This window comes from Daucus carota, chromosome 9 (assembly GCF_001625215.2).
Source record: "Daucus carota subsp. sativus chromosome 9, DH1 v3.0, whole genome shotgun sequence".
Classification (NCBI taxonomy): domain Eukaryota; kingdom Viridiplantae; phylum Streptophyta; class Magnoliopsida; order Apiales; family Apiaceae; genus Daucus; species Daucus carota.
The window spans coordinates 3393535-3464432 of record NC_030389.2 but is presented as its reverse complement, the minus strand read 5'-3'; the positions used below and the strand labels follow the sequence as shown (position 1 = coordinate 3464432).

Below are 70898 nucleotides of genomic sequence, written 5' to 3'. Positions count from 1 at the left end.
TTTAACGGTGCAGAATTACATTATTGCCCCTCATTTAACATATTAACTTGCTTCCTAACCCCTCAATGATCTCGCTGCATTTTCAGTTGCCTTCTGGGGGAATTCCTGCGGGCATGCCTGAGACACAAACAGATGCTGTGTGCAGCACCAGCGTGTTCTTACAGTGTTTAGCGCTTTGCGGGCAGCACTGAGGTTTATCTTTCAAGGTGTGATGCTTACTCTGCTGCCGGTTATGAGCTTCTGGCTGGTTTTGGCTCACGCGGCCTTCGTCCTCACGTTTTGTAAGTGTTTGGTTCGTATCCTCTCTTCAATCCTCTCTAATCATCTAAACAATTTTCGATGATCGTGGGATTGGATTCGGCATCTATTATGTTATCATCATGATGTGTTTGTGTTTGTGTAGCATCATGATGTATTGATGTGCGAGCGCCTGCCTAACGCTTTAGAAGGTGGAAAGGGGCGACTAGCGGCTGCTACTATTGTCATCGGATGCACCACTAAATTACTACCAATTGTATTCATTTTGGGGGGAGGATAAGGTGTTTGATAAAATGTTTCAGCCAATCGTAAGCTCCTTTTTCATCCTTTATATTTAAATATATGTAATCATGCATATACTTCTTAGTTCTTAGGAACGAGACCATAATAAGCTGCTCAACAAGTATAAGACTGTTGATGAAGAAAGTTATTTGTCTGTCTCTGATTATTTGTTAATTCTTCTTGATTGTGATCAATACATGGGTTGCACTGAGAATGCTTTCGGATCATTTGCTGCTAGAAGATTTTGGGAAGTATGTTAATAACATAAATTTTCATATTTACTTGCAAAGAAAATGATGCAAAAGAAAAGTAGGCTTCTGACCAAATATCCTTAGGTCTGCCTATAAATATCAGAGAGTGTGTGGGGATTCAGGGAGTTGAGGGCTGAGTTTTGATTCGATATATTCTAAAAACGGAACCTAAAACTATGTGACCTAAAATCCATAGTTGAACTGGAACCGGAATCTTAACAGTACATCAACTCTTCTAAATATTTTGAGTATGCTTCTCTTAATTTGGTAAATTTTTATAATGGATAATTGTGATAGATCTTATTCTGGTCCAACTGATTTTAAGTCCAACTTGTTATCTTGACTTGATTTTCCTGAAGTTACTGATTTACTATGTTAAATAGCCTTTTATTCGGGCTTATTCAATATTTTGTTAGCACTTCTATATTCAATGGTTTTATGAGGTCCAGGTTTCTCCTCTAAACTATGTCTTTTTTATATGTTATGTATTGTTATTGTCGATTTTTAAGTGTTAATATTTTCGCCATATATATCAAAATTATTATGGCAGATGTGCGGCTTTAGTGGCGTTGATACTTACAGCCAAAAGGATTCGGAGATTTTGATTTTATGTCGAGGGTGATGTTGTCATATTTAGTTGCTTCAGAAATTATAGGCAAGCTTTCTACGAAACTTTTGGTTGTGCAGAGTTTCGTTAAGATTCTTGGGGAGTCATTACTTTCTAGGAATTGAATCGGGCGGTCCTTGTGATTTTTTTCCTGAAGACTAATAACTGTATTAACCGAGCAATAAAATACAAAGGAAAGGATGTACCCTAGGCTAGCATTGAGATAGGAAACCCTCCCAATCAACCAACACAAAGCCAAACTAAAAACTAAATAAACTACTTAACTGCTCAACTACATAGACAGCTACAAGTTAGGAACGTTTTAAAAAAAAACAATTACTAATAGAGTATTAAAATTAGAGACTGTTCCTCGTGAGTTTTGGTGATATCATGTGCACACGTTATTTTATGACTTTTACTCTTACATTAGTTTTGCCATTGTTAATTACTATTGCTCAAGTGACAGATATTTCACATTTAATCTCATTAGAAACACAGAGTGGTTATTACTTTCTCAATTTTTTTGTTACAAGGTACTTGAATAGTCAGCTTTGTGGTTGTTCATAATGCAGGGTAAGTGCCATTGAGGTTTAACTAGGGCTATGTTGAAGAAATTAACCGAGGGGATGACAGAGCACAACAAGGACGTGCCAGATGCTAAAACAGATGAAGATTGAAACATTGTTGTGAGTTATTGCCACTTATCTGTTAATACGAAGCTGATTTGGACTTATGTGCAACAATCACTTGCTCAGATTATTGATTGTAATTGGTTTTTATGTGTAGAAAACACAGAAACAGAATGCTGCTGCAGGTCTCGTAGTTGCAACACATAATATCAATGAAACAAGTAATTAAACATGAAAACTCACTTTTCAGATCTGAACAAATATTAAAACTACAAATTATTAATATTGCGATGTTGATGATGCAGAAAAATTATAGGAGTTCCATACTTTCGCAGTGCTGGATTTTTAGACGTTAATGATGTGAAATCTCCTAGAGATGAACAAGACCACGGAACACATGCTGCATCAATAGCAGCTATACGATATGTTAGCAACGCAAACTTAATGGGGCTTGCAAATGGAACAACACGGGGTGGGTATCCATCAGCAAGAATTGCAGTGTACAAAGTTTGTTGGCTGATGGATGCAATGATGTAGATATTCTTGCAGCGTTTGATGTAGCAATTGCTGAAGAAGTTGATATTATTTTAATATTTGTTGGAGGAGCTGTTACTGATTATTTTCAAGATTCAATTCTTTGCTATTGGATCGTTCCATGCCATGAAAAATTGGATATTGATTTCTGCATCAGCTGGTAATAGTGGCAATGAACCTGGCAGAGTCACCAATGTTCCGCCTTGGATTCTTTCAGTTGCTGCTAGCACGTACAATAGGAAGCTCTTGACAAAGTTCGTGCACTTTAAAACCAATCTCTTCTCTCTACCACCTTTTACAGGTGAGTGAGAAAGATATGCACTAGAAACAAGCTCATTTATCTAGCCATGGAGTAAGAGAGAATTCACAAACTTCAGGTACGCTCCCTTTGCTTAACAAAAATACTGTATATGTTTCAGTATTTGTGTGCTCTTTTGAAATAGAGTCGACACCACATTATTATCACTATGTCTGTATGAAAAACATGGCTTGACTGCAATGGTTTTATTAAAAAAAAATTAAATTTGGTGGGAATTTAAGTGTGTCTATTTGGTGGGTCTTTGTAAAGTGTAACTCATGGGTGAATCTTTAGTATTTTCTGATTCCAGCAATATGTTTCACTTTCCATAAATGGGTTTTATGCAGACTGGTCTTATTTCTCCAACTAAATTGAAGATGATGCTTATGGATCACCAGAGGAAAAAAGATGATTCTGATATTAAATCAGCTCGGACGCATCCTAAGCTTCAGGATATCGAGTTCGTTGAGAACAGCTAATAAGCTTCTAATGTTGCTTATCATGAGCAAGGTCAGTGGTTGATTCACCGTACTCTTGCACCTAAATACATTTATAAAAGCAGTCTTATATATATTATTGGCATTTGTATTATTAGTTTGTATTTGAACAAAGGCCTATATGAATGTGACGTTCCAAGTCCATTCTTCAATTGCAGTGTGTAGTATAGGGAACACACCACTGAGTTCCAGCTAGAGCGGCATGAGGCATCGTATCAAATGGTGCTCAAGCGAATCAGAGTTCTTTCTGATTAAAGGAATTTACATCAGGAGATCATGGCAATGATCCGAGCCAAAATGTAGAGGGCTGACAGTTTTAATTCGAGCTCAGTTCACCCACTGAGAACATTACATGATACTCTACGCAGATAAGTTGCCTTTTTGAAAACTCTCAATTCACGTGAGTATCATGTGATTTGCCGTTTGGTGTGATTTTTGTCAATATCTGTAGGTACATGGGTACATATATGAGAGAAAATTAGTTCATTTATGTGAATCAAATTTTCAGGAACCATAGGTTTTTACGGTGCTATAATATTTTGAATTTTTGTTCGGAATATGTTTGTATTACTGGTGATAATTTAAATTATGCACTAATTTGCAGCTGATTGTACCCATCTCTTTTTTGACAGTCCGTTGGATCAGAATTTGTATAAGCTGTCGATTTTGAAAGACGTGCCAAGAATCGCTGCGGTGAAGATTTTTAAACAGGAGCGTGTTCCAGAGACTGAGTCACAGGTCTGAGTTTTAACCGCGGACAACTCACCTAACGGAATACAGGTATTATCATCTCAATTTTGTTGACTTCTGTTTAGTTGCTGGAAAATTAAAATTAAATTAGTTGATGAAAACATGATAACTAGATATTGTTTGGTTCACAACTGGTTACTAAAAAGAAAAGGTAATGCTAAAGGAGGAAGCAGCTGTAATTATTTTTCATTTAGCTGAGGTGAGTTTGGCCAATGAGATGAGAAGAAGATGATCTTCATCTTATCCACGTCTTTTGTCGATATATTCTAAGGACGAGTTTCCGTTTTCAGAAGCCCTTGTGATACACATTTGCGCCATATTGAATTTAGATATCTATCGATTTGTTATATATATATAATGCTGCAACATGGTGATTTGGTGAGTAAGTTAAATCAGTTTAAATTTACGCCTCTACTAGTGATTAAGTCCAGCTCCATTTACCTTTTTGCCTCAATTTTCATTCATGGTGTCTATCGTATTGTCTATTAAGTATTTACAGCCAATTAAATCATTATGAAATTATGTATTTACCCATGATTAAGTCTTGCTGAAATTATATTATTATCCCGATTTTCATTCAAGTTGTCAGTCGTGTTGTCTATTAAGTATTTACCTTCACCGCTATTTCCCTAGGAAGACCTACAGGCCAATGGTGGCCAGGCTGCTCCTCAGCCCTCTGTGCTTCCTGCATACATTTAACAAGGTACAATTTTATGTATGTTTATGTTGTTCCAGCATGGTGCCCTGTCTGTCGTCGGATTTTCAAGCTTCACATGTCTATTTCTTTATGTTAGCTGCCGATAAGGTTCTTGTAATAGGATAGAGATTTTAATATAATGTTTTAAGTTTGCAGCGAATGGATCCCATTTTAAAAGATACAGATTTTTAATTGTGTCTGTCATATTGCTAGCATAGTACGCTATATACCTATTATTTTGTGAATTTTTTGATTTCTTATATATACATAATTAATTTTTATGATGGTTTTGTTGCATCATAGGGCACAATTCGACTAATGTAATCTACAAATATGCAGGGTATAAACAAATGATTGGTTGTTGAGAAGTTTCTGTCAACTATGTTCGGGGGAAGCCTCTAAATTTTGTCATGTGTATCGAAAATGACAAATCAGATAAAGATATGTATGAAAGCATCTTAAGCACAATTTTAACTGCATCTGTTCCTTCCCAGAGGTCTTTACCTATAATGTTGGGAGAAAGCTGAGCAAAGCCCGCTTTTATATTGATGACATTGTTATAGTAGTGAAGCTGCTTAAAGTTCATGTTGATGCGCCAAGTCCAAAGCCAAGACTGGAACCACATGTCAAAGTTTCTTCGGCAATTTCATTTGAGATAGATAATTGTAATACATTGTTTCAGAGTAGAGAAAGTCATTTGGGCACCAATTTAATCTTTTAACTTATATAACTAATGCTTAATAGGGATTATACAACTATATTGGCATCATGAAATCTTTGAATCAAATTGTATTATTGCTCAAGTATAAATATTGTTGATGTTTACTATAGATACCTAAGGTTTCTAATTGGAAGTCATCTTTTAGTATTTCACTGTATAAGCACAATTTATTTAAATATAAATTTATAATTCCCCAAGAGTACAAGTTTGCTTGCATTCCAAAGCTACATATCTTGGTAGGACTTGCATCTCTTCCAGGATACTTCTAATTAAGAAGTTTCACACACATAACAAATCTGGTATTGCATTTTCTCACTTGTATATGAAATTTACGAAAAGATAATTTATAGTTTGCCCGTGCCTCGCACGGGCTATAAAGCTAGTTTCCAATAATAATTTAATACTCCGTATGATTTAAGTGGGGGATACTTGATGAATTCAAGTCTGACTCGATATCTAGATTTGACACCTTTATTGCGTGATGAGTTCAAGCTTTAAGAAAATTATTATTATATTATAAAGCAATAATTTGGTGTGAAAAACAAGTTTAATTTAATCAAGTGTATTATTGCATGATCAAAATCACAGGAAAAAGTGATCTGAGCACCTGCGTGATCCTGGAAAGCACATGTAAAAATTACTACTAAAACAATCGATTTCGTATCTATGAGGATCATCTAATTATTGAGGGCACACATGAAAACATCTCTGAGTGCCTACCATCAAATAATGTCGTAGTGGGTAAATGTCTGTGAAAGGGCTCACCTTCCGAAGAGATATTTGATTTTTATTATGAATTCAGATCATATCCGTCAAGATCGATCATCAAAATAATATATAATCTTCACTTAAGTGATCACTTTGATATGAAAGATTTTTTGAATGAGATCATATAAATGAAGAAAAAATGAAGAAAAATGACGAGAGGAGAAAAATGTGTTGAGATAGAGTGAAGCGAATTTTTTTTTATGAAAACGGTTTTAAACATGTGTCATGATACCTTAAAAATAAGACACTTGTTGGACATGTCTTAAATCACAGTAAGATATTGGCGGAGCCCTTATTCCATCCACGTACATTATTAGTATTTTAATTTAGAACAATTGCGACATATTCCTCCAAATACTTTTAACATTTTAATTTCGAACAATTAAGACATTGATGTAACTATTTTGATCCTTCGCGTAAATTTTGTCTAGCCCGGCTTCAAGTCAGAGGTTAAATTGTTTCTGATTTTCAACTTAAAACCATATACTTATGTAATAAGCTTGAAACTGATTAAAAGTCGGAAATAAGCTAGAAACTGATTTAAAGTCTGAAATTAGTTTGAAGTATTTTTTGGATGTTTGCAGGTTTAGTGCTGACAATCTGAAATTCAAATTAAAGTCAAAACAATACATGAAGTTTGTAAAATAAATACAAAGGAGAGGGAATAAATTATCTGAGCTACCTGGAGTTCCTGATGGATCAGATTGAGCTCAGCTTCTACATCAGCTTCAGAGGCTGGTGGTTGGGAAGGTGATTCTGTTTCAGGTAGGGGTTGTGTACTTGTGTTTGCAGAGGTTCTGATTCTTGGTAGGGGATTGGCTCATTTTCAGGTTCATGTGGTGGTTAACTACTTGATAAGTTAAAGAATAAAGCAGCACATGACAAGTTAACTACTGCGCTAAAATTAAGCAAAAATACTTATTTTATAAGGCTAACATATCTTTAATATCTAGTGCTTCATCCCCTCAATTTTTATATTCGGATTGCGCAATTGAAGAAAAAGAGTAAAAAAGTGAGTACAATAATGACGCCAAATAATATCATCAAATAAAAAAGGTTCTATATAATAATATGAAAGTATAAGAAAATTAGGTAAAATGACAAGACTTATTAATATTTAATTGAAAACAATAATTAAAATAATGGGTACTATTAGTTTTAATATTATGTAAATATATTTTTTTAATGTGTTCATAATATTTACTATTTTTTTGTCTAGACAAAGATGTTGATCGATGTAGATTATTATATATAAAAAACGACAATCATTATTAATAAAACTGAAATCAATAAAATTTTGTCACCTCATTTAAAGCGATCATTAGTACGTAACAATTAGGGCTATAAATGAGTTGATACGCTCGATAACCGCTCGACGTTCGGTTCGAAAAAAACTCGATTAACTTTCGAGTTCAGTTCGATTCATAAACTAGTCGATTTTGAACACAATTTTAATCTTCGTTTTATAAATGAGCTGAATTTGAGCACAGTAGAGTTCGGCTTGATAGTTCGCGAACAAGTTCGAACTATTAGTTCGTAAACATGGTTCGTGAACTTGGCTCGTGAGCGTAGCTTGTGAACTAGCTCGTGAACATGGTTCTTGAACGTGGTTTGGATTCATGAGGGTTTTTGCTTGGAAAATGGAGTCATTAGAAATTGAATTTGCTGGCTTTTCAACTAATATTTATCAAACAATTATGTATTATTTTAATTTATTTAAATTGAACTTTTGTTTTTTTTTTTTTTGTTTTTTTTTGGATCAAGGATGTGGGAGTGTTAATAATGGATGGTTTTATGAATTTATGTTTACTTGGAGCATAAATTAAAATAATGTTAGAATTTTAATTTATTTTTTAATTAAATTAAATAACAAACAAGCTCGTAAATAAATTTATGAGCATAAACTAGCTCGTTAGCAAAGTCTGTTAAACAATGTGAACAAAATTTATGAGCGGTTGGTGAGCAAAAATTCGTGAGACATGTTCGGGTGTGTAAGTTAACGAGCGGTTCGTGAGCAAAATCTCCTAAGACATGTTCGTGAGCAGTTCGCGAGATGTTCGTGAACAGAGTTATTCGTTAATGAGTCAATCCTCAAACAATTTGTTTGGCTCGATCCAAGCTCGGGCTCGAATTCGAGTTCTATATTTTTTTAACAAACAATACACGAGCATTCTGGAGTTCGGCTCGGCTCATTTACACCCCACGTAACATAGACACACGTTTGAAAAATTCATATATCAATTTGCTATTTATTGTTTAATGTATAGTCTAAAATGGAAGTGATGAGATTGTTTAAGTATTTTATACCCGAACACAAACTTTATTCAGATTGGATCCAGTGATCTGAATATCAGTTCATTGATTATATCGCCGGTGGCCATATTTTCAAGAAAATCTATTGTAATATATATGCCAGAGAGGAATCAAATTTGTTCTAGCCGTCTTTGACGAAAGCAATTTCTCTTTCTCCTCGATTTAAAACCGAATACACATTTATAATACAAACGACGTGAGATTTAATCCAGTGACAACTTGGTGTATGCAAACAAATATGCAGACTTCATGCTTCCTCTATCCATATACATTTCATGTGCACATTTATGGTTATTAATACCGATGTATCACAAATAATAGAAGTCAAACGATTTGCAAATAATAGAGGTCAACGATTTGCACATTTGAATGACCAAAAAGTCCAAAATTTAACAGTCACCGACTCGGTACTTATTTTCGGTTGGGTCTATCCATACTTATGTCATTTACGAAGAGATATTGGAGATACGTCCTTTATTTTATCTTTTAAATTTTTTCATAATTTTAAAATTTGTAAAATGATAGACTGATTGGGCCTGGTGCGATCTAGGAAGAGGCCTAGGGACACGCCCTTTATTTCATTTTTTAATATTTTTCCATAATTTTAAATTTTGTAAAATGATAGAAATGGCCTCCACAAAATTTAAAAAAACATAGATATTTTTCGAAAATTTGTTTGGAACCTCAACAAAGTTTTGTTAAAATATAACATATAATTCATTTGGGACCTTTCGCTAATACCTTAAAATTTTAGATAGACGGAGTCTTAACGTGATATCATAGTTCTGGTTTGGCGGAGGTCACAAATTCGACTCTCCGTCGACCCTATGTTCTCACAATTTAAGACACGAAAATATTAATTGACTCAAAGAATATGGGTACAAAAATATTAATAACCTCAAAGATGTCCGCCGTGTTTAAATATAACATAAGATTAATTTGGTGTTTTTATTTCTTTCTTTGATACCTTAACATTTAATTTTATATCCGCCCCTGCATCAGTACTCTATAAATACTCCCTAACCTCATCGTTGGCAGAGGATATCAATAGAGCAAAATCTTGAGATGGGCTCCAACTCGATTTCAGCTCCAAACAAGAAGCCTCATGCCTTGTGCATCCCATACCCTGCACAAGGTCACATAACTCCCATGCTCAAACTAGCCAAACTTCTACACCACAAAGGCTTTCACATCTCATTTGTCAACACAGAATTTAACCACAATCGCCTCATCAAATCCCGCGGTCCGGACGCCCTGCTTGGCTTGCCGGACTTCAGGTTTTACGCGATCCCTGATGGCCTGCCACCCTCACACCCTGATGCAACTCAAGATATCCCAGCCCTCTGCAAGTACACTCCTATCCACTGCCTGGCTCCTTTCAGCAACCTCATTTCCAGGCTCAACGACTCGTCGGCCTCGGGGGTGCCTCCCGTGACATGTATTGTGTCTGACGGAGTCATGAGCTTCACTCTCAAAGCTGCTGAAAAATTTGGTATTCCTGAAGTTCTGTTGTGGACAACAAGCGCTTGCGGCGTCATAGCTTATATGCACTACCATAAACTTGTTGAACAAGGCTATACACCGTTACAAGGTAATCATATATCATATTATCATCCGATTAATTTTCAGCTATCACTTTAAATTTTAGGAGAACTGATAATTAACATAAAACCAATTTTGGTACAAAATTTATTACAAACTGACGTGACATTGATGATGTGACAATTTGAAATGATTTAATATCGGAGTTTGATCGGGGGTCCATCATTATTATCAAAATTATAACCAATAAAAATATGACACGTGTCATTTTGTATTTGAAGCTAGATGAGTACAACTTGAGGGATATTTTTCTGTTTGATCTGCAGACATGGCATGTGTAACAAATGGCTATCTAGATACAAAAATTGATTGGGTTGCAGGGATGAAAGACATGACATTGAGGGATTTTCCAAGTTTCATCAGAACGACGGACCCGAATGATATCATGCTAAATTTTCTAATAACTGAGACTGCTGCGCTTCCTAGAGGTCGTGCGCTTATTATAAACACATATGATGCTCTTGAACAGGATGCTTTGGATGCAATCTCTGCTACTCAATCGAATATTTACACAGTTGGGCCGCTTCATTTGATGATGAATGAGATTAAGGACAGGAATATTTTGTCCATCAGCTCGAGTTTGTGGAAAGAAGAGGATGGCTGCGTTGACTGGCTCGACAAAAAAGATCCAAACTCTGTTGTTTATGTGAATTTCGGTAGTATCACTGTCATGACCGCGAAGCAGCTGACTGAATTTGCGTGGGGCTTAGCTAACAGCAAGAAGCACTTCTTGTGGATAGTCAGGCCCGACATAATAGCAGGCGACACAGCCATGGTTCCACCAGAGTTTTTGGTTGAAACAAGCGAAAGAGGCATGATACTAAGCTGGTGCTCTCAAGAACAAGTCCTGAAACATCCTGCAATTGGAGGGTTTTTGACACATAACGGGTGGAATTCAACGATTGAGAGCATTGCAAGTGGCGTGCCAGTGATTTGTTGGCCTTTTTTTGCTGAACAGCAGACGAATTGCAAGTATAGTTGCGTAGAATGGGGAATTGGAATGGAAATCAATAATAATGTCAAGCGAGATGAAGTGGAGGAGTTAGTGAGGGAGCTGATGGATGGCGAGAAGGGAATGAAACTGAAGAAGAACGCGATGGAGTGGAAAAGGAAAGCTGAGGCCGCTGCTAGTCCTGGTGGTTCTTCGTCGAAAAATTTGGACCGATTGGTGGATGAAGTGCTACTAGCAGAGTAGTTAAAATGTTGCAGCAATACAGAGTATAAAGGAGGTATACTAGTAGCTCAGAGCTTCTTGTATGCCTGTAGAAATCACCAGAACAAAGTTTGTTTTTTACAGTTGAATGCTATAAATCTTTGCAATCCTAGAGATTTTTTTTTATTGCAAGTTAAATGATATTACAACTGATACCCTAGTGCAAGGCTCCAGCCTCCATGCTCTTCATTTAAGAAAATTTCCAACTGAGTATATACATTGAATTTCATGTGTTAATTGAAGGTCAAAATTGCATATTTTTCATGTGTTCAACTTTTTATGCGCTTGATACTGTTTGTTTTACGGCAGAGGCAGAGCCAAGCATGCAATAATCTCTCACGCTTTTTTTTATGGGATGTGGAGTATGGATGTGTGTTTGATTATATCATATACAAAAACCTCATGCTAACAGAGTTTTTTTTTTTTTTTGGAAAAATGTTAACTGAGTTAATTGACAGTACTTTTACCATAAATAAAAATAATCTTTTAATTTGGACCTTGTCCATCAGGGACTCGAATTAAGAGCATCTCCAGCAGATTCCTAACCGGTTCTCTAAATATATAATAAAATATGTGTATTTTAAGGGATTACTACATTTTATTGAACATAACTCCAACAACATTCCCTATTTACATTTCCTATTATTATTATAACATTGTATTCAACTTGTAATGAGGAGAGAAAGGAGGGAAAGAGCGGGAAAAAAGAACCAAGTGAATATTTAATTCTTCAAAATAGTATGAGGAATGGTTTCACAATCCTTAAAAATGAAGAATAAAGTGAGCATCCTAACTTTTTAAGGAATTGCTAGGACTCTGCTGAAGTTGTGTTTTGTGTCATATTCCTTATCATAGTAGCTTAAGAGCAACCCCAATGCAAGCTCTCCTTACTCATTTTTGGTCTAAGTGGACAAGATTTAGGGGTTAGGATCAAAAATAAGTCCTCCAGCGCAACTCCCGATCCCCTAAAAATTTTAGGGGAGAGAAAACTCATCCCCTTATTTGAGGTAGCAAAACGGCAACCCCTATAATGCCACATCATCAATATTACCTATAATATAACATATATTTACTCCAACTCCACCTCTTCTCACATGTATTACCTTAAATATTGAATAAATACTAATTTTTAAATTATAAGTAACAGGTATAGGTAATGCCATTGGAGTAAAACAACTTTTTGCTTACCTATATTTTAAGTAACTATTATTTTATTATATTTTAGATAACCAATATAGGGATTACCCTTGGAGATACCCTTGGAGATGCTCGCATCTCGAAGGATAATGCCATTGGAGTAAAATTTACTCCAATACCATTGAACATTAAAATTTTAGGTAGAAAAAGAATTTAAATTAATTTACATATTTATAATTAATGGCAGTTTAAAAAATGTATGTCTGAGTTAGAAAGAATCGGGTGGGGGAATTAATTCTTAGAAAGTTGTTAAGATTTTCCAACTAACCTGTATCTCTGTGATTGATTCATTTCTTGTATTACGAGATATATTAGTGATCAATAATGTAGTGCCAAAGATGTATGCAAAATAAGTGTGGATTTATATGGTAAGGTATCTAACTCAACACTTATCTCGATATCCAAATTAAGCTCTTACATGACTATTAACAACACCATACATGTTTATATCAAGAAAGGCTACTAACCTTTGTACAGTAATTTTGGGATTTGTTATCAAACAAGGTAAAAAAATGGACGCTACAAGATCATATATCCATAATCTTTTCCATCTAAACTATCAAGTATAAGTGATAATAGTATATGAACTAAAAGTTTTGACCGCCTAGCTAAAAGAAATTAACATACCTAACAAAATTCCTTATTTTTCTAATTATAATTAGTAATATTAATAGAGTGAAAGAGGATATAGAAGTGTAGAGTTGGTTGGAGATTTACCTTTGCGAAATATCGGAAGGATCAACTCAGGTTAATTTTGTTCTGTTGCAACCCTTTTAACCCCAAACCACTTTAATCCTTCTTATTTATTAATAAACTAGTTGAGAAGCCGCGCGTTGCGGCGGCCTATAAAAATTATATTAATAATGCAATATTAATATTTGTAGAATAAAGTAATTTTGTGGCTGTTTATAAAAAGTATATTAATGTTTCAAAATTAATATTTGTAGGATAAAATAAATTTATATTGTAAAAATTTTGATGTAGTACCAATACTAATATATAATTGTGCACAAAAATATTTAACTTAAATATGTGAGATAGCGGTCTATAACTACCTTTATTTTTTAGTACTGTATAAAAAACCTTTACTTAAAAGTTGCTTGAACGGAGCAAACGGATAATGCGTGAATAATTTTTTCCTGTATACAAAGTAAATCATATAAAAACTAACAACAACAAACATATCTGATGAACAAAACAAATATTATAAAAAAAATAACCAACAAACATACATCACTAATAGTTAATTTATCGATATCAACCATCGATATCATGTCAAGACTATATTCTTTTCTCGTGTTTGGATTTGTCGACTCCAATATAGCGGTCTATAACTACCTTTGCTTGCAACAACCTTTATTTTATTAATAGTGTTCACTTATCGTTGCAGAAGAACCGCACCTCCGAGTTAGAAATCGAGCAAGAGAACTATCATCAGAGAGGTAGGGTTGTGGTATTGAGAGAGAGGAGGTTGTGTTTAGATGATCCAAAACCCTACCATCTATATGGGTATTTATAAGTGCAGAGACTTGAATGCTACTTTTTTCCCATAATTAAATAATCTGAAACAAAATTAGATTAAAACTTTCTAGCAACTATATTCCATAAATAATTTGTCTTTCCCATAATTAAATAATTTGAAACAAAATCAGATTCTGAAACTTGCTTCTAATATACCCGAAACTAAAAAAGGTAGTTCTAATTTTTGATATTTTTCATCCAAAAATTCTAGAAAATTAGAAAAATAGAACGGAGCGATGTGAGAGGCGCCACCTACACGCCCCTCGCTTCTCCTTTATATAAGTATATTGATTCTGAGTAGTCATGCTGCTAAGAAGTCCTGTGATGACATCTGTTCTGCTGAAGCTTATGGTATGGACACTCTATTTGAGTTAAATAGTTAATCTCCGTAATGTATTTATACATATTCCATATCATTTTATTGGAATATAAAATTACAAAATTCTGTTTTACTAATGTGAAGAAATATATAATTCATTACAGTAGTTATATAATCTTTATAAAAAAAGTAACTAAGTACCATACATATATTGGGTTCTTAGAGAACCAAGGAGAGATGTCTTGACTTGTTACCTATACTACCCTTTAACCCGTGCGAAGCAGGGGGCGGTTTATAATTTGTAATTTATTTTTTATAATTTAAATTTTAACATAATTTAATTAGTATTTTAATATTAATGAATTGAACTTTAATTAAATTATATTAACCAACGGATTACATTTTCTCACGGAAATTTAGTTTTTAAAATTTATTATCTATTTAAAAATATTTTTTTGTTATTGATATAGAATGATTTATTATTCAATTAATTTTAAATTATATTTTTTATATTTCGTATATCTTCATATGAAAAAAAAGATATTTGTCGTGTAACAGATTAGAGTTAGAAAAAATTATGTAATTATTCGTGTTTGTATTGATATAGAACATGTTAGAATTCGAAAGAGTTATATAAAGGTTCTTGTTTAAAAAAACATTCAAAATTATATATTTATAATTTTATTTTAATGTCATTATAATTTTTTAATGAAATAATAAGGCAAGCCGAAGGATCGAAAGTTATATGTGTGTGGTAAGCCGAAGGCTCAAAAGTTATATGCGTGTGGTGTTTTGGATCAGTATAAGACTTGTATTTATTATGAGATAAATTTTTAGTGTTGTAATTTATTTAAAACTTGTACTTATAAATGATGGATTTTTAGTCTTATAATTGTTTAAGACTTGTACCTATTAAGAGATAGATTTCTAGTGTGATTCTTTTTGTTTTTAGCAAGATAATAATAATATAAGAATGACTAAAAGAACATGAACAAACCAAAAAAACATGAACAAAAAGTAAGACTACAAATTATACTCATTTTGGCTTATTATAATATAGTAAAGATATCCTCACAATTTTTTTTATCAAATTAAATGATTTACTTGGGTGCTTATTGGATTGAATTGATATAAATTTCATTTCTCAAAATGTTGCGATACTCGTTAAATGATTTTTATATAAAATGATTGAATTCTATTTGCATGTGTTCAATTTTGCAAACAGAAATACAAAAATTTCTCTTCAAAATAGATGAGCTCAACAGTACCGAATCTACCTCCGAAAGTAAGAGAGGTCGTATATAATATTTTGTAACAAAAATTAATTGGAATAAACACATGAAAAAAAATAGTATTCATATTATATAATTTTTTTACCGATGCACAACATAAATACGTCATGTCCACTTTAATTAGAATGATGGATACCAAAATGATAACATATAAACAAAAAATTAATCCATGATCTTTGTCAGTTTGGAGGAATTCACCTTTTTTCCATTATCTTCATCAAGTTACTGGGACCATCAAGCAAAAACTGCTTGGAAAGCTGAATAGCTTTGGCCCAGTAATCAACGATGATGATGTTGCCTCCGAACCATGATCGCTTGATCTCCTCACGAACCCACAGAACGCCATTTATTTTCATTTTGCTAGTGTCCTTTCATAAAGTTGTCGTTTCCTTTTTCAAACTTTGTGGCAAATTGTCCAGCCTCTGCCAACACAAAAAGTAGAAAATAGTAAATCACGTAAATATATATACATGTAAGTTCTAAATCAAAATAATAGTTGTATACTCTAACCTTCTTAGTTTCTTCCATCTTTTCAGTAGTCACTTTGTTATTGTTACTTCGAATGTGACAATGTCATCAACATCCTTGTTCTTCCACCAACGAGCAGCAGCCAAGTACTAGAGATTGAAATCACTGATCTCTGACGATGCCTGAAAGCTAGAATTATTTCATGCCTTCTGCCTAGAAGAAAAAAGAGAAGAAGTTGTAAAGATGATATATGCAAAAAACTATGTAGTAATATACATGCAAGTAAAATACTCACTGTGAGCAACAGTAGGTTTGGCCTGAACAGGCCAAACTTTTCTTGCTATCATCATCACTCGTGATCCTTGCATGCTATTACGTTTCTTTATTTCGGTTTTTCACAAGTGGTAGTGAATAGTGATAGATGAGTAAGATAAGAGAAGTTTTGCTGGTGTATATATAGGCCTCGTTGCATGCATGGTTGTTCCACACATATTTTATTTTATTGGTCTATTTTTAAGTAAAGTTACCAAGGTTGATAGCTAAATTCAAAATCAATTTTAAAATTTAGGAAAGTAGGGTATCTAAAGTTGAATTGATTTTTGATTCACAATATTGTCATTTAACTTTCTCATACAGTGATTTTCCAAGTTAGTTGCTGAATAGATGGCTAACATTTCAGCAGAACTAACATGAGTTTAGAAATAGCACATATTTGTCAGTTTACTAAAGTGACATCAAGTATTAGAAAGATCAACTTACTAATGTTGGACCACCCAAGTGCAAATGTGCAAGTTTTTTCAACAACAACAATGTCGATTTGGTTCCAATTGTCATTTATCACATGGTGTGTTACAGTTGTTTTATGTAAAAATTAGGTTTATTATTCTTGTAAATAGGTTTAGTTTGTTGTTATTATATTTCTAGTTGTATTTGTAAATTTCACCAATATTCCTCGTATCTTGTGCAGTATCTTCATTCTTCTACGTCACGAATTATAGTTTATTGTAAAAGCTGACATGGCCTTTAATCGAAAGTCCTTGAGCTGAAATGATAAGTGTTATCTTTTTTGTTAGGGATTGATGTTCCTATATATTCCTTGAAGAGACATAGACCTACAGTTTGGGATCAATCAGTAGCAGGTTCTAGTATTTGGGTTGTCGCTAATAGTAAGGTTGGCATTTGGCGGAAGGCAAAACTTAAATTATGGGATGATAAAGTTAGAGTGGGGAAAGTTGTTTTCCTCGATGATGGAAGCTCTTTAAAGCTCAAAAATGAAATTATTTCATTGTCTTCATATGCTCAACTCTTTGACGAAAAAGACTAGTCAAGTTTGGAGCATTCTGATTATAGTGACTACGAAGAAGATAATTCAGAAGGTTTAGGGGTCTGGAAAGTTCTATCCTGCAAAGGGGAATCCAAACTGAAACTGCTGTTTTCGCGAAATGGGAGAATCACACTCCTGACATTGCTTCAAAGATGATGGCTAGTATGGATTACACTGAAGGGATGGGTCTTGGTGCTACAAACCAGGGAATTGTGAGTCCTATCTCTGTGAGAAAGCTTCCATCGAGGCAATCTCTTGGTTATGCACCGGATATGTTCAATTTTGGGAGTTGACATTTTTATGATTTTATTCAATCAAATAGTATATGTTCATAATCAAAAATGATGTATAATATCTTGCTAAAACCCTAATGAGAGTCGGCCGCCATTCATGACTATCATCCATCTTTCACCGGCCCCTTCTTCCATCAAATCCACATCCGTCACATCCATCCTCTCATTCCGTTTCTTCCATTTCTAAATCTGTAATTTCTATTATAATAGTTTTCAATAAAATCGAGATCTAAATCTTTTTGGGTGTGATCTTGTTACCGTACCCATCCTTTTGGGTTGTTGATTGTCCCCAATTTTTGGGTGTATGTCTTGTTGCGTTTTTGATTCGTTGTCATGTTGCGTTAAAAATGATTTCTATGGTGTATTGGGAGATCTGGGCAACCCGCTTCAAATTTGGAATTGTGGTACTTATCGCGAGAGCTCACCTCGCACAACAAAAGATTGTTCAATATAAGGGGCAACTGTACTCTGAACCTCAGTTGGTGTAACTGATAGATATGAACACTGGTCTATCACCGGTTTTTTATGTGCGCAGGTCAATTGTGATTCTACTATTTTCAGTGATGTTGGTGTCGACTGGATTGCTCGAGAAACTTTTGTAATCATTTTTTTTATCAAGTATATTTATTTTCTATCTGTTAAGTAATGAAAACAAAGCGGCTATGTGTTTAGCTCGGTTTTTGTTTCACAATCAGGTTGTAGTTGTCAGTTTGGGGGTTTGTCCGGATTGTGTTCTTATGTTCTATGTTCAATAAAATTATTGTTCGTCAAAATAGTATATGTTCAATTTTGTCTAATTGTAGGTCCTGCGTCTGATTCTTGCCTCAAGCCCCAAAATTTATTTGAACATATACTCATTTTGTAATGTTTATAAGTTTAAATTAACAAGAAAAGTCAAAATTAGATGAATAAGTACGTTTGAATTAAGTTTATAAATAATATTAAGCCAATCAGACCCAATTAAAATTGAAGAACCGGAACCCGATACCGATATATTGATGTGTCCATGTCCTGTTTACTAAAATCTTCTTTTATTCACAGGCAATGCAGACTCCATTTAGAAGCTATGTTCGAGAGATGTTGGCTCTTGTAAGTTTTGAACTTATTGTGCAATGTTGATTAATTTTCTAGTCACTTTTAACATTTGTTGCATGATGTAAACTGTAAGTTCACAAAATAGCCGACATTTTGATGTGTGACATTATCCTCATCCTAAGAATTACGAGCAATTTTTCTTCACGAGATTGTCTTCAGTTTGGAGCATATTATTCATTGAAGTGTGTGTTCCGTGTGCTTTTACCCTCATATGCTCCTCTGCAGTGTTGGAGTTGTTTATTTTAGTTTCCTGAGATTATGTTGGCTCATTACTGATATTTTTATTACCTGAACCCACCCATTGAATTTGTCTTGACTCTTGAGTGTAATAATAAACATATCAGCTAACCATTTCCAATGGAAAAATGTTAATCCTTCACTTCCAATATGAAGATGCCTGAAATTAAATGTAGAAGTGACTAATAGGAAATCAAGGATTAGCTTCCATTCACATATTACCTACTGGGTTGTACATATTGACAGCACAGAGAGTATTGTGCAGAGTATACTAGTATAGTATCTTCTTAAAAAAAATTTACCCTGTGTTTGCTCATCGTAAGCATAATTAGAAAGATAACAGAACATTGATCTGAGTCCGTGGCCTGACTTCTGTAACCAATGTTATCTTCAGCTCTTTTAAAATATTTGATGTTTCTGTTTCTTTGTTTAGTACAACTGAAGACTAAGAGCAAAAACTTTAGCGGATAGAACAAGAAGTCGATGCAAACCTAAGTCTGAATATGTAGGAGGATTGGGAAATGTTGAACATTAGATATACCAGTTATGGAAGAAAAAATTTCGTTTAATCAGTAATCCATTTAAGCGAAGCTTGATAAGACAGTGCATATGTTTAGCATATGGGTGCCCTATTGAAAACAAAGCAAGACATTTAAAAGTTCACATTAAAGTGTCTTGAGATCCAATATTTTGGTATCTTGTGATTAGTAATATTGATATTTATTTACTAGCTGTGGTGTCATAAATTGATCAAATCGCTTATTGGCTTGTGTTTTGTAGGTACAACGGGAGAATGCTGAACGAAAAGCTTTGGGTGCTTTACCCCTCTACCAGCGCACTATTCCTTAATTTGGTTGTTGCAGTAGAAATGTTTTCTCTAATATAAGCTCGTGAGCTGAAATTCTGAACTGTTTATCAAATAAATTATATCTGAGACTGTCAGGAGTCATTCCCAATGTAAGATTTTGCTGACATTTCTCCGTTGTACAGACCTTTCAGTGATGTACACCTTTTAAAGTGTCATTCCCTATCTATTCTTTGTAAAAATTTTGTGTGAATGCATATTGGAATCACAAAGTTTGTGTTGAAAAACATATCCTGCCACTAAAAAGCGGCTCCAGTCATTTGTTTGATATATAAGAATAATTTGTATTGCAGATAACCTTCTTGGCTGTTACTATGCCTTATTATGTATTGTTTGTGGGTGTTCCTAAAGATAATATGTAGGAACATGTTGGCAAAGGATAAAAGTCTATTTAATTTGAATGTGTATGGTACGAATATTTTAGTATGTATAATTTAAGTGTATGGTTAGAATGTCTTTGCTTGTTTGAATAGCTTGATTGCTGGGAATGCGGTCTTGGCTGATTAATAGAATGTTTTCTTGAGGTTGAGCCTTGTCTAAATTGAGATAGCTATTGGCAAGAGGAGGGTATACAATTGCTGTGTACATTGTTGCAATGTGTATCTGAGAGTTGAGGCTAAGCTCGAAGCAAAACTCTTTATAGAGTATATATTTACATATATTCTAGATGATTTTATTCTCATATTTAATTGTATTTTGCATTTAATTGGATATTTATTAATTAGATTTTAATGTTTTATTGTAGGAAGTAAGGAGTTCCTAAACTTGTAAGAAATTGGAATAAAGAGTTTAATTTGGAGATTAATTAGAAGGAAATTCAGATTTGTTGGATTGTTTGCACATGACTCCGTGTTTGGGCCATATCTTGGGTTCTAGAAGTCAGAATTGGGTGATCTTACAGCCCACGCGAAGCTTAGAGAATTTTCTTTAATTCAGAGGTGGTACAATATCCGCTTAGAGAATTTTCTTTAATTCAGAGGTGGTACAATATCCAAAATCCAACAGAAGCAGCCCAGAAACAAGACAGAAAACAGAGCTACGAATTTTTCTTGGAGAAACCAATTTCGTTTGGGAAACTGATTTGTATTTCCTTGTAAGCATTAAAATCAAATATATATATATATATATATATATATATATATATATATATATATATATATATATATATATATATATATTTATAGGGATAGACATTAGAGATTGGGAATATTGTATAATTAGGTTAGGTTAAAAACACTTTGTCTTCTTCTTCTTCAAGACTTCGGGATTGAAGATTTCATTGTAATATCCATTTTTATTTTCTTTTTTATATATATTATTCTAGAGTAGATTTTATTCTAGAGTTGAGTTGAACCCTAGTTGTGGTTAATGCATGATTTTCGATGATCTCTAGTTGATCATGTTATTTGCTCTTGCTTATTCAGTTGTGCTAATTAACAATTACAGGTCAAACGTGATTATATATATTGTTTGAACCAATATCTATCTATCATCGGAAGTTGGATTTAGATGATTGTGATTTATCCAATAAGGACATGAACTTCTCCATGAAAATAGGTAGAAGGAATTGTTTGAAAGTTAGGATGTTGTGTTTAATGTCTCTAAATTGCATGATACCATGGAAATAGGCTTGATTGTATGTTTAGAGAAGCCATTAATACTCGGAAGAGGTTATTGGTATTTTATAGGGCGCATCTTTCCTCTTGGGTGATTTATCTAATTAATTGGGGGAGAAAATCATAAGTGTATTAATTCATGCTAGTCGGGATACTTGATTCCAGATATTTTTTGTTAATCGTTTTCTAGATTTTATTTGTATTAGTTTAATTATATCTCCAATTTTTATTGTGTTACTTGTTAGTTGGATTAAATCGAGAATAACTAGTGTTTGATACGTTTGTCTCTGTGGGAACGACTCTGACTTACTAACTACATAGTTAGAGGTCTGGTTAGATATTTTATTATTTGATAAACACGCGACAGCCTTGTCAACTCTTATTATCTGAGAGTTGAGGCTGAAAGGTCCTTTCACCGGCTAATCCTGATTCCCGATTTTAGGACATTAGTGTCAGCAAAACAGTCCCATTACTCTTTTGGAACATGAAAAGAATAGGTACACATCTTAACCTCTGCCTTCTATTGGATATACCATGTACATTTGGTTTGGTGGGTCATGTTCTTTTTAGAACCCTTAACCTAAGAATCAATAGAAACTTCTAGTATTAATAAGAGTTTTACAGTAAAATTGCACATGCAAAAATTATTGTATTTGTGTATTATATTTTCAAATTATTTTTGAACACACACAACTAAAAAACATGTATTCAGAATTAATTCTGAAAATTTATTTAATATTCAGAGTTCTGCAACAGAACCAGCCTTGCTAAGTTTTATGATAAAGATTGGTTCTCTTTTGAGCGCGACCCTTGGTTTGATTTATTTTTGGATATCGAGTCCTTTCGGACTCCAGTATTATTAATTCTTTTTACCAATTTAATAATAAAATAAATTTATTTTTATTTTTCTTTAGAAGAATTAGCAGTACTAGTGTTCAAAATATCTTCTGTATTATTTGTCAGGCTACAGTTCTTTATTTCATTTGGTTTACATATTATGTTCGACTTCGAGTATTGGTTATATTTTCATCACCAATACCATATATTTCACGCAATGGACTCTACAAGAGTAGCACAAATTTACTAACAGATTTAAATATCATAACACAGTTGAGAAAACATCTAGGCAAGTTCCTAAGGCAATTAGGATGCGAACATAAAGGAGCATAGTCAGTTGCTGAACTACCATGCTAAAATCGCATAAAACCATAATCACCAAATTATCTAGAGAAACATTAGAGCGACTACCAAGTTGATTAAATCCATAATCACCACATTAAAACCAAAAAAAAATCCTTAAACCACAGGCATTCCTTGTTTCAGCTTGTCAAGAATGTCGGATATGACCTGGTCCATGTCAAGTGCCCTCATTGGTTGAAACGGTCGCTTCATATCCTACAATAGTAGGCATCGATTTGCTTCTTTGTTAGCTTGTCATGCCAAAATTAAGTTACAAGAATATTAAAATTGCACAAATAATAAAGTGAATGTAAGGAATGTTGCTATACGTAGTACAGAAATGGATGTGCAAATCGAAGATATCTTAGTCATCAACATGTTAGGAAAATATGACAAATATCTCGAGATACATATAGAAAATTTAATATTGTGAGCTTGTAATGAAAATCTACTAAACTACATAAACTAATCTGCAGAGTGAAATAGATTGATTATTTGACCATAAAGACAGAGGACATTTGTACTTAGTAGTTTTACAGAGATGAAATGACAGTCTAATCAACCCTTCTTAATTTTAATTACCTAAAAGATTAGAAAACTTTGTTTCTTGTTACGGACTACCAATCTACATCAAATAAAGTAATCAGCACCAAAAGTGATTCAGTATACAATACCAAATATCGATAAGAAAGAAGCAAAAAAATGAACAAGGGTGTTAGACATAATTATATATGGTTAAATAAATATAACGAGGAGTCCAGAGGAAAATACTTTACCAAATGTACTGGGTGACTAATATATGAGCAATTTTATCATTTGTTCCAGACCAATCAAAATGCACTACTTTAAACCAAAAGATAAAGAAATGTAGGATTCCACTGTCCTAAGGATGAAGGGCCTAATTTCAAATACTTATATGTAAGCAGTAAAAGACAAATCCACGCAGTTATAAATTGAGAGCAAGATATAAAGGACAAGAAATATAGACAAATCCACACAGTTATAAGCAAGGTTATCTTTCAAAATCACATAAATTTTGCTTGAAAAACCCTACTTGTGAAGTTTCTGGTCAGACTAGGTACCGGGTCATAAGTCGCCAAACTAAATAAGTCGTTGCTTGACTTTTCCTATAAAACGACTTGTCGACTAGTCATTGACTAGTCAACGACTAGGCGTCGACTTGATAACAATGGTTACAAGTAGAGAGCAAGAAGTAGAGGACAAGAAATATCACAACGATTTACTTAGTTCAGTCAATATGACATACATTCACAGGTGCACTCATTTGTCTGTGATACACCTCACTCTTACAGATAGTACAATTTCAAAAGATGCATAGAACAAAGCAAACCATTCAAAACTCCTACTCAGTTTAATGAAGATTCCTGTTGGAACTTCAAGTGGTATTAATATATTAAAACAATAGATATGCTGTGTGCAACAATCCACTAAACAAAGACATCCTCAGCTGCAATTCACTGCGTATAACTAGATTTTATAATGATAAATATAATAAATAACCAACAACCATCCATTAGACAAAGATGTGATGTTTTTGCTTAAATGTGCATGTTATAGCAACAGAAGGTGTGTATCATGCACTTGATGACACATTCTTACATAACTACCCTGCAGTTCGACATGCTTAGCTGCAATGCACTGTTTTTCACAAGTTACAATGATAACATAATAGATCGAAGCCACACCGCATATAATCATTCAACAACAAAGGGAGAAAGATAACATGAATCAGATCCCCAGCATTGCAGCCTAGTGGATACCTTTTACCCTAGATAACAAAAGGTCAAGGTTCAAGTCTCACTGGAGACAGAAGAGTAAAAGATAAATTAAGATCTCTGCCATCCTCGCCACTCTTACTACCTTATTCTCTCACACAAGACCTATCCACACATTCTATTCTTGAAATATAATTTAGTTGCATGTTGCACAACACCGACTATGCTATAGTATTAGTTTCATTTTTGAGGCTCCAGAGAATTTATAGTTTCTGACATAGTTGAGGTTGTACTACAAAACTAATTCGAGTGTTAAGCGATTGAATCGGTCCATAAATGACTTCAAAATTATAGCATGATTTGGTAGTCTATAAGAATTTTACCAGAAGACTGATGAAAATCTCTCCACCTTCTTCACGTACTTCGAAACATCCCCTTCTTGGCTGCAATGATGAAAGAAGTGTATATTTGTGAAGAAAAAAGAATACTAAAACAATATAACACTCAACAACCTAAAAATAAGTATACAAATTACGTACATGATTACATTAATTACTCTTGTGGCTTAAAAGTCAGAAATAATTGCACTGTAAACTATCTAAAATTTTATGACATTCACTATACAGTCTAATCCATTTACGGCTAGTCACCTACAAATAGTTTTAGCCACAAAACAAAATTTGAATTAGCACCAACATATTCTATTGTAAATGATAACCTGGTGAAGGAAAATAATAAATTTAATAAAGATAATCTTGTGAAACATAATGTAATTATATATTATAGCGAACCCCCCCAATTAACTCGAGGATCAAGTATACAATCCTTTCAGCATTTAAAATGTTACCAAGTACTAGTTCTAATAAATAAATCAAAAATTCTAAACCTGATCTGTATTTGCCAGTGGTGTGCATAAAACTAAAATAATACATATAAAATCTTTAGGCCTTTACAACAGTGATTAGCTAGAGAAACAAATGTATGTGAGCTAATAATAACTTTGATAAATTACCAAGTAAATTCTGAGACAGGATACTCGCTCTCCAATATTTTTAGGGAAGTGGATATATATGTATGGATCACTTATTTCAGTAATACAGTTACCATATTCTGACATGAGTATAATTCAAGTTTTTAACTTTTTATCATACGATAATAGAAATAAGGAGTGCCACATGCATCAGAATTTGGTACACTGCATATCAATAGCCATTCAGAGCCGGCTCTACCAAAATAGGCCATTTCCCAGGGCCTTATTTGGATGTGATTGGTGCTATTTTGCATTTACCATTGGACCATAAGTTCTATTTTAGCACCAAAAATCACTTTTTGGTTTCAAATTATAACAATAGCTACATCTATTTTAACATCACTATTGGACTTGCTCTAATACATTGTACATGTGCAATATATAAAATCAAAATTTGTCAAAGGACATGTAGACAAAGATATATTTGAAAAAAGTTATATAAATTGCCTTTACTTTGAAAAGGAAACAAAGACAGATAGCCAGGACTTACCTTAATTCGTCATGTTCTTTCTCAAAATACAAGAATGTATTTCAAATAATTTTTACAGTTAATTATTATATTATGTAATTAACAAAAATTATATGCAAAGGCCCAAAATTGAAGTAGCTTGAACCTTGCCTGGAGCCCAGAGTAGTTAGTACTAGGATTTTTTTTAAGTATGTGGTGAACGAGGGCAACATACCTTTTCCGGATTCACAAGCACGTTGATCCCCGATATGTCATTTTCTAAAGCATCTTTCACTTTGATGGCCCTTGTCTTGAACTGATTGCATTGTTTGCTAAAGCAATAGAATAAAGTATGAAGATAACATTCATTGAGCAGATGAGCTCTAATGCACAGATAGTCTCAAATAGCAATATTTCTTACCACTTCATAATTCAATCTAATAAATAAAAACATATGAACTATCACACCTTTTTCAAACCAAACACCTTAAAAAGATGCAATTTTCAAACTTTTAAAAAACCTTCAATTTGCTCGAAATTCGTAACGTGACCTGATTATGGTAAAGATACAGTTAATTATGGCTAAGTTATAACACCAAACTGAAAGTGAAAACAAAATAAAATACTTCGTCCGATTATTTCTTAAACCAACCACTGACTGAAGCTCTATCTAACCTCACAGTATGTAAATACCCTGAATTCAAAGTAACCAAACAAGCTTTCCTTAACTTGTTAGTTGTTACCCAAAACTGCAGATGCTAAACTTAAACCATATACAAATGTGATGGGAAGGAGATTATAGCTTCTCGCCGAAGCTAGTAGAAGCAGAGGGTAAAAAATAGAGGACTTAAAGTATCCTAAAAAAGCGTAAATTATTGGAGTGACGACAAATTAGTGCAAGTAACAGCTACAAGTATAGCAGGCTTATTGGAGTGAAGACAAATTAGTTGCAAGTGAAAGCAAATGTGCATTCACTTTCATCCTACTTTTGGAGTGAAAGTATGCTATATTTGCATCTATTTTCACTTGCTTTCATCCTTTTAAAAAACTCGGGAGCACAAACAATAGCGAAAGTTACATAAGTTTACTTCCTTTCCTCCCTAATTATAACTCGGGAGCAGGACGTATCACGTAAGTATTTAAAATGAATAAAGATAGCAATGGCAAGGAAAAAGACGATACCAGTGCTCAATGACAACAGTAACAGGAGCTTTAGTTTTGGGGGTTTTCTGAACAGGCCCAGGGGGTTTAGAGGGCTCTTGCACAAGCGCTTTAGTTTTGGGGGTTTTCTTAGCAGGGGGTTTTGTGGGTGTTAGAGATGCAGTTGAAATAGTTGTGGTGCTGCTTCTCGTCACTCTTTTGCTAATCACAACTTCTGCTGCCTTCTCATCGGTGCTGCTTCTGCTGCGTTTCTTCGGCGCCATCTTCGATACCCACTCTCCCGTCTCTGCCAAAACCTAGGTTTCAGTTTGGAGGATGGTAAAAGTAAAAATTATTTTAAAATACCTGTCCACTTTTAATATAGTGGTGATACATATTCTCCCGCCCGTTTCAGTTTTATTCCATACGTCGTGAAAGATCATTGATCTGATCTAACCCTTTGGGTTTGGGTGATTTGTCAAAATGAAAATGAAAATTAAATTAGATTTAAGTCAAAATGGTCAAACCTTGCGATAATATTTCCAGAGAACTTATTTGACACTTAGTACAAGAATATCAATCTAAGGATATCTATTTACTAAGTTGTTTTTGTCACAAATTGTAGGCAAACGGCTAAAGGCACGAAAACGAGATAAATTATAACACCGGCTTTACGGATTTAAACTACTCAATCATTTTCAAATTACATGCTCACTTTCAAAAAATCATATAATTTAAGAAAATTAAATGATCAGAAAAAAGAGATGTACAAAGTCATTAATTAAACATAATATGTGGCGTATGGTTGATTTTATTTTTTTTTGTCAAGACGTATGGTTGATTTTGGAAATATAAATTAGTAATATAAATTATACATAATATGTGGCGTATGATTGATTTTATTTTTTTTTGTCAAGACGTATGGTTGATTTTGGAAATATAAATTAGTAATATAAATTTCATAATTTATATTACTAATTATTGAAGCACTATCCAGGTATTTTCATAGAGCTTTTAGTCCGTTGGTATGGTGGAAGAACTTTAGGCAATAAAAGAGGGACTAGTCATAGCAGCTGGTATGAAAATATCAAATTTTAGTATTAAATCTGATTGTGCAAATATTGTAAGTTTGTTAAAAAGTCCTACTATGGATGTAGTGACTTTGATGGTTTAGTTGATAAAATCAAAACGTTGACCCCTCGAGTAGGTTTTAAGAGTTTTGATTATGTAGCACGATCCGTTAATGGTCTTACTCATTGTTTAGTCAAAATAGCTTCATCAAGTCGAGCTAGTGCTGTATGGAATAGAGATATTCTCTCTGTTGCAAGATCTGTTTTTGTTGCAGACTTGCCAATTCCTGTGTAATTTTTTCTTTACTGAATGGAAGTCTTTGTTTTAAAAAAAGAAAATTCATAATTTAAGCTTGACTTTTTCCGGGACCCTTTAAATTGATACGTAATCAATTAAGTGGTCACTTAAAAGTTAAAAGTCATAGACGGTGAACTCATTTCAAGATGAAATTTTGACCATAATCCTCCACGAACATTTCAAGAGGATTCTCAAGTTTCATATTTTTCCGGATATTGTTCGATTCATTTTATAAATCATATTTTTATTCGTCGACGGTTCGTTAATTAATCATAAAATAAATAATAAAACCGTGTGGGCACGCTAAGTGTTTGATGATTTGATATTTAAAATTAATTTTTGATAATAAAAATCAGGTTATTAATAATACAAGAAACTTTATTAATACAGATATTTTACAGATTCAAAAAGTTCATCATGCAGCAGCAATTTCTTGACTACTTAGCTAGTAGCACCTCAGTCACCAATCTGTCCAAACTCATTGCAGAAGAACCACTAATGGCTGCAGCTGCTTCAGCTTTCTTTTTCCACTCCACTGCATTTTTCTTCATTTGCTTTCCCTTCTCTCCATCCATCAGCTCTCTCACCAGCTCCTCCACTTCATTTCTCTTGACATTATTATCAATCTCCAGTCCAATCCCCCACTCTGCACAGCTGTACTTACAGTTCGTCTGTTGATCCGAAAAGAAGGGCCAGCAAATCACAGGCACGCCGCTTGATAAGGTCTCCATCGACGAGTTCCACCCGCTGTGTGTCAAGAACCCTGCAGTGGCAGGGTGTTTCAGGACTTGTTCTTGAGAGCACCAGCTTGCCAACATGCCTCGTTCCCTCGTTTCAGCCAGAAACTCCGGTGGTACCATGGCCTCGTCGCCAGCAATAATATCAGGCCTGACAATCCACAAGAAGGGCTTGTTGCTGTTAGCTAAGCCCCATGCAAATTCTGTCAGCTGTTTTGCAGACATTGGAGTGATACTACCAAAATTCACATAAATAACTGAGTTTGCCTCTCTTTCGTCGAGCCAGTCAATGCAGCTCGTCTCTTCTTTCCACAAACTTGAGCCGATGGATGCAAGCCTAGTGTCCTGGACATGGTTCATCATGAAGTTCAGGGGCCCTATGCAGTAAATATGTGGCTGAGTGGCAGAAATCGCGTGCAGAGCATCCTCTTCAAGAGTCTCATATGTGTTTATTATTATTGCACGAGCTCTCCAATATTTTTAGGGACGTGGATATATATGTACGGATCACTTATTTTAGTAATTCAGTTACCATCTTCTGACATGAGTATAATAAGTTCAAGTTTTTAACTTTCCATCATACGATAATAGAAACAAGGAGTGCCACGTGCATCAGAATTTGGTACACTGCATATCAATAGCCATTAAAAGCCTGCTCTACCACGAGGCAAAACAAGCCATTTCCAAGGGCCTTATTTATACACATCAATACATTGTACATGTGCAATATATAAAATCACAATTTGTCAAGGGACATGTAGACAAAGACATATATATAACTATGCCTTGTTTGAAAAAAGTTATATAAATTGCCTTTACTTTGAAAAGGAAACAAAGACAGATAGCCAGGCCTTACCTTACTTCATCTTGTTCTTTCTCAAATCACAAGAATGTATTTCAAATAATTTTTACAGTTAATTATTATATTACGTAATTAAGAAAATTTATATGTGAAGGCCTAAAAATTGAAGTAGCTTGAAACTTGACTGGAGCAGCAGAGTTGGAGCCCACAGTAGTTAGTACTAGGATTTTTTTTTAAGTATGTGGTGAACGAGGGCAACATACCTTTTCCGGATTCACAAGCACGTTGATCCCCGTGATGTCATTTTCTAAAGCATCTTTCACTTTGATGGCCCTTGTCTTGAACTGATTGCATTGTTTGCTATAGCAACAGAATAAAGTATGAAGGTAACATTCACTGAGCAGATGAGCTCTAATCCACAAATAGTCGCAAATAGCAATATTTCTAATCACTTCTTAATTCAATCTAATGAATAAAAACATAGAGTATGAACTATCACACCTTTTTTCAAACCAAACACCTTAAAATGATGCAATTTTCAAACTTTTAAAAAACATTCAATTTGGTCAAAATCCGTAACGTGACCTGATTAGGTAAAGATACAGTTAATTATGGCTAAGTTAACAAAAGTAACCTTATTCGTACCTCCTTGCTAAATAACACCAAACTGAAAGTGAAAACAAAATAAAATGCTTCATCAGTTTATTTCTTAAACCAACCACTGACCGAAGCTCTATCGAATCTCACAGTATGTAAATACCCTGAATTCAAAGTTTCCCAAGCTTCCCTTAACTTGTTAACCCAAAACCGCAGATGTTAAACTTAAACCATATATAAATGTGATGGGAAGGAGATTCTAGTGTTCGGACAGTCTTCTCGCAATTGACACCGAAGCTAGTAGAAGCAGGGGGTAAAAAATAAACAGGACTTAAAGTATCCTAAATAAACATAAATTATCGGAGTGAAGAAAAATTAGTGCAAGTAACAGCTACAAGTATAGCAAGTTTACTCGAGTGGAGACAAATTAGTTTTAAGGATGTGCAGTGTATTAAACTGTATTAAACTGTAAGGCCTTGCTCCCGAGTTTTTTTAGGACAGAAAGCAAATGAATGCAAGTGAAAGCAAATGTGCATTCCCTTTCATCCCACTTTTGGAGTGAAAGTATGCTATATTTGCATCCACTTTCACTTGTTTTCCTCCTTTTAAAAAACTCGGGAGCACAAACAATAACGAAAGTTACATAAGTTTACTTCCTTTCCTCCCTAATTATAACTCGGGAGCGGGACGTAAGTATTTAAAATGGACAAAGATAGCAATGGCAAGGAAAAAGAAGATACCAGTGCTCAATGACAACAGTAACAGGGGGTTTCGTTTTGGGGGTTTTCTTAACAGGCCCAGGGGGTTTAGAGGGCTTTTCGACAAGCGCTTTCGTTTTGGGGGTTTTCTTAGCAGGAGGAGGGGGTGCAGTTGAAATAGTTGTGCTTGTGCTGCTGCTTCTCGTCACTCTTTTACTACTAATTACATCTTCTGCTGCCTTTTCGTCGGTGCTGCTTCGACTGCGTTTCTTCGGCGCCATCTTCGGTACCCCCCTCTCTCTCTCTGCCAAAACCTAGGTTTCACTTTGGAGGATGGTAAAAGTAAAAATTATTTAAAAATACCTGTCCACTTTTAATATAGTGGTGATACATATTCTCCCGCCCGTTTCAGTTTTATTCCATGCGTCGTGAAAGATCATTGATCTGATCTAAGTATCTAACCCTTTGGGTTTGGGTGATTTGTCAAAATAAAATTAAATTAGATTTAAGTCAAAATGGTCAAACCTTGCGATAATATTTCCAGAGAACTTATTTGACACTTAGTACAAGAATATCAATCTAAGGATATCTATTTACAGTAGAAACTCTTTAAATTAATACTCGGTAAATTAATAAACTCTCTAAAATAATAAATTTTTCCGGTCCCGACTTGGGCCAGTGTAAAAAATTAAAAAACTCGATAAAATAATAAGATAATAATTTTTTGGAAAATCCCTTTATAATTTTCGGTCCCAAGAAAATTATAAATTAATAATTCATAGAAAATGAAAAAATATATATTATACTTCATTAAATAATGATTCAATAGTCTTCTGTTTTCCTTTTAGATTTCTCAATACCTTTTAGATACTTTTTAAATGACAAGCCGTCTTGTGAGATATGGTTTGTATACTCTAACATATTATGTAATTTATATAAGCCAAACTCGTTTAAGAATATATTGAACACATTTTTTCTTCTTGTTTACATTTGTTGTATAATACTTCAGGAGTCATTATTGATTTCCAAAACATATGAACACAATAATTACTAATTTACCTTGAGTCCTAAAATTCGCTGCAACCTAGTCCTAAGAGATATAGACTAATTTGTCTTTTTGTTTAGTATATTAATTTGTATACAACATGTTTTTTTGTTTGGTAAGTACAGTATAATCGGTTAAAAATCTTTAAATTAATAATTATTAATTTATCAATAAATTAATAACTCTCTAAATTAATAAAATTCTCCGGTCCCGACATTATTAATTTATAGAGTTTTTACTGTACTAAGTTGTTTTTGTCACAAATTGTAGGCAAACGGCTAAAGGCACGAAAACGAGATAAATTATAACACCGGCTTTACGGATTTAAACTACTCAATCATTTTTCAAATTACATGCTCACTTTCAAAAAATCATATAATTTAAGAAAAGTAAATGATCAGAAAAAAGAAATATACAAAGTCATTAATTAAACATAATATGTGGTGTATGGTTGATTTTTTTTTTTTTTTGTCAAGACGTATGGTTGATTTTGGAAATATAAATTAGTAATATAAATTTCATAATTTATATTACTAATTATTGAAGCACGATCCAGGTATTTTCATAGAGCTTTTAGTCCGTTGGTATGGTGGAAGAACTTTAGACAATAAAAGAGGGACTAATCATAGCAGCTGGTATGAAAATATCAAATTTTAGTATTGAATCTGATTGTGCAAATGCTGTAAGTTTGTTAAAAAAATCCTACTATGGATGTAGCGACTTTGATGGTTTAGTTGATAAAATCAAAACGTTGACCTTTAGTGTAGGTTTTAAGAGTTTTGATTCTGTAGCACGATCAGTTAATGATCTTGCTCATTGTTTAGCCAAAATAGCTTCATCAAGTCGAGTTAGTGCTGTATGGAATAGAGATATTCTCTATTTTGCAGGATCTGTTTTTGTTGCAGACTTGCCACTTCCTGTATAATTTTCTCTTTACTGAATGGAAGTCTTTGTTTTAAAAGAAAACAATCTCATAATTTAAGCTTGACTTTTTCCGGGACCCTTTAAATTGATACGTAATCAATTAAGTGGTCACTTAAAAGTTAAAAGTCATAGACGGTGAACTCATTTCAAGATGAAATTTTGACCATAATCCTCCACGAACATTTCAAGAGGATTCTCAAGTTTGATATTTTTCCGGATATTGTTCGATTCAGTTTATAAATCACATTTTTATTCGTCGACGGTTCGTTAATTAATCATAAAATAAATGATAAAACTGTGTGGGCACGCTAAGTGTTTGATGTGATATTTAAAATTAATTTTTGATAATAAAAATCAGATATTAATAATACAAGAAACTTTATTAATACAGATGTTTTACAGATTCAAAAAGTTCATCATGCAGCAGCAATTTCTTTAATACTTAGCAAGTAGCACCTCAGTCACCAATCTGTCCAAACTCATTGCAGAAGAACCACTAGAAGCAGCAGCTGCTTCAGCTTTCTTTCTCCACTCCAATGCATTTTTCTTCATTTGCTTTCCCTTCTCACCATCCATCAGCTCTCTCACCAGCTCCTCCACTTCATTTCTCTTGACATTATTATCAATCTCCAGCCCAATCCCCCACTCTGCACAACTGTACTTACAATTGGTCTGTTGATCCGAAAAGAAGGGCCAGCAAATCACAGGCACGCCGCTTGACAAGGTCTCCATAGAAGAGTTCCACCCGCTGTGTGTCAGAAACCCTGCAGTGGCAGGGTGTTTCAGGACTTGTTCTTGAGAGCACCAGCTTGCCAACATGCCTCGTTCCCTCGTTTCAGCCAGAAACTCCGGTGGTACCATGGCCTCGTCGCCAGCAATAATATCAGGCCTGACAATCCACAAGAAGTGCTTGTTGCTGTTAGCTAAGCCCCATGCAAATTCAGTGAGCTGTGTTGCAGACATTGGAGTGATACTACCAAAATTCACATAAATAACTGAGTTTGGCTCTCTGTTGTCGAGCCAGTCAATGCAGCTCGTCTCTTCTTTCCACAAACTTGAGCCGATGGATGCAAGCCTAGTGTCCTGGACATGGTTCATCATGAAGTTCAGGGGTCCTATGCAGTAAATATGTGGTTGAGTGGCAGAAATCGCGTGCAAAGCATCCTCTTCAAGAGTCTCATATGTGTTTATTATGATTGCACGCGCTTTAGGAACCGCTTCAGTCTCAATTATAAAGAAGTTTAGCATGATATCATTTATGTCAGTAGTTCTCAGAAAGCTTGGAAAATACTTCAGTGTCATGCCTTTCATTCCCGGAACCCAATCAATTTTTGTATCTAGATAGCCATTTGTTACGTCGCTCATATCTGCAAAGAAACAAACAAGAAACGGAACATGAAGTTAAATCCAGTTTACTAGTTCTACTTATCCAAAAGGTTTAGATTACAATGATTTTTTTTTTTTTTTTGATTCAAGTTATAAAGATACAAAATTGGTTTAGTCTTTTTTCCCTGGTCATTTGATCAGCAGTGTAGTTTACTAAATTTACAAATTGAGATATATTATGCCCTGTATTGTTTTTTTTTTCATAAGAAACTCACACTGGTAACTTATGCAGATGAGAATTTCCATGCACAAAGGTAAATTTTTTCGAGATCTAAATCACAGAAAGAGGTCTACCTTTTAGTGGTGTGTAGCCTCTTTCCACAAGTTGATGGTACTGCATATAAGCTAAGAGGCTGCAAGCGCTTGCCGTCCACAAGAGCACCACGGGAAGACCAAATTCATCAGCAGCTTCCATAGTGAAGGTCATGATCGCATCAGAAACGATACATGTCACAGGGGGTACCCCCGAGACAGAAGAGTTGTTGAGTTTGGAGACAAGGTCTCTAAATGGAGCTAAGCAGTTGATTCGAGTGTACTTACACAAGGCAGGAATATCTTGAGTTGCATCAGGATCAGAGGCAGGTAGGCCATCTGGGATCGAGTAAAATCTGAAGTCTGGCAAGCCATCAAGGGCGTTTGGACCCCTTGATCGGATCAGACGATTATGGTTAAAGTCTGTGTTGACAAATGAAATATGAAAGCCTTTTTGGTGAAGAAGTTTGGCTAGTTTTAGCATGGGAGTTATGTGACCTTGTGCTGGATATGGAATGCACAAGGCATGAGGCTTGCTGTTGGCTTCTGACATCGAGGTAGAGCCAATGTTAATCTTTCGTAAATCCTATTATTTCTGTCTGCGCGATCAATGAGATTATGCAAGTATTTATAGCTGTTTCGTGTTTCTTTACAAGGAGGACCAAGTCGAAATCCTCTCTGTTTTTTCCTAGATTGTGTTATCAGGAAGACAGAACTGAGTTAACAAAATTTATGATCTTGATTTAGCCTGGGATTATCTTTGAGATTCCCCAGTCATTGAAAAATATAATTCTGGACCTAGTTGTGTCATGTGTATCATATTCAAATGAAACCAATTTCACCTCGAAAGTATCATCTCTGGATCTTTGTGAATTTAAAAGATTAGTTCTCATGTTGTACTAGTCTTTTAGATGCAGATAGTGCTGGTACTAACTATAGGCGGACAACGCTTGGGTCCCAGAAAATTTAGGACCCCGAAACTTAATAATCATCTTTTCTATAAATAGAAAAGCATATGGACTATATACGAATTAGGACACCATAAATTGATTTTGACTAGGCCCGTGAACTTCAGGACCGCCCTGGTGGTAGATCACTGATCTACTCTGCAGTATGGACACTGCATTTAACTATTACACTGAATTGTTGGTTTCTATATCATCACTGATAAGTCCAATGTGCACATGGCGTATTCAAGTTGGTTGTATCTAAGACAAGTCAAAAGAAGTTGGCTGATGAGTTTGCATATATATAGCCAAAGTTATTACCAGAGTGAGGCTCAAGTTGTTTATTTTTGTCATGACCACTTCCATTGGCCCGATGATTAAGTTGCCCAATTTGTTATCCAGAGGTCATTGTTTCGGACACTCTTATCTGAAAATCTGAAATGCTGGTCGTCGAATTAAAAATTTTAAAATAGCTGTGATTCCTAATTGGACCATCTTTATATTTTTTTGTATTAGATATTACTGATCTGTCGTTTGCATATGGCCGAGATGGACCGGCACCTCTGTAAAAATAATGATAATTGCGACAGACTGACAGAGCCCGTATGTAAACAAATTATTGATGAGGATAGCACAACTGTGAATCAGTGCATGGTAGGTTTATGTATTTGTCAGTCATTTGCTGATGTGCATGTGGACAGATCTTCTGAAGGAGTTCAAGATTTATAGGAACTATATAAGAATGATTCTCCTAGACAATGGGATCTTAGATTGTTTTAAGTACAGTCATTTAATTGGATAATTAAGTGGTAACTGTCTGTACCCTCTGTTTGTTAAATTTCTGCAGTATTTTTATTAATCCATTAAAATTTCAATTGAATACCATCAGATTATTCTCAAGTGTCGAAATATGGCAGACACTTGACTTTTTCTCCCATAGCACAACAATACAAGTTGATGTCATGTGAAATCATCAGATCAAAAACAACAGAAGCCCCTTGAGCAACAAGAAAAATGCGAATCCATCAACACGCCCCTTGAATAGCCTTACACTGATGAGATGTAGCATAAGGATACATGACTAACAAAATGATCACAAACAGCCATAATCAAGCATGACAGACAAGGAATTCTCCTCCAGTCTAGTTTATGCTTATGGCGAACCTCATGTCCCAATTTCTTGGCACATCCGCTGTCATTTCCAACCAGAGCAACTTAAAATAAACATATTGTTGTTGATTATAGCTTCTAAGAGATGTTAAATGCAACCAATTACTATTACTTTCCTCTGATTTAACAAACTATTACGACACGTCTAGTACAATAATAAAAAAAAACCAAGAGTAGAGTTTACTAACATTTCTTGTATTTTTTCTCGTCGTGCCAGAAAAAGGTTTTGTTGAAGTTTTTTCAGACAAGATCGAACTCTGGATCCCTTAGGTAATGAGAGATAAGTTATGAACATTCTAAATCGTTGGAAAAAGGATCATAGAAGAGAACGAAACTCAGACTTCTAGTACGAACAAGAGAATTTTTACACCTTAAACATAAGATAAAAGAGGACAAGATAGAGTTTTAAACATCCTACCAAAAGAAAAATAAACTTTTTCAAGGTGATTAATATGGAGTATTAAATATGGATTTCATACAAGAAGCTTGGTGAGCTTCTATTGTTAGTCCTCTAAAATCTGATTTAAATTAATTTTTCAGCAGAATCTCATGGACCAATTTGTTCAAATTAATTGCAGAAGAACCACCAAGGCCAGCAGCTGCTTTAGCTTTCTTTTTCCACTCCAATGCATATAGACCGCACGACCTATAGGAAGCGCTGCAGCATCATTTATAAAAAAGTTAAGCATAATATCATCGAGGTCCGTAGTTCTGATGAAAGTTAGAAAATCCTTATTGCCTGTTTGGGAAGTAGGATTTCATTTGAAATTATGGATTTGATCAAATAACTTGTTTGAGATTTTGGATTTGGAGTTCATTTGAAATCCACAGATTCAAATGTTAGTATAAATATGAGAATTTGAAATGACAACTCAATTCCTATCATTTGAAATCCGTCATTTGAAATGAAATGCATGTTTCCAAACGACCCCTTAAATTAATCAAGTACACATGTTGAATTATGTGTAGCATAAATTTTCACCAACCGGTGCTAGGTGAATTAAACTGCTAGGCCACAGGATGTCTCTTACAACTTAATTGTTCAATTGAGTTTGTTTTTTTTCCTTTTTTTAGAGGACGTTGAATTGAGTTGAGTGCAGCAAGTTTTGAGCTAAATGAGGACTGAGGAGAGTTTGATCTGTTTTTCGATAAGTCGAGATTTATAGTATTTTTTGAGCTCCAACTCGTTAACAAAGTTGTAGTCGAATTTTGTCGCTGACAAGATGAATTAAGATCACACTTGTTTGTTAACAAATACAAATTAAGGTCTATATTGATTTTACCAATCATAATCGAATTCAATCTTAAATATAAATAAATTTTCTACGAAGAAATTAGATCTTAATAAAACTTTTGATTTTTAAGTATGAAATAATAAGATATATCATACATACAATTCTATTTTTCCAGTTTTAACGAATCGAGTTTGAGTCAAACAATCTTCTAGGCCGTTTGCGAGCTCTGCTCGAACTTGTTTGCTTAGCGGATAATTTTTTTGTGTTTGAGTTCAAACTCGAATTATAAACAAATCGAACCGAACCAATCTCGAGCTTGTTCCTGAACCATTAATGTCATTACTTTGTTTGGTACACTTGTTGGTACTGGAATCTTTCACGAGCTTAATTTTCATGTGCTATTACAATCTTTCACTGAGCGCCGACAGAGTGACTTGTAACTAAGCAAAGACTTCTTATTCATACAGGATTACAGGTACAAATGCAAAGTTCAAGATGAACATTATAAAGAACCAAATTTTAACTGGATTCATTAAAAATTATCTGTGTCTGAGAATTCTGAAACTGAATAAAGTCAAATGTTAGTTTAATGTATTTTCTTCAGTGATTTTTTTTTTTGAACTTTTCTAATAACCAATGAGTCATTAATAGTCAAAATTACCCAAACAGACATCTTAAACTTAAACTCCTGACTTATCACATAAGTCATGTTAAGTCGTCACATTAAGTCATAAGTTTCGCCAAATGGGCTCTAAGCAAAGACTTTTTTTTCATAAAGGTACATATGCAAAGTTTTAGAGCTCTGGACTACAGGAAGATGGTATGAACTAAATTTTAACTGAATTGAGTAAAAATGATCTGTGTCTGAGATTTCTAAAGCTTCTGGTGCACATTGATATCGTTGCTACCACATTTTAGTTGCTACTTTTGTAGTAGCACCTCATTAACCAATCTTTCTAAATTTAGTGAAGCAGAACCATCAGGGCTAGCAGCTGCTTCAGCTTTCTTTTTCCACTCCATCGCGTTATTCTTCAATTCCTTTCCCCTTTCGCCATCCATCAGCTGCCTCACCAACTCCTCCACTTCATCTCGCTTCACATTATCATCAATCTCCAGTCCAATTCCCCATTCTGCACAGCTATACTTGCAGTTCGTCTGTTGTTCAGCGAAGAAAGGCCAGCAGATGACTGGCACGCCACTAGCAATGCTCTCAATAGTCGAATTCCAGCCACTATGAGTCAAGAACCCTCCAATGGCAGGGTGCTTCAGGACCTTTTCTTGAGAGCACCAGCCTGCCAACAGGCCTCTTTCTCTCGTTTCAGTCACAAACTCTGGCGGCACCTTGGCTGTGTCCCCTGCAATCATGTCAGGCCTTACTATCCACAAGAAGTGTTTCTTGCTGTTAGCTAAGCCCCATGCAAATTCAGTCAGCTGCTTCGTGGTCATCACAGTGATACTACCAAAATTCACATAAACAACTGAGCTTGGATCTTTTTTGTCAAGCCAGTCAAGGCAGCTATCCTCTTCTTTCCACAAACTTGAGCTGATGGACATAAGTGGATCATCCCGGATCTGATTCATGATCAAGTGCAGCGGCCCAATGGTATATACATTAGGCTGACTCGCGGAAATTGCTTTCAAAGCATCCTCTTCGAGAGTACTAAATGTGTTTATGATAAGTCCTTGAGCTTTAGGAATGGCTGCAGTCTCAGTTAAGAAGAAATTAACCATTATATCATCGACATCTGTAGTTCTAACGAAACTTGGAAAATCCTTCAGTTTCATGTCTTTCATTCCTGGAGCCCAATCAATTTTTGTATCCAGATATCCGTTTGTTTCATAGCTCTTATCTGCATAGAAAATAACAAAATCTCAAAGTTGTCCAATTCTTCAATAATGTGATAGCATTGGTAAAAGGCCAGTCTTACAAAATTTGAAGATGCATAATTTGAATATATTGATTTACCTTTTAGTGGTATATAGCCTCTTTCCACGAGTTCACGGTACTGCATATATGCTATGAGGCCGCAAGCGCTTGCAGTCCAGAAGATCACTCCAGGAATACTGAAGTGTTCAGCAGCTTTCAGGGTAAATGTCATGACCCCATCAAAAACAATACATGACACGGGTGGAACCCCGGAGACAGAAGAGTCGTTGAGTTTGGAAATAAGGTTGATCAAAGGAGGCAAGCAGTTGATAGGAGTGTACTTGCACAGGGTAGGAATATCTTGAGTTGCATCAGGATTCGAGGGTGGCAGGCCATCAGGGATGGTGTAAAATCTAAAATCAGGCAAGCCATGCAGGGCATCCGGACCACGAGATTTGATGAGGCGGTTGTGGTTGAATTCTGTGTTGACAAATGAGATGTGAAAGCCTTTGTGGTGCAGAAGTTTGGCTAGTTTGAGCATGGGAGTTATGTGACCTTGTGCAGGGAATGGAATGCACAAGACATGAGGCTTATTGGTTTCTTCAAACACTGTGCCCATTGTTCAGCTATGTTTTTGCAATATTTCAATGAGGATCTGAGATTATATATCAATAAAAAGATGATAGAAGAATTAACACCAGGGAAATCTAAACGCATTTAATTTGCCTGATATCAGAATCTAAATCTAAATGCATTTAATTTGCCCCATATCAGAATCTGAAATTCACAGCATCCACCTAATCCTGATTTGAAATATGATTGAGATATTTGAAAAGAACACTTGATGGAGGAGTGTTGGGCTGCCAAGCCCGCATAGATTTGTTTTTGGACTCCTCCCAAAAGCCCAAATACTAATGGAGTTGCTCGGCTGCTTATATTCAAAACAAATTTTCTTTATCTTTCGATGTGGAACATGGGTTGACACCCACTCAACAACGAGAACTACTTTGAGGTCGTGATGGATGGTAAGAAGGGCACCTTTCGAGGAAGAACTCCTGATCATTTTTTACTTTTATTACAGTGGAATCAACTGAGCACTGTGGCATGATCATGCTCAAAACTACTTAATCAAGTATTACTTTCATACTTTGTACATTCAAGGTGCTTAAAGATTACCTCGTGGATTATTTCTTCTGCATTTAAGGATCACCCCGTGAATTTAAGGTCTTTAAGGATCACCTCGTGAATTTAAGGTGACGTATAACCAACATTCAAAGACGACAGGAGCCTTCTTCTTCTGTCAATGAACAAAACGTGGTGACTATATGATTTTTACTGCTAAAACAGTATTTTTCCCCATTGTCTGACCATTTTCCATCTCAATAATGCTAAAAGAGACATTTGCTAATCTGATTTGAATGATTACTTAATTATTAGTTCGTGATAATGACAGATCAGGACCAATTTATACATCAGGTTGGATATCTGTAACTATTCAAAGCTCGGCCAGTGACAGATTTACACACTGACACCTTCGCGTAGTCATGAGCATAAATGAAGAATTAAAGATCCATCTACTAGCAGACTAGTGGGAATTTTTTCAAATTATCAGATTTATTTCAACCAACTTAGTTAGGTGAATCAAATAGCTAGCTTACGACATGTAATTACTTTGTTTGCTGTTTGCTGCAGTTCGTATTAAAGCTTATGTTTCATGTGGTAGAATGCAGGTCTTGCAATATTTTTTACTTTAGTTGGGCAAAATTATCTGACAAATTATGGTGATTTTACTAGATTTGGCGGAACTGATCTTTATTGCATCAAGAAGTTTGGATGAATGGGAACAATCATTTAGATGGCTTGTAGCTTTGTACGAATGATGGTTTGTAGTGGAACGTGCAACATGACTCTACGATATGTTCTGTTATCAGATTTCAACTACTTTGGTAGGAGCACCTCATTAACCAATCTGTCTAAATTTAATGAAGAAGAGCCACCAGGGCTAGCAGCTGCTTGAGCTTTCTTTTTCCACTCCATCGCGTTATTCTTCAATTTCTTTCCCCTTTCACCATCCATCAGCTGCCTCACCAAGTCCTCTACTTCATCTCGCTTGACATTATTATCAATCTCCAGTCCAATTCCCCATTCGGAACAACTATACTTACAATTGGTCTGTTGTTCAGCAAAAAAGGGCCAACAGATCACTGGCACGCCACTAGCAATGCTTTCCAGAGTCGAGTTCCACCCGCTATGTGTCAAAAACAGTCCAATGGCAGGGTGTGTCAGGACTTGTTCTTGAGAGCACCAGCTTGCCAGCATGCCTCTTTCTCTCGTCTCAGCCATGAACTCTGGAGGTACCTTGGCTGTGTCGCCAGCAACTATGTCAGGCCTGACTATCCACAGGAAGTGCTTCTTGCTATTAGCTAAGCCCCATGCAAATTCACTGAGCTGTTCAGCAGTCATGGTGGTGATGCTACCAAAATTCACATAAACAACTGAGTTTACTTCTCTTTTGTCAAGCCAATCGATGCAGCTTTCCTCTGCTTTCCACAAACTTGAGCCGATGGACATTAGTCTATCATCCTGAATTTGTTTCAACATTAAGTGCAGAGGCCCAATGGTGTAGATATGTGGTTGACTCTTGGAAATTGCTTCCAAAGCATCCTCATCAAGACTGTCAAATGAGTTTATGATAACTGCCCGAGCTTTACAAAGCGCTGCAGTCTCAGTTATGAAAAAGTTGAGCATTATGTCATTAGGGTCAGTAGTCCTAATGAAACTCGGAAAATCCTTCAGTTTCATGTCTTTCATTCCCGGAGCCCAATCAATTTTTGTATCAAGATATCCATTTGTTAGATAGCTCATGTCTGCAAAGCAAACAAAAACATTCTTAGAATTATATGATTTACTCACTAGGTTATATTAAACACGTTAAATTTACAAATTATTTATCTGCTAAATTATATGATAGGTTTACCTTTCAGTGGTGTATAGCCTCTCTCGACGAGTTGGTGGTACTGCATATATGCTATGAGGCCGCAAGTGCTTGCGGTCCAGAGCAGAATCTCAGGAATACCAAACTTTTCAGCAGCTTTCAGTGTGAAGGACATGGTTGCATCAGAAACAATACAAGTCAGAGGTGGTACCCCGAGATCCAAAGAGTCGTTGAGTTTGGATATAAGATTGCTAAAAGGAGCTAAGCAGGTAACTGGAGTGTACTTGCACAGAGTAGCAATATCTTGAGTTGCATCCGGGTCTGAGGGGGCTAGGCCATCAGGGATTGAGTAAAACCGGAAGTCTGACAAGCCATCGAGGGCCTGCTGCCCCTTAGATTTGATCAGGCGATTGTGGTTAAAGTCTGTGTACACAAATGAAATATGAAAGCCTTTGTGGTGAAGAAGTTTGGCTACTTGTAGCATTGGATTAATGTGACCTTGTGCAGGATATGGAATGCACAAGACATGAGGCTTATCGTGAGCTTCTGTCGTCGAGCCCATTCCAGTGTTTAGCTTAAGACTTCTGTTCATCATCCATGAGCAGCTGAGCTTATATACACGAATAAACCGAGAAGATTCTAAACGCAATAATTCTAGCCCATATGAGTATCTATCATCAGTGACCACACATAATGATTTTTTGTAATTGTGTGAGAGGCTGGTTCTTCCTGCTTCCAGTCCCAGAACAATTAATGTGATTAGTTGGCCAATCTGTTTGTATTGGCCAAGTTGTTACTAGAGTGACGCTTCTGTTTTCAGTGCTGAGTCAAATACATCCAGAACCTCCTGCGATTTCCTATAAATGAACCGTTATTCTGTAAAACAGAACAATTTTAAGATTTTAACCATGTTGCGATTTTTTCATATTGAGGTTCTGGTAACAAAACATTATGACAACAGACAACAACAATATTTACAACTCAAACTTCTTTCTCCATGGTTTCAAGAACTAAGTACTGTCATCGAAACCAAGACCTGGGAACAACAGTGGATAAATCTTTATCATTAGGCTATCGCGACACCCTCAGACAATGGTTCACAATTCTGTTCTTTTAAATTTTATACAACAGAGAGAAATAACTACAAAGCAGTGGGGTGACCTTAACCAGGAGGGGCTGGAGAGGATGCAGCCCTGCTAATATTTTTTTTCTGGGATTTTTATAATCGTGATTCTGCCAAGTGTTGATAAATTATGTGACCTTTTTTTAGGCGAAGTGATGGTAAATCATGAGACCTTCTATAAGGCGAGTTCGATCTTCCTATGTACCTTGAGCTAGTGAGACCAATACATACTGTGAGAGAATCCCATGAACAACCACTAGCCGAGATAGATAAGTATTTTAAAAGCTAATTAGCAGAAATTTGGACCAGCATCTCAACAAGTTGAAACATGTGATTGACTTGTCTGCTATAATATGGACCAGAACTTCAGTAATTGATAATGATATTATTGTTATTAAGCAAACAATTCATAAATCAGTGTGGATAACTGTATCTGTTATGAAGAGGACCAGCAATGTGTGATAATGGAAAACGAAAGCAACAGACTCATTATTCGGGTAGAAAAAAAAAATCGGTGATCTTACCTTGTTTGTCCCAGAGTTAAGTCATTATTTTCACATAATAAGCTCGATAAATTATTACCATCCCCCAAGGATCAAATGATATGGTCTGGTGTTAAAAATAGTTGCAGGCTGATAAACAAGCACTAAAACAAAATATTATACAGGGTAAAACTAGATTACTACTGGTCTGGACTAAAACATGACACTGGGATCAACCATTCAAATCGACAATTTTCAGCATGACATGAAGTAGTCTGAAGATCACTACTAATGTCGTGATCTGTGACTTGTGGATGATATAATTGAGCAATAAATATAAAAACATATGCACAGTTGCCAGTTACATGATTGAAATCTAAACATACATGAAGGTTGTAAAGCCCTCCAACTTACAGTCTTCGCAGATGTTGAGTACAAATCTATTGCTTCCCTGTTTCTTCATCCGAGTGAGGAGAATCAGACATGAACACTCTGACCACAGGCTTTATTCTTTCGGCTATCTTGATCGTGAAAAAGAACAATATTCTGTAAGTAGGAACCATCGCCAGTAATATGACAACGTTGATCCACTTAGAATAACCTGTTTCTACTTGCCATATATTTTTCAAAATTGTTGCACCGTCGATCAGAGGAGCTCCTTCAGATGGACTGCTAGGAAATTTAAGGCCTTCAAACTCATTTTTGTACAGCCCCTGATATGCATATTTGTGGAAAGATATGTAGTATAAAGGGTATCTCCATAAGAAATTTGGAAGATCATTAGGCAATTGAAAGAACCCTCCACTTAGCATCATTATCCCTTGAATCCCAGCACCTGTAGTCAATCCCATCAGATAATTTGGAACCATTGTCGCCACAACCATCATAAGGCTCTCAACCAGCATCATACAAGTCACGAGTATCGATAGGAAGTATACAAACTGTTTGTTTCCACGTTGAAGTCCCACTAGATAGTATATGATTCCACCGGGAATCAAAGATATGAAAAATAAGAATGGTGCTGAAGAAAGTGTATTGGCTATGACAAATGGTCCAGCCCCATAATGTCCATTCAATCTTTCACGAGCAAATACCTACAAAATGTTTCTTATTTAATCATCTGACATAATCTACAAATTAAAAGGCAACTAAACTGATGACACAGTGCTTAACCAACCTTCATTTCCTCTACAAATGAAGGGAATCCTCCAATAGCCATTATTGTCAAGAATGAAGCTACATACATGAGCATTGAACCTCTAGACTGAAACATAAAACACTCATCTTAATATAAGAATCACCGAAGCAAACTCGTATTAAAACATCATGCAGAATTCAGAGCCATTCACTTACATGAATTGATTCATAACCTGAACCGATATCATAAAAGAGGGTGCCGATTCCTATAGCCAAAGCAATATATACAAAAAAGCGCAACCAGTAGTAACCTTTGTCACGATACATGTTCACAAATGATCTTTGTGTAAGGACCATACATTGCGTGATAAAGCTAGCTTGACTGCCCTTCCTCTCAATCACCCCTCTTTCCTACAAAAGCAAAATGATTTATATAAAATGTGTCAATTTTATATAATGCAGTAGATATCTTTTCCCTTCCTACGCGATCCCTTTAATTTTCTAAATGATTGCATTATTGAGCTCACTCTAACTTGATTTTGGGTGGGAATTGTTTAGGGGCCTACCTGTGTCATGATCTCGGCTATAGTTCTTTGAATTTCTTTGCAAGTATCAGATGACTTGTAAGCTCCGACGAGCACATTAGTTACTTGTTCTGTAGTCAACTTACCGGGAAGACCTTGCTCAATATCCTGACAGTAATATATGGTTTAGTTTGGATCATAATTGTACAATAACTACAAGAGTCAAGATAGTGTTTACAGGAAACAAAAAATACTTATTACAAGAGTATACCTGATCAAAATCATTGTTTATAGTTCTAAGAAAATGATCAGCAGGGTTCTGCAACTCTGGAGTTGGAAAACCATTGGTAGCAAAAAACTACTACAACAAAAAGAAATGAATGAGAGTCAAAATCAGATCACATATATGACAGTGTTTTTGCATTCTGTTTTATAGCTTTTGCAATAACCTGATTTGATACATTGGAGGGTCCGAAGTATATCATTCTTCCCAAAGAAAGAAGGCATAGATTGTGGAAGAGTGCAAAGACTTCACTGCTAGGTTGATGAATAGATGCCAGAACAGTCATCTCATACTGCCGGGCAAGTTTAACAATTTGGCTCATGACATAAAATGATGCTGCGCTGTCAAGTCCACTCGTTGGCTCATCAAGATATAAAAGTTTTGGTCGCGTTAAAAGTTCAATGCAAATACTAACTCTCTTTTTTTGTCCCCCGCTGAGGCTTTTGTTTCCATATCCTCCTATTCTTGTGTTCACTGAATCTTGTAAGCCCATTTCACGAATGGTCTTCTCTGCCCTGTCCATTTTCTCAGCCCTAGACATCGCGTTAGGCAACTGCAGCATAGCCGAGTAGTACACAGCTTCTCTAACCGTCAGTGTACATGTTAGAACATCCTCTTGAGTCAAATAGGCCTGATTTGGAAACCATGTATATGAATTACAGGATCATTATGCACAATTATTTTGTTATATTCAGACAGACAATTAAACAAACTTAAAGTGCCACTTAACATTTTCTGATGATATCCTAGTTGGGGGAGAGGTGTTTCTTACCGATGTTCCATATGTAAGCTGTTGTTTTCGGCCATTAATTAGAACATCTCCAGTCTGCCTAGTGTTTGATGCCAACCTCCCTGCAGTTTTGCACATTTTATTTTTATTTAAATTTTCCGAAGTAGGAAATAGAATAACATTAATAACAAAGACTTAGAAGCTACAGTTTCTGTAGAAGAAATTAAGATTATAAAAATTATTTTTCCAGTGAACAAAAAAGGACAGCCCTGCAGAAAATATCAACCAAGGGGAAACTAAGAAAAAAAAACCCATAGATTTTGAAGATGAAAAAAGTAGTCAACCTTGGGATAACCCCTGCAGAATTTGGATTACATGCAATTGAATATATGCATCACATAGAGATAAAATTTAGAATCCCAAACCAACAAAATTGCAGAATCAATCACAATTGAACAACTTTACACAAATAACATACAGAATCAAGATCACCCAATAATGCAAAAAGTTTGCATCTTGAACATTCATCAAATAGTTCCGAAATTCAGATAGAACTAACACTAAACCCCTTCCCCCAAAAATAAAATAAAAAATTAAGCTAAACAAAAAATGCAGTAAATTTACCAGCCAATGCATCAAGAAGAGTAGATTTGCCACAACCAGAAGGACCCATGATAGCCAAAAGTTCACCAGGTCTAGCATAACCAGTAAGATCTTGCAGTATCGATTTCGGTCCATTCTTCCCACCTGAAACTGTCACTGAAAGCTCCTCCCATGTCAAATAAGCCCCATCCACACTCCCAAATCCTCCCCCATTCTCCGCAACTTCGACATCTCTGCCTGCCCCATTCGGCCTCATTTCGCCTCTCTGCACCTCTGCAGTCCTGCCAGAAAACATAGCCATGCAAATCTGCAAGATTTTACTTATAAGACCAATGTCACACACAAGAATATCTACCAACACCAGTACTTAAATCAACTTAAATGCATAAAATTTCAGATATCATATTAAATATATCAATTATCAACTTAATTACTAGACTAATCAATGCATGGTACATATTTAGACTCTGTATGCTTATAGATAAATTTACCAACCACTAACCTCAAAAAATTTAATGTACTTACAAATATTCACAGATTTAGATTGCAGTTTCAAAAATCTCTACTTGGGCTGTCTTTTATGTTGTTGAACATGATCCTAGAGCTTATTGTACTTTAGTGTTTGAATAGCACAAGCTATATATAATGTAACATGTAGTGAGGGATTTAGTCCCGTGGGGAGAGAAACAGAGGGATCATTTTATTAAATACTTAACAAGAATGCTTGATCCAACAACTTGACTCTATTTTACAAACATTCGATTTTTTAAATCCAAAATCATGCTATAATATAATAGGTCAATATGGTATAATTTGCGGTCCAACTTTTTGTTATATTTTTTGGTTCGGTACTCTCTGAAACTATAACTCATACAACTGAAACTACAACTCTACAACATGTGGAGGTCTATTACTCTTACATTGTTAAATAGTTTTAAATAATAAAAACACTCGTGATAATACATTATCATATAATATCTTATAAAAAAATTAAAATAGCTTTAAATACTAAAAACACTCATGAAAATATATTATCATATAATATCTTACAAAAAATTATAACGATGTTAAAAATAAAATTTTCAATTTTCAATTTTGAATATCTTTTTTAACAAAACCTTCATATAACTTTTTTTAACTCCATCATATTCTATTTTAATACAAACATTAATCATGGAGTAACACTTATAATCAGTTGATTAATATAATTTAATTAAAATTGAACTCATTAATACTAAAATATTACTAATATGATGTTAAAATTTAAATAATAAATTACGAATTATATAACTGTTCGTGCTTCGCACGGGTTATAAGCTATATTCTTAATTTTGGATCCACAAGATATATATTAATTATTGAAAATGTGAGGACCCAAATCTGTTTTCGAGAATTTCAAATTTATACAGTGAGATTTTAACTCATGACAAAAATAACTTAGATTGATTATATATTTATATTATTTAAGTGGGCCCGGGTCTGCGACAACATATTTAAGGGTGAGAATCGGTGACTATATTATTGTTATTGTTACGACATGATTACCAGCATTGAGTGATCCCTCTCTTAACTTAGGTTGGGATGGTATTCCTAGCATTTTGAGATTTTTAAAAAATTGATCACATGTAAATATTATAAAATATTATTTGTTTTTTTCACAAAAATGTTGAATAATTGTTTGTACTATTTCACATATAAACTGTTCTTGCTAAATATGATTTTCATCATATTAATTAAATTAACATCTGATTCTTTTTACATTTGTTTTCATGATAAAATTTGAGAACAAATTTGAATACATGATATTATTTCTTATTTATATAATTAAACACATTAATGCACTCTATAGAAGGAGGCACTTAAAAATTTATTTCCAAAAGGAAATTATACAATTATTAATTTGACAGGGGAGAAAAATCTGGTGGATACAGCAGCATTTAACAAAATTTAAAGTACGAAATTAGGTATTAATTAATTAGATTTAAGAAAAATAGAATGCATCCAAATGTACCAGACTTGGAAAAAATCAAGGTTAATTGAGCATGTCAATCCAAGAATAAATATCAAATACATCCAAAATCCTTCTGACTAGCATGACTATTTTTTTACTCAATAGTTCATCTATATATTACTATTTTTTTTATATCGATTATACAAAGGAATAATATCTCCGGAAAATATGCAGATATTTACAGATGTGTACAGCATAACTAAAAAGTTTTACTATTTGATATGTGCTTTTATTGCTTTCGAGTTGAATAGATCTCACAAATAATTCAAGAGATATTGAGATAATTTAAAATATCAAAAATATCAATCACTTATTTAAATTGTCTCAAAATCATCATTAAACATAAACTTAGACTTAAATGAGTCGCTCATTAGAAAAATTTGTATAAAAAATATCACTCTCTAGTTAGTCGAAATTCTAAAAATATTATATATTAATTATATATTGACTAATTATAAAGTGAATATATACTCCGTGATCATTTTCTATTCTATTTCTTATCTTAGCCAAATAGACTGAGCTGGTTAGTTATACACTTCCTCAGTTCATTTTATGGTTTGAGATCTTGAGATGTATTCTAATAATTATATAATTTATTATTTTAAGAAATTATTTTAAACTTTTTAATAAATACTTAACTTTTTGATTTTTATTTAAGAAAATTTAAAAAATAAATTATTAAACTATTTTTAATATATATATATATACATTATACACATACAATTACTTAAATAGAAACCACTAAAATAAAAACTAAAATGAGAACCAAGAGGAACTATGACCTCACCCACCTAGGACCCACCCTCACCCCCACTCAATCTACTCCGGGCCCGCTAGGACCTCACCAAGGCTCCTCATACGCCCTGGACAGGCTCCAAACAATCTTAAGAGCCAAACCTTGACCTCATGGACTAGGGGTGATCGCGGTGCGGGCGGTGCGGTTTTTCGTTAAAACCGCGAACCAAACCGCGCATGCGGTTTGGTTGAAAACTCAAACCACAACCGCACCACGCTAGCATAAAAACCGCGTAAACCGCACCACAAAAATGCGGTGTGGTGCGGTGCGGTTTGTGCGGTTTGTATGCTTAAGAAGAAATATTTTTAGTTGAAGTTTGAAATAAAATTTAAATATACAATAATTAAAATCTTTTCTTGTACTGAATATATATGATATTTATCATTTCAAAACTACAACAACTACTAAAAAACACAAACAAAAGTGTAAATATGATAATAAATATGAGTACTAACTACAAAGAGACATATTATAATAATATAATCATTTCATACAAATTTGATATAATAGTAATGTGATATTGATAAAATAATAATTAAGTATTATTTGAAGAGATTTAACAAATATTTATAACATAATTATAAAAAACATATATGTATATAATATAATTTCATTTGACATAGACCACTAATCCCCGACCTGGCTCTATTAGGCCCCACTTACACCCCGTTTAGACCCATTTCGGAGTTCATCTCCAGTCCCAAAATTCGCATCATTCTACTTAATCGCATTGGTTTCTATTTAGGACTTTGTATGGTATTTTGTATCTTATAAATTGTATAATATACAATTCACTATAAACTAACATTTATAGTTTTAGTCTCGACGTCTAGATTTTAAGTCATATTTGACTATAATGTTTATTTGTGTAATATGTCAGAAGTCGGTTTAAAATTAGAAAAATGCCAAAAACTTAAAAGTCAGAAGTTAGTTTGAGATTTTTGTTATAGTGAATTAATTTTTAGAACTTTTTTCCTGATAAAATTTAACCTTAAGACATAAGTTACCCATATATCACCGTTTTTTGTTATTATATTTTTAATAACTCATGAGTCATTGCAAATTATCCAAACAAATATTTTAAACTCTCAGTTTATCACATCAAGAGCCTTTTTGACTCGGCTTAAAACATGAAATTTAAATCATTTTCGACATATTTTTAACTTTTAACCGACTTAATTTAGAAAATGTATGTTTAGTTACTTAATTTTTAAAAAAAATATTTTTTTGATATATATTACTCATAAGTCATAAGTTTGAATATTTCACTTTTATTTTTATCATTATTTTTTTAATAACTCATAAATTATTGATAAATCAATATTATTTAAACAAACATTTTAAACTCTCTGATTATCACAAAAGTCATTTTAAATCATAAGACATAAGTTCAGTCAAAACAAATTATAAATCATGTTAAAGTCATGATTCATGTCAAGTCATAAATCATATAATCAAACGGGTTTTAGTTCATATTAAATCATAATAAACTACTCCCTCCGTCCCTCCCATTTCTTATCGTTTGGGTTGGGCACGGAGATTAAGAAATATGTATAAAGTAGTGGAAAAGAGAAAGAAAAGTAGGTGAAGTGGTGGGACCAATTGATTTTTAATGTATAAAAAGAAGATAATGGAGTAAAAGTAGTGTGAAAAGGAAATAAAAGTGAAGAAGTGATTAGACCATTGACTATTTTGGGTAAATTTTGAAATGTAAAGAATTGAATGGGACATCCCAAAAAGGAAAGTGTAAAGAAATGGGATGGACGGACGTAGGGAGTATAAGTTATAACTTATAAGTTTACGGGCTTCTGCCTGCTAGTCAATAGGACCTGAAAGAGTGGTTTTCACTTGGGACAAAAGCCGAACTGCCGAAACATGACGTGCCAAATTTATTTGATAATTAAAATCGATCTTGGTTTATATGAATTTTACAGTGAAGATGAATAATGAGATTTTTGTTGATGTGGCAAATCTATTTGATGATTAAAATTGATCTTGATTTACAAGAATTTTACGGTGAAGATGAAAAATGAGATTTTTGTTCCTAAATGTTTGTCGCCATTTTTTAGTGACAAGGAGTCTGTTCCTCTAGGTTTAAAATTTAGCTTTTAACTTATATTTGCTTTTAAATCAATATATATATATATATTTGTGTAATAAGTAGGTCGGCTTAAAGTCAAAAATAAGTTATTTGATTTAAAGCATTCAATATATTATTTTTTACATTTTTTATGATAGAAATTAACCTCATGACATAATTTATTTATAAATCATTTTTATTTTTAGATGCCATCGAGACATGTACCGTACCATACGTACTCAGTATTCCCGCTTAAAGCATGGTCTGCGGAGGTAAAATGTACGCAACCCTGCCCTTGACCTTAAAGTAGAGAGGTTGTTTCCGTGAAGACCCCAGCTTAGTGCACAATAAGTAAAATAGTGTGTGATATAATATAAACGTATTACCTTAACCCATGGCTTTTTTCACATGGGATTTACCTTCGTCCGTGATTTTGTTACTCGAGACTTACGTGTGTTGCAAAGTCTTCCGTCAAATTGAATGATTTGAATGCTTCGCCGAAAATGATTACTTGAGAATGGACTCCGTCTGTTAAATGAATCCAACACCCATGTGTCGCAAGAAGTTTATGATCGATTTTCATAAATTAAAACGCACTTGTTACGCCTTGTTTCACAAAGTGCCAAAATTCTCAAGAGATCACAAACATCAATACGTAGATGGGAGATATCACAAGAAGAGTGTAGAGTATTGAACGAGAGAGAGGGATAAGAGCGTAGAGTAGTGATTAGGGTTTGATCGGTGAGTGAGAAATATAGAAATATAATATAGAAATATAGAATCACGTTGTAGAAAGGAAGAAATTATGAAAAGAAATCTTGCCACCGAGACATGTGTTGCTCTATAATACGCTGGTGTGTGTTTGATATCTAAACTGTCCTAATCAATAGGACCTGAAAAAGTGGATTTGCACTTGGGCAAAAACCGGAACATAATGTGCCAAACCTACTTGATAATTAAAATGAATCTTGTTTTACAAGAATTTTATAATGAAGATGAAAATGATATTTTTGTACCTTAATGTTTGTCACCACTTATAAGTAACAAGATCATGCTTGCATGTAAGATAACATACGGGGATCTTGTGTACTGGATCCTGTGTACCCGATGACACCGAAACATGTGTTGCTCTATGTTGGTAAGAAAGTGACAAAAACAGTGATGCATAAACTCCAGTTTCACTGATTAAGAATCTTGGTTAGTCAACATTTACAGTGTGGACACAAGGGTGTCTTTCACCATGATCCATGCCTCTGTTTCTCTGAAAAGATGCAGAATCACCATGTTTCGTATCTGATTTCAAGATTACTCAGACTTGATGTCTGTATATGGTATCAAATAGTTTCACAGTTTCACTTCAAGGCTTTATGTTATTGGCTTACTCTGTCATCTTCATGGTCACAGACTCACGAGTCATAACAAATTTATCATAATGTTGGATGGCAGCATTGGTTCGTGGTCTCGCAGGATAAGGCAAGCACGGATGCCTACAAAAACTCCAACTAAGATACTGTCGGAAAATGGATATCACTAATCATGAAGATCATGATTTTTTTCGAGGTAAATATCCAGAAACTTGAAGAGTTATTATTCGAGTTGTTTAGTTATAGGTAAAAAGAGGCATGGTAACAAGCAGAGAAGTGACACTGGGCCATGATTTCACCAAGGCAAAAAGAGCTACCAAGCTGTTTTTTGTCTCCTGTCATTGCATACACAACATTCACATTTTCCTGTGAATTAGTCCAGAAATGGTCATGGGGTGCCCGAAATAATATATATCCTTGACAATAGTGGCAATGAACAGGGTCAGAGTATCAGACATTTCAGACTCTCGTTTTTGGATGTTGGTCCAGAATAATCGATTATTAGTATCTTATGTCCGAATGTCAGGGATCCGGACCCTTTTTTTTCTAAAGCAGTGCCTGGAATTCCTTTATTGTTAAGAACACCACAATCATATAGAGACCCTCCCAAACTCAATGACAAAATCATGTCTACTCGTTTGAAAATTTTCGGAAATTTTGTGACATGACTTAATTGTGCGGAGGATGCAATTTTTGTATTGTAAGAGAGTTGTGTTGCTGATGCATGAACTTAGGGTTAAAAATGGGGTGGGGAAAATGGGGAACCCGCCCCAACCCGCTCCGAATGGGGCAGATCCGCCCCGCTAATATGGGGAATGGGGTAGTGACGGGGAATGATTTTCCGCCCCGCCAAAATATGGGGGCAAGTATGGTATTTGTTAAATCCCCGCGGGGATTCCCCGCCCCGCCGCGCATATATTTAATATAAATAAATAATTATATTTAATATAATATATTTATCATATATAATATAATATATTTATTATATTTAATATTATTATTTTATAATACACAAAACTATAATTTTACAATGTATAACATGTCTCTTTGATTTCTATTATATTTAATTTTTTGCTTTTAATATACATGTCTCGTATATTTTTATTAAATTCTGAAGAAAAAATTACTAAATTTTAAAGTAATTATTTAAAGTGTAATATTATAGCAGCAGGGCGGGGCGGGGCGAAATTATATTAAATCCCCGATGGGGCGGGGATGGGGATTAAAAATAAATCCCCGCGGGGAATGGGGCGGGGACGGGGCAGGAAAAATATATATGGGGCGGGGCTGGGAAATGAAGTCCCCGCCCCGAACCCGCCCCATTTTTAACCCTACATGAACTCCAGGTTCACTAATTAGAATCCTAGTCAACATGTACAGTGTGGACAACTCTGTTTATATGAACAGTTGCAGAATCACAATTTTTCATACCTCATTTCAACAATATTCAGAGTAATATATGTCTTCACTTCAAGGCTTTACTGAAAGACTGAATCATGAGTCATAACAATTTTCATAATGTTGGATTGTAACATTAATACATGGTCAAGCAGAGTCACAGGATAATAAAAGCACGGATACGTTAGACTTTATGTTTAGGTGAAGTGTTAAGCATGAGGGTTTAAGAGGTTTCTGTAAAACAGCACTGAAGATAAGGGCAAAAAGTTTACTTCAAATTTCAAATTTCGTAGCAAACTATTACAAAGTTGTAGCGATTTAGAAGTACTTTGTAGCTTACAAAACTCTTTCCTTGATGTAGTCCAGGCATGAACTTCTTGTGCAAGGAAGGAGACCGGGTTCCTGCTCTTTTGATTGCAGCAAATCGAACAGTATGGAGGTGGTAGAGGCTTCTGCAGAAAAACAATGAGCACACGTCTCATCTATAAGCACACAACTTCCATCATACATCTTATTCTTAAAGCAGCCACAGATAAGAGTGTTGTATGTAACTTCACTAGGCAAGCAATTATTTTCTTTCAATTCCAAAAGCATTTTATATGCTTCTTCCAGCAATTATTTGATCATAAAGTTGTAGGATATGACTGTAGGGCGTAAACCCTTCAAAGGAAGACTATGAAAAAGGTTTCTAGCCTCGTCAACAGTAGGTGTTAAACCTTTCAGGGATATCACATTAACTCATTATGACATTACTACAATACTAAATGTAAACAAATCAACGGTAATGGAGAAAACACACACATATCACAACAGAGGGACAGGCAAATGGAACACTCTTTGATTCTGACCAAGGTCACTAATATTCAATTAAAGATGACAAAAGAAACAGAGGTTAAATCTGATGCATTTTATATATGCATGATGCATCGATTGCAAAAAAAAAAAGAGTACCAGTAATATATAAACACCCTGATCCGATTTAGAAACAGTAAAACTGATTTAAGGAGCGCCGGGATCCTGCTCTCTTGATTCAAGTAAGTTCGATAGCTTATAAAGTAACTGTTGAAGTTGCTAATGAAGTATAGATGAAGCAGGAGTATAGGGGCATTCGGGATCATAGCTGAAAATGCTAATGGGCAGCCGAACACAACCCATGTATCAGTCAAAGATAAAATTGTGACGATTAAATCATGGAAGCTCCTGGGGGTGGGCACTCTGGTACTTTGCCAACTTACAAGCGCTTGTTACTAGCCCAAAAGAAAAATAAGACGTTGAGATGATATTTATTAAACTTGCAAGAGTGGAAGGTGAAGGTCCATATTGATAGGTTTGTTGCAACACTGTACAAGTGAGAATGAGTCTCAAAGAATCCTGTACAAAGAAGGCAGCCACGATCAATATTCATGCAAAAGGATAACATACGGTCCCTGGTCCACAACCGCTCTTTCATAATCAGCCACGCTGTAAAAGCATATTTAGGGATATGAAACTTGTTCTAGACAAACAGTAACCAAGGAGGACCAGAGGTATGATCAGACAGGGATTCATAAATATTAGATACAGATACCTTAGATGCACCCTCCCATACAATTCTGTCGATACCACGGGGTGTGATACTATCACACAGGTTTCTCAATTCACGAACAGCAATGTGATCACTTACACCAAGAACCCAAGCACCATCGGATTGAATGGTGTTCAGAGCAGCTAAGAATCGAGACTCCATAGCCGTGATCAAAGAATGATAAAAAAAAGTGATCAGGGGACAATTGTTAAGCCAAGGGTCATGCCACAATAGAAACTGAGATGAGGTGCCAGGAATATATCGAATATAGTTGCTAGCTTTAGCTCTGCTGTTAAGAATTTTTCGCCAAGACCAAGGGCATTTAGAAGGAATTTGCATAGTCCAGAATCCTTTTCTCTTAAGCTCATATTGATATATCCAATGCACCCACAAAGATTCAGCTTTTACAATAATACGCCATAACTGAAAGATGGCAGCTGCTTCATTCCAGATATGAATATTCTTTAGGCCAAGTCCCCCTTCATCTCTGGGATAGCAGCAGTCCTTCCAGGACACTTTATAAACACATTTGCTAGTAAGGCTTCCAGACTCAAATTTAGGCAATATATATATAATTTAGTGAACAAAGTAAAAATGAGAACCCAGCTTCTAGCATATAGTCGAAGAAAAATGCATGCTTTATCATACTTCTCATTTTGTAATATTATGCACATACAACAAGGCCACCATTTCCAAGTACATATTTAACAAAATTATATATTTGATCAACTGCAATATCACAATTGCTATTGATTTAAAATTTTGTAACAAACTATAACGAAGTTCTGGCAATTTAAAAGTATTTTGTACCTTAATAAACTCTCTCATTGATGTACTCAAGGCATGAACTTCTTCTGCATAGCAAGGAGTGCGGGGTCCTGCTCCTTCGATTGCAGCAAATCGAATAGCATGGAGGTAGTAGAGGCATCTGCTTTGAAACCATGAGCACACATCTCATCTATAAGCACACAAGCTCCATCATACATCTTATTCTTAAAGCAGCCGCGTATAAGAGTGTTGTATGTAACTTCAGTAGGCAAGCAATTGTTTTCTTCCATTTCCAAAAGTATTTTATATGCTTCTTCCAGCAACCCCTCTTGACAGAATCCTTGGATCATAATGTTGTAAGATATGTCATTAGGCCGTAAACCCTTCAAACGAAGATTATGAAAGAGGTTTCTTGCCTCGTCAACCTTGCCGTCCTTGAACAATCCATGAATCAGAACATTATAAATGCGTATGTTAGAAACTAAGCCACATGACTCCATCTTGCGAAACATGGACATTGCTTCACCAACAAGTCCATTCAAGCAAAGTCCATGCAACAAGATCCCGCATGCCACTGTATCTAGTTTGACACCTTGGTTTAACATCTTTTTATAAAACTTATGGGCTTCATCTAGCCTACGCATACGAAATAACCCGTCCAAGATAGTATTGTATGTTTTAACTGTAGGTGTTAAACCTTTCAGGGGCATTTCTTCTAAGAGATGTATTGCTGTGTCTACTTTCATCTTCTTACAATAACCATTGATCAATATATTATAGGTCTGAGTGTTAGGCAAAATCCCCTTACTTGTCATGGTTTTGAGCACTGCTAACGCTTTATCCAATTCTCCCCGCAGGCAGTATCCATCCATTAGTGTATTATATGTGACTACGTCAGGACTTTGGCCTCTTCGAATCATCAAATCTATCAAAACTTGAGCATCTTTGACCTTTCCATCTCTGGCATGTGCATCAACCAATATATTATAAGTATGCTTATTTGGAGAAATTCTGTATCTGTCCATATCTCTGAACAATTGGATAATATCATCCCACCGACTGAGGTTGCACATACCATGAATTAATGAGCTGTAGGTTACAACATCTGGTTGAATGCCTTTGTCACTCATTTCGGCAAGAAGGCTCAAAGCATCATCAACTAATCTGTCTTTGAACAAACTATCAATAATAGTGCTATAATTTACTACGTTCGGCATACAACCTTTCTTCTCCATGTATCTAAGCAACATCATAGCCTGGGAAGTGTTGCCGGTTTTGCAGAGGCCGTCAATGATGGTGTTAAAAATAACTGCATTGGGCTGAATCTCATTGTACTTGAGAAGGTTCTTGAACATAAGCTCAGCCTCAAGAAACCTATCCTGGGATATGAGTCCCCTAACAAGAGTTGTGTAGGTAACGATAGTAGGGACAAAACCACGCTTAAAGATGGCAGCCAGCAGCGCAAAGCCATAATCAACGCGTTTCAAATGGCAACAACTGTTGATTACAATACTATAAGTGACTATATTAACAGGAATGCTAAAAGAGCACATCTTTGAAAAGACGGAGACAGCCACAGAGTAATGTTTCATCTTGACAAGGGCAGTTAAGAGTTGAGTAAAGTTGATGACACTAGGCAGAGGTTTCATACGGAGCATTTTATCAAACAATCTAAGAGCATCATCAGGCTTATCAAAACCAACTCTAGATTTCTCCAACAGTAATTGTTGAAGTTTTGTAAGATGATTGGGAATGTGATTAGGGTTAGGGCAAATGGGGGATTGAGAAAGTGAATGCAATCGAAGCAATGCAATAACACGACAACAAGGACTAGTAGTAATATTATTCGTACCTAGTCTTGGGAGTGGAAGAAGAGTGTTTGAAGTGAGGCCAGTAGTGAAAGCCCTCTTCGTTCTCATCATCGTCTTCATCTTGCACTTGCCCTTGTTTTTGGAAACTCTGCTCCTCCGTTGTTTCTTTAAAAAAAGGGAGTGCTGCTTGTCTTTTGCTATTGTTGGTAACGCATTTAAAAATGACTCCGAATACAGGTGAGAATTCTACTTAATTTTGTGTGATAAAGGTAATAACCTGCATAAAAGCCTTTAGTTTGTGTTTATGTTTTAAATAATACTCCCACCGTCTCTAAATACTTTCCTGTTTGTATTTTTTATGTTTGTCAACACACATTTTTGATCGTTAATATATTTCATTTCGTAGTAGCATTAAATATAAAAACTTCACAGTATTAAAGTACTCGTGAATACAAATTTAACAAGATCACTCATGACTATATTTAATTTTATAGATTAGATGTAAATTAGTAATTTGTAGTACCGACACCACAAACAGGAAAAGAAAAAAGAAACGGAGGGAGTATCCATAGTATCATTGTGTCATCATATGATTTCGAACGCAATTATCACTTTTTATTTTTTGATAAAATATGTGAAGATGGAAATGTAATATTTGCAACTTAGTAGGATTAATAGTAATAATAAATACTATATATTAAAATAATTATGAATCAAAATCTACATTTGAACTGATTTTTTTATATTCAAATTCCTTAGCATATAGAGGCCACTACCATATTATCTACATGTTCAAAATTATATTCCAAGTTAATATTGAAACTTTTAGATTCTAAATATATTATACCTCATTAAAAGTATCTGTAATTTATTGTTAAAAATTATTAAATTATTTCATTTAATATAACATGATTTTGATTAAAACTTGTCCTTGATATGTGAATTACGATATCCTAAATCATGATTTGATGAAGATGTGTGGTCCGTGTTATTTTACATTTATTTCTTCTTTTTTACATGATGTGGCAGATAATAAACATATTCTTTTTTAGTATATGTTGCACACACCTTGTATAAGTAATAATTGAATTGCGTAAAAAGACTTGTACCTTATTTTATTATAAAAATATCAATTGAACTACTAACCTTATAACCGTAGCCAAAAAAAATTCTGTCACCTTTGATATGGTTTACCTTTATAATTTTCATCTCAATTATATAGTATTTCAATGACTTAGATTTTTATTGTTAATTTAAAATATTAGATGATTATTACTTTGATAGAGTATGTTATAATATTGTCTCGTTATAAAAATTTTATTTTTATCATTAGTATTATGAGCTTTTTTTTTTTTTTGACTAAAGAAACACTTGCTCACATCGAGATACGCCAATACTCCGAGGAGTTTTTTTCATTCAAAAAGCTTATTATCTAACCGAAAGACATGGAAATGTCCCCGGAAGTTTAAACAATAACACTTAATATCTGAAATAGAACGTCCCAAGCTGCAATCCACACTAACACCACCTCATTTCTGAAACAACATAGAGACAAGAAAGCTTAAATTACTAATCGAGCATCACTTAAGATTATTGAGATCTAAACATCAATATATTTAACAGTATATAAGAGATGAAATAGTAAATAACATAAAAGAAAACAGAAAGAAAACTATCTAACCAAAGGGAAACCTTTGGTTAGATACTAGAAAACACATTAGCTCCCTGTCGTGGGTAGTTCTTCTGTCGCCTTCAGCCTAGCCTTGGATCAGACCGACAAGGCAATGTCACGTCCAGTTTCTGTTGATATATTTGGTCCTTATTTATAAACTAGCAAGCTAAATCTTGGAATACTACGACCAAGCTTTGCTGAATAACATGTCTAGCTAGGTTGTTGGGCTACTAACTGAACAAAGCTCCCTGACCATTATTAAGATAAAATGAGTCATGAATAGAAAAAGGAAATCGAGGCATTATATTAAATTTGCTAAAATTCATCTAATATAAGTTTGAACCAAATACCCATGTAGATTATACTAGCACTCTTATGTATATTTCAGAGGACCAACCATGTAGACTCTCTGCAGAAACAATAAACAGATATTTGGATATACACTACATAATGGTGTAAATTAATTAAGAAAAACTACCCTGACGTAACAACCCCATCCTATTCCTTTTGTTGTCTCTTGTTTTCACCATTAGAAAAATACATTAAGGAAACGAAAAAAATGGTAAACTCCAGCCCATACCCACATATTTATTTCTATTTATTTACTCACATATTTGCAAAAACAACAAATTGCAAAAGAAAGGAACTTGTGAAGATGCAGTAGTAATCTTACTTCATAAACAAAATCAATCTAGAAAGTAGAATGCTTAAATTTCTCTTCTGAGGTGGGAAAGTAACCTTCAAGTTCAATTCTACAATGCTGTATGTTTCTCTGTATTCGTTATTCCCTTTGTTTTGTCAGTCCAGCGCCCAACGTATAATTTGGTCGCTGCTCCGACAATGCATCCTCAAGTTCTGCCATCAAATTTTCTTCAGAGGAGATATCAGAGCCATTCTGAATATAACTGCCTGTCGTCATACATTAATCTGTAAAACTTTTAGACTAATTAATTCATTCAAACTCTTTTCCAATTGCCTCACCCTCGGCATATTCCATGGCATCCTACAACAGTCGACAAAGAGTATTATCAAGTAATCCAAAATCAACTGAAACATCTGGCGTGCAAGTGTTACTAAATAGTTCAAACGGCCTATACTGCACAAAAGAAACACATATGTTCCAAAAGAAAATCCAACTCTATTATGCTCACTTCAGTCCATGTTTTCAATAATGGCATCTTTGAGCCCATTGTGTTTTCCATATTCTTCTTACATCTTGTTATCATTTGGGTCAGGGTTAAACTCCGATAAGATGTAGGTTGGATACAAAAGTAGAGTACCAGCTTCTTGTTAGGCATGTAATGCTGATTGCTGTATTTACAAATTTACATGCAGCACCCAGATTACGAAATTAAGCAAGTTTGCTTGTAGGATTGGCCTATGCAAATTGGTGCAAACGAATCAGAACAGTGATATGTTGAATACTTGAGACTTTCACCAATATACCCAAACAAATTCAGGTGCATCTATTACACTTAACAGCATTATATTACCAATGATCAATTTTTGTTTAATGTACTTAATTGCACTAGTACACTTACTGAGCAATCATAAATTTCTTATATAATCTCAAATTCATTTTATTCCTATCAGAACCAGGATTTATTAAAGAGAAATTTCGGGTGTTTTGAATTAGAATAGGTTGCTTATAATACTATTAAATAAGAATGCTATATAAACAAACACTTGATAAGACTTTTAATGATTTTTAATGATTTTTCATGTAATTATTATAAACCAGATCTCAAAATGATTTTATGGAATTTCAAATAGCAAAGGGAGAGTAGATATGAGTTTGGCCCCGTGAAGTTCATAAAAACATGAAATATTTAGTTTAATCAGTTGTGTAATTATTTTTTTTAGCTTTGTACAAACTCATATTTTTAAATATTTTTATACTCATATTTCTTAGGGGTGAGCAACGTAGCATATCATGTTCAATTGTTAAAAATCAAATCAGGTATTCGATATTCTAGATCATGGAAAACTATTCTTGTTCAAGTCCTGTTTAGTCAGATTTTAGTTTTCACCATATCGCGTCGGATGCTGTCTTTTGGAGCTTCCCTGCTCTTCTTTCCTGTCATTGCATATACAACGTTCATATTTTCCTGTGAATTAGTCCAGAAATTGTCATGGGGTTCCCCCAAATAATATATATCCATGATAGTAGCGGAAATGAACAGGGGTCAGAATATCAGACATTTCAGACTCTCGTTTTTGGGTGTTGGTCTAGAACAATCGATTATTAGTAGCATATGTATGAATGTCAGGGACGGACCTTTTATTGTTGAGCACACACAATCATATAGAGACTTTCCGACAATGACAAAATTTTCCGAAATTTTGTGATATGACTTAATTGTGCAGAGGATGCAATTTTTGTATTGTAAGAGAGTTGTGTTGCTGATGCATGAACTCCAGGTCCACTAATTAGAATCCTAGTCAAAATGAACAGTTGTAGAATCACAATTTTTCATACCTCATGTCAACAATATTCAGAGTAATATATGTCTTCACTTTAAGGCTTTACTGAATCACCGAGTCATAACAATTTTCATAATGTTGGATTCTAGCATTGATACATGGTCAGTCTGGCAGAGTCGCAGGATATTAAAAGCACGGATATGTTAGACTTTATGTTTAGGTGAAGTGTTAAGCATGAGGGTTTAAGAGGTTTCTATATAACAGCACTGAAGATAAGGGCAAAAGGTTTACTTCAAATTTCGTATCAAACTATTACAAAGTTGTCGCGATTTAGAAGTACTTTGTAGCTTACAAAACTCTTTCCTTGATGAAGTCAAGGCATGAACTTCTTGTGCAAGGCAAGGAGACCGGGTTCCTGCTCTTATGATTGCAGCAAATTGAATAGCATGGAGGTGGTAGAGGCATCTGCAGAAAAACAATGAGCACACGTCCATCTATAAGCACACAACTTCTATCATACATCTTATTCTTAAAGCAGCCGCGGATAAGAGTGTTGTGTGTAACTTCATTAGGCAAGCAATTATTTTCTTTAATTTCCAAAAGCATTTTATATGCTTCTTCCAGCAATTATTTGATCATAAAGTTGTAGGATATAAATGTAGGGCGTAAACCCTTCAAAGGAAGACTATGAAAAAGGTTTCTAGCCTCGTCAACAGTAGGTGTTAAACCTTTCAGGGATATCACATTAACTCATTATCACATTAATGCAATACTAAATGTAAACAAATCAACGGTAATGGAGAAAACACACATATCACAACAGAGGGACAGGCAAATGGAACACTCTTTGATTCTGACCAAGGTCACTAATATTCAATTAGAGATGACAAAAGAACCAGAGGTTAAATATGATGCATTTTATATATGCATCGATGTGAAAAAAAAAAAAGAGTACCACTAATATATAAACACCCTGATCCGATTTAGAAACAGTGAAACTGATTCAAGGAGCGCCGGGATCCTGCTCTCTTGATTCAAGTAAGGTGAATAGCTTATAAAGTAACTGTTGAAGTTGCTAAAGAGGTATAGATGAAGCAGGAGTATAGGGGCATTCGGGATCATAGCTGAAAATGCTAATGGGCAGCCTAACACAACCCATGTATCAGTCAAAGATAAAATTGTGACAATTAAATCATGGAAGCTCCTGGGGTGGGCACTCTGGTACTTTGCCAACTTACAAGCGCTTGTTACTAGCCCAAAACAAAAATAAGACGTTGAGATGATATTTATTAAACTTGCAAGAGTGGAAGGTCCATATTGATAGGTTTGTTGCAACACTATCAATAATGGAACAACACCAGGTTTAATTAGTCTGATTGTGCTGAGCTTCTCAAACCAGTGCTCAACCTCCAGAGGTTTGTCATGAGAGATAACCCCCTGTAGAAAATGGTGTAGGTAACAACATTTGGCAAAAGAAGACGCTCATGAAAAAGCATAATAAACTCTATTCAATTGACAACAATAATTAATGACGATATTAATGGTATATAGATCAACTGGAATGGAGAAAGTACAAGTATCAGTAAAAAGAAACAGCAACAGTGTATTGTTATGTTTTTACGATGGCGGATAACAGTTGATTGAAATCAATCACACAGGAATAGTTAATCAAAACAAACCTCATATTCCTAATGAAGTAACGGCTGAAGCTGCAAATGAGGTATAGATGTAGAAGGAATATATGGGGATTGAATACTGGGACTAGGATCAGGTAGTGAAGAAATGAGAAAGTGAATAAATTGGAAAAGGTGTAAAGAGTAAGACATTGAGGATGTAGTGACAGCCTTTCTCATTGTCTCCAGAATGGGTTTATATTTTAAAACAATAGCTGCAGATAGGTTTATACTTATTAGCTGCAGATAGGTTTATACTAATATATCAACAAAATAAATGGAAATGTTGGTGTACTTCACATTTGCTGCACTCAGGACACCTATATGCAACTACATGTAACCCATACATGTAGAAGACAAACTTACAAGTAAATTATAATGCGGAAGAGTGTGCATCATCAGATTGCAGTACCCATGACAAAGTTTTTACACAAAGCAAGAGTAGAAGGGCCCTGCTAATTTTTTCAAAGTAGGTCACGTAATATACTGGTCGTATGCATCCATTGAGAACCCAGCTTCTAGCATTTTGTCGAAGAAAAATGCATGCTTTATCATACTTCTCAAAATGTAAAATGATGCAAATACAACAAGGCCACCATTTCCCCAGTACATATTTAACGAAATTAAATATTTTATCGAATCCAATATCACAACTGCCACTGATTTAAAATTTTGTAGCAAACTATTACAAAGTTCTGGCAATTTAAAAGTATTTTGTACCTTAATAAACTCTATCATTGATGTACTCAAGGCATGAACTTCTTCTGCATAGCAAGGAGTGCGGGGTCCTGCTCCTTCGATTGCAACAAATCAAATAGCATGGAGGTGGTAGAGGCATCTGCTTTGAAACCATGAGCACACATCTCATCTATAAGCACACAAGCTCCATCATACATCTTATTCTTAAAGCATCCACGGATAAGAGTGTTGTATGTAACTTCATCAGGCAAGCAATTGTTTTCTTCCATTTCCAGAAGTATTTTATATGCTTCTTCCAGCAACCCCTCTTTACAGAATCCTTGGATCATAATGTTGTATGATATGACATCAGGCCATAAACCCTTCAAACGAAGATTATGAAAAAGGTTTCTTGCCTCGTCAACCTTGCCGTCCTTGAAAAATCCATGAATCAGAATACTATAAATGTGTATATCAGGAACTAAGCCGCATGACTCCATCTTGTGAAACATGGTCATTGCTTCAGCAACAAGTCCATTCCAGCAAAGTCCATACAACAAGATCCCGCATGTCACTATATTCAGTCTAACACCTTTGTTTAACATATTTTTATAAAAGTTATGTGCTTCCTTAAGCCTACGCGCACGAAATAACCCATCCAAAAGAGTACTGTACGTTTCAACTGTAGGTGTTAAACCTTTCAGGGTCATTTCTTCTAGGAGATGTATTGCTGTGTCTAGTTTCATCTTCTTACAGTAACCATTGATCAATATGGTATAGGTTTGAGCATTGGGGAAAATTCCCTTATTTCTCATGATCCTGAGCACCAGTAACGCTTTATCGAATTCTCCCCTCAAGCAGTATCCATCCATTAGCGTGCTATATGTGACTATGTCAGGATTTTGTCCTCTTCGAATCATTAACTCTATCAGATATTCAGCATCTTTGACCTTTCCATCTCTGGCATGTGCATCAATCAATATATTATAAGTATGCTTATCTGGAGAAATTTTGTGTCTGTCCATATCATTTAACATTTGTGTTATATCATCCCATCGGTTAAGGTTGCACAGACCTTGAATTAACGAGCTATAGGTTACAACATCTGGTTGAATGCCTTTGTCACTCATTTCGGCAAGAAGACCCAAAGCGTCATCAACTAATCTGTCTTTGGACAAACTATCAATAACAGTGTTGTAATTTACTACGTTCGGCATACAACCTTTCTTCTCCATGTATCTAAGCAACATCATAGCCTGGGAAGTGTTGCCGGTTTTGCACTGGCCATTAATAATGGTGTTAAAGATAGCTGCATCAGGCTGAATCTGATTGTACTTGAGAAGGTTCTTGAACATAAGCTCAGCCTCGAGAAACTTGTCCTGGGAAATGAGTCCCCTAAGAAGAGTTGTGTAGGTAACAACATCCGGGACAAAACCACGTTTAAAGATGGCAGCCAACAACGTAAAGCCATAATCAACGCGTTTCAAATGGCAACAACAGTTGATTACAATACTATAAGTAATTATATTAACAGGAATGCTAAAAGAGCACATCTTTGAAAAGACGGAGACAGCCACGGAGTAATGTTTCATCTTGACAAGGGCGGCCAAGAGTTGAGTAAAGTCGACAACACTAGGCAGAGGTTTCATACGGAGCATTTTATCGAACACTCGAAGAGCATCATCAGGCTTATCAAAACCAACTCTAGATTTCTCCAACAGTAATTGTTGAAATTCCGAAAGATGATTGGGTATGTGATTAGGGTTAGGGCAAGTGGGGGATTGACAAAGTGAATGCAATCGAAGCAATGTATTAACAGAACAAAAACTAGTAGTAGTAAGAGCAGGAGTACCGTGTCTCATAAATCCAAGAAAGCCCTTGTCACAAATAACGTTTGAGCTGAAGCAAGCAGTAAAAGCGCTTGGCATTCTCGACATCCTCCTCCTCAGTCTCTCACTTACTTTCCTTTTTCGCAAGTTTACTTTCTCTTTTTTGCATTCGTCTTTAAAAATGCTCTAACCTCTCAAATCATGCCAAGAAGGGGTCGTTTGCTCAGTTTTTTTTCATGATCGCTAAATGTAGTATTCCCCCTCTCCCCTCAATTCTTCAGGTTAGTCTTTTTAAAGACTTTTTTAAATTATAATTTTTTAAACGGTTTGTTTAGTGTGTGCCCATGGGCACATGCTAAGCGCGGAAATTTTTGCATTTAGATCATTTTGATTGGTGTGGTTGGTGTATTTGCAGGGGGGGTCCATCATTATTAAGGAGTATGAGCCAATCAAAATGATCTAAACACAAAAATTTCCGCGCTTAGCATGTGCCCATGGGCACACCATAGAAAAACCGTTTTTTAAATGCTTGGTTGATAATAGGAAGATATTTCTAATATAATTTGAATTTATTACGTAAATTACAATAAATAGGAAGTTGATATATGTGTTTGGTTGGGACATAACTTTTTTAATTCGTATAAGAAGTCCAAGTAGTTTGGGGGAAGTAAAATCATGGAAGTTACATTTTCATTTTTTTTGTCAAGCATCTCCAACGTGGTTGGTTATAATCGTTGGCTAAATTGGACCTGTAAGACATTATGTAAAATTTGCTGAACCTATAAGACATTGTGCTTCAATGGTATTGGCTATATTGATTGGCTATAATTTAAAAATAGTATGTTATTAATATTTTAGATTGTTAAAATAGAATATATCAGTTCAATATGATAATAAATGATGTGTAATCTTCTTACAGATTTCTTACAGACCTATAGCGGATCGACAAATATAGCCATCCATAGGAGATTGGCTAAAATTATAGACAACAGATGGACGTGATTTGAGTGATATTTTTTCAACTGGTTGGCTAAATTTTTTATATTTGGCATGCCAACTCATCTTTTACCTAAGAGTTTTGTATGGTTGGAGATGCTCTCAAACAAACAATTTTAATTTTAGCATTTGTTTGGTATCATCATGGAAGTAATTTCTTGTAATAACTTCTGCTTCCTATCTTCGCTTGGGAAGTAACACAAACTTGTTTGATTCATATGTTTGGACATTACATGCATATTATTTGTTTGTATTTTAACTATTTAGATAATATATTTTCATAATCATATTGTCTTTTATAATAATTAAATGATAAATATCATTTCTCGATAAAAATAATAATCAAACAACTTGATGGATGGTCAGTTCCCAGACATTTAACATAGCCAGTAACTTACTGTCAACCAAACGATCACTTACATATTTTCTAAGAATATTTGAGGGATATTTACATGTGAACCAAATGGCCTCTAATATATATTTTTAAATTCTTTTTCCCTAAATAAAAGTTTGATATTTGAATTTTTATTCAATTTTTTTGAAAAACATATAAAGAAATTATATTTTATACGAGTCTCAAAATACATGCAAACAATTAACATAAACAACCTAGAGGAACAGAGTAATTTTTAACTTCAGATAGTAATCATAGTTTACTATTCAAATATAAGTCGTTTGAATTTTTTGCATACATTTTTAAGCCATTTGATCTCATGCTAAAAATCATTAATATTTTTTTATTTAAATAAATGTAACACCCAGTCCCACATCGAGAAGTGTGAAGACTTTAGTTGAGTTTATAAGCATAAGTACTACTACTAATTGCACCAACAAATCATGATCTTTTGGGGGCCTGTGGTGGGCTTGTGGATTACCCAAGTTGTTGCAATTTTCGGCTTATTTTCGGATTCGAGATTCGGGACTTGACCCGAATTTTCGAAAAAGATTCGGGATTTGACCCGGGTTGTCACATATGGTATTTAGAGCAGGCTCTCGAAAGCTTGATTAGTCAAGTTGCCTGAGGACAATGGCTAGAGAGTTTCGATCTGGGCCTATGGGCTATCCGTTTCGGCCTGACTAGGAGGTTAGGAATTTAAATGGGGGAGTTTGTAACACCCCAGTCCCACATCGAGAAGTGTGGAGACTTTAGTTCAATTTATAAGCATAAGTACTACTATTAATTGCCCCAACAAATTATGATCTTTTGGGGGCCTGTGGTGGGCTTGTGGATTACCCAAGTTGTTGTGGATTACCCAAGTTGTTGCAATTGAGCCAGTTTATTTCGGCTTATTTTTCGCATTTCGAGATTCGGGACTTGACCGAATTTTCGAAAAAAACTCGGAATTTGACCTGGATTGTCACAATTAAATTATATGATTGATATTATTTTTCACAAAAAAAAAATTTCAAAAATAATAATTTTTACTTTCACATTTTCGTATCTCCCCCTCATATCATACCAAGAAGGGGTCGTTTTGATTAGTTATAAGAAAATGTTAGTCATTTTTAAAATAACATTATACCTGTATTACGAATTGATTAATTATTATTTAATTAAAATGATATTATTAAAATAAAAATTGAAGTACAGATCATTTCAACATTATATATAAAAATTTATAACATGAATTATTGAATAAGAATAGATTATCGGTTTGAAAAACACCAAATGAAATCTCTATTCTCAATTTCAAAATCCAAAATCTTAACAATCTAGATTTAATTTTATCCTAATTACTGAATTTATATTGTATATGTTTGCTTTGTCATCACTGTTTGCAAGAATTTGCGAAAATTTAAAATGTTTTA

The 70898-nt window shown here is 34.7% G+C and overlaps 8 protein-coding genes and 1 long non-coding RNA gene across 13 annotated transcripts; 2 read left to right on the top strand and 7 right to left on the bottom strand.

The window, feature by feature from the left end:
- Positions 1 to 69: 69 nt before the first annotated feature.
- LOC108203132 (uncharacterized) lies at positions 70 to 5633 on the top strand. Of its 5 annotated transcripts, none has more exons than XR_001803301.2 (9): positions 70 to 281; positions 404 to 566; positions 1971 to 2084; positions 2185 to 2248; positions 2333 to 2938; positions 3207 to 3369; positions 3515 to 4136; positions 4740 to 4809; positions 5143 to 5633. It is a non-coding gene; the product is annotated as an uncharacterized LOC108203132 (long non-coding RNA). The 5 variants fall into 5 exon arrangements; XR_010287565.1 differs by having other exon boundaries at positions 72 to 281; positions 2333 to 2862; XR_010287566.1 differs by having other exon boundaries at positions 72 to 281; positions 3497 to 4136.
- Positions 5634 to 9639: 4006 nt separating this feature from the next.
- On the top strand, positions 9640 to 11573 carry LOC108200706 (7-deoxyloganetin glucosyltransferase). Its single transcript, XM_017368947.2, has 2 exons — positions 9640 to 10196; positions 10474 to 11573. The coding sequence occupies exons 1-2, from the start codon at positions 9671 to 9673 to the stop codon at positions 11400 to 11402; spliced, it is 1455 nt and encodes a 484-aa protein (XP_017224436.1). The 5' UTR covers positions 9640 to 9670; the 3' UTR covers positions 11403 to 11573.
- An 11119-nt stretch (positions 11574 to 22692) lies between these two features.
- On the bottom strand, positions 22693 to 27643 carry LOC108200222 (uncharacterized). Its single transcript, XM_017368290.2, has 4 exons — positions 27223 to 27643; positions 26276 to 26372; positions 24946 to 25005; positions 22693 to 23042 (listed from the first exon to the last, which is right to left on the bottom strand). The coding sequence occupies exons 1-4, from the start codon at positions 27462 to 27464 to the stop codon at positions 22944 to 22946; spliced, it is 498 nt and encodes a 165-aa protein (XP_017223779.1). The 5' UTR covers positions 27465 to 27643; the 3' UTR covers positions 22693 to 22943.
- Positions 27644 to 28866: 1223 nt separating this feature from the next.
- On the bottom strand, positions 28867 to 31829 carry LOC108200221 (UDP-glycosyltransferase 85A8-like). Its single transcript, XM_017368289.2, has 3 exons — positions 31425 to 31829; positions 30351 to 30447; positions 28867 to 29630 (listed from the first exon to the last, which is right to left on the bottom strand). Exons 1-3 carry the CDS (start codon positions 31661 to 31663, stop codon positions 28986 to 28988), a joined length of 981 nt encoding a protein of 326 aa, XP_017223778.2. The 5' UTR covers positions 31664 to 31829; the 3' UTR covers positions 28867 to 28985.
- Positions 31830 to 33712: 1883 nt separating this feature from the next.
- LOC108200653 (UDP-glycosyltransferase 85A8) lies at positions 33713 to 35692 on the bottom strand. The gene is made up of 2 exons (XM_017368873.2): positions 35032 to 35692; positions 33713 to 34718 (listed from the first exon to the last, which is right to left on the bottom strand). The coding sequence occupies exons 1-2, from the start codon at positions 35540 to 35542 to the stop codon at positions 33787 to 33789; spliced, it is 1443 nt and encodes a 480-aa protein (XP_017224362.2). The 5' UTR covers positions 35543 to 35692; the 3' UTR covers positions 33713 to 33786.
- Positions 35693 to 39164: 3472 nt separating this feature from the next.
- Positions 39165 to 40935, bottom strand: LOC108201783 (7-deoxyloganetin glucosyltransferase-like). Its single transcript, XM_017370069.2, has 2 exons — positions 40308 to 40935; positions 39165 to 40191 (listed from the first exon to the last, which is right to left on the bottom strand). The coding sequence occupies exons 1-2, from the start codon at positions 40825 to 40827 to the stop codon at positions 39263 to 39265; spliced, it is 1449 nt and encodes a 482-aa protein (XP_017225558.1). The 5' UTR covers positions 40828 to 40935; the 3' UTR covers positions 39165 to 39262.
- A 1068-nt stretch (positions 40936 to 42003) lies between these two features.
- On the bottom strand, positions 42004 to 43792 carry LOC108202586 (UDP-glycosyltransferase 85A8-like). Its single transcript, XM_017371057.2, has 2 exons — positions 43186 to 43792; positions 42004 to 43075 (listed from the first exon to the last, which is right to left on the bottom strand). Exons 1-2 carry the CDS (start codon positions 43736 to 43738, stop codon positions 42147 to 42149), a joined length of 1482 nt encoding a protein of 493 aa, XP_017226546.1. The 5' UTR covers positions 43739 to 43792; the 3' UTR covers positions 42004 to 42146.
- A 1067-nt stretch (positions 43793 to 44859) lies between these two features.
- Positions 44860 to 48689, bottom strand: LOC108202587 (ABC transporter G family member 1). Its single transcript, XM_017371058.2, has 9 exons — positions 48551 to 48689; positions 48047 to 48332; positions 47465 to 47544; positions 46859 to 47323; positions 46681 to 46767; positions 46452 to 46577; positions 46102 to 46296; positions 45926 to 46012; positions 44860 to 45842 (listed from the first exon to the last, which is right to left on the bottom strand). The coding sequence occupies exons 2-9, from the start codon at positions 48324 to 48326 to the stop codon at positions 45189 to 45191; spliced, it is 1974 nt and encodes a 657-aa protein (XP_017226547.1). The 5' UTR covers positions 48327 to 48332; positions 48551 to 48689; the 3' UTR covers positions 44860 to 45188.
- A 7457-nt stretch (positions 48690 to 56146) lies between these two features.
- Positions 56147 to 68350, bottom strand: LOC108201044 (pentatricopeptide repeat-containing protein At5g65560-like). The gene is made up of 2 exons (XM_064084496.1): positions 66336 to 68350; positions 56147 to 60063 (listed from the first exon to the last, which is right to left on the bottom strand). Exons 1-2 carry the CDS (start codon positions 68199 to 68201, stop codon positions 58075 to 58077), a joined length of 3855 nt encoding a protein of 1284 aa, XP_063940566.1. The 5' UTR covers positions 68202 to 68350; the 3' UTR covers positions 56147 to 58074.
- Between the last annotated feature and the right edge of the window lie 2548 nt (positions 68351 to 70898).

Bases quoted from the DNA above. Each gene is read 5' to 3' on its own strand.
- LOC108200706 (XM_017368947.2), top strand. From the start codon at position 9,671: ATGGGCTCCAACTCGATTTCAGCTCCAAACAAGAAGCCTCATGCCTTG. The intron at 10,197-10,473 runs GTAATCATATAT...TTTGATCTGCAG, and splicing joins AGGCTATACACCGTTACAAG to ACATGGCATGTGTAACAAAT.
- LOC108200222 (XM_017368290.2), bottom strand. From the start codon at position 27,464: ATGGCGCCGAAGAAACGCAGCAGAAGCAGCACCGATGAGAAGGCAGCA. The intron at 26,373-27,222 runs GTATCGTCTTTT...CTATTGCTTTAG, and splicing joins ACTGTTGTCATTGAGCACTG to CAAACAATGCAATCAGTTCA. The intron at 23,043-24,945 runs GTAAAATTCTTA...CTACTATTGTAG, and splicing joins AGATTTTCATCAGTCTTCTG to GATATGAAGCGACCGTTTCA.
- LOC108200221 (XM_017368289.2), bottom strand. From the start codon at position 31,663: ATGGCGCCGAAGAAACGCAGTCGAAGCAGCACCGACGAAAAGGCAGCA. The intron at 30,448-31,424 runs GTATCTTCTTTT...CTGTTGCTATAG, and splicing joins ACTGTTGTCATTGAGCACTG to CAAACAATGCAATCAGTTCA. The intron at 29,631-30,350 runs GTATGTTGCCCT...AACCATGTCCAG, and splicing joins TGCTTGTGAATCCGGAAAAG to GACACTAGGCTTGCATCCAT.
- LOC108200653 (XM_017368873.2), bottom strand. From the start codon at position 35,542: ATGTCAGAAGCCAACAGCAAGCCTCATGCCTTGTGCATTCCATATCCA. The intron at 34,719-35,031 runs GTAGACCTCTTT...GTTTCTTTGCAG, and splicing joins AGGCTACACACCACTAAAAG to ATATGAGCGACGTAACAAAT.
- LOC108201783 (XM_017370069.2), bottom strand. From the start codon at position 40,827: ATGGGCACAGTGTTTGAAGAAACCAATAAGCCTCATGTCTTGTGCATT. The intron at 40,192-40,307 runs GTAAATCAATAT...TTTTCTATGCAG, and splicing joins AGGCTATATACCACTAAAAG to ATAAGAGCTATGAAACAAAC.
- LOC108202586 (XM_017371057.2), bottom strand. From the start codon at position 43,738: ATGATGAACAGAAGTCTTAAGCTAAACACTGGAATGGGCTCGACGACA. The intron at 43,076-43,185 runs GTAAACCTATCA...TTTGCTTTGCAG, and splicing joins AGGCTATACACCACTGAAAG to ACATGAGCTATCTAACAAAT.
- LOC108202587 (XM_017371058.2), bottom strand. From the start codon at position 48,326: ATGGCTATGTTTTCTGGCAGGACTGCAGAGGTGCAGAGAGGCGAAATG. The intron at 46,013-46,101 runs GTAAGTGAATGG...TTTATGTTTCAG, and splicing joins CAGGTTATGAATCAATTCAT to TCTAGAGGTTCAATGCTCAT. The intron at 45,843-45,925 runs GTTGGTTAAGCA...AACATTTTGTAG, and splicing joins CATTTGTAGAGGAAATGAAG to GTATTTGCTCGTGAAAGATT.
- LOC108201044 (XM_064084496.1), bottom strand. From the start codon at position 68,201: ATGTCGAGAATGCCAAGCGCTTTTACTGCTTGCTTCAGCTCAAACGTT. The intron at 60,064-66,335 runs TGAGTACATCAA...AAAATTAAGTAG, and splicing joins TGCAGAAGAAGTTCATGCCT to AATTCTCACCTGTATTCGGA.